This window comes from Carlito syrichta, unplaced genomic scaffold (genome assembly GCF_000164805.1).
Source record: "Carlito syrichta isolate Samal-C Ts95f unplaced genomic scaffold, Tarsius_syrichta-2.0.1 Scaffold68780, whole genome shotgun sequence".
NCBI lineage: Eukaryota > Metazoa > Chordata > Mammalia > Primates > Tarsiidae > Carlito > Carlito syrichta.
In genome coordinates this window covers 121,471-193,559 of record NW_007012876.1, presented here as the reverse complement: position 1 = coordinate 193,559, position 72,089 = coordinate 121,471, and the positions used below count along the sequence as shown (strand labels likewise).

The 72,089-nt window shown below is 35.3% G+C and overlaps 2 protein-coding genes across 7 annotated transcripts; both read right to left on the bottom strand.

The window, feature by feature from the left end:
* Nucleotides 1-10,374: 10,374 nt before the first annotated feature.
* VIP (vasoactive intestinal peptide) lies at nt 10,375-18,775 on the bottom strand. Of its 6 annotated transcripts, none has more exons than XM_008052166.1 (8): nt 18,510-18,668; nt 18,361-18,408; nt 17,168-17,284; nt 15,208-15,330; nt 14,572-14,676; nt 13,637-13,768; nt 12,764-12,852; nt 10,375-11,204 (listed from the first exon to the last, which is right to left on the bottom strand). In XM_008052166.1, the coding sequence occupies exons 3-7, from the start codon at nt 17,272-17,274 to the stop codon at nt 12,807-12,809; spliced, it is 513 nt and encodes a 170-aa protein (XP_008050357.1). In that variant the 5' UTR covers nt 17,275-17,284; nt 18,361-18,408; nt 18,510-18,668; the 3' UTR covers nt 10,375-11,204; nt 12,764-12,806. The 6 variants fall into 6 exon arrangements, with proteins under 6 accessions (XP_008050357.1, XP_008050351.1, XP_008050361.1 ...); XM_021709416.1 differs by having other exon boundaries at nt 10,380-11,204; nt 13,637-13,765; XM_008052160.1 differs by lacking the exon at nt 18,361-18,408 and having other exon boundaries at nt 18,510-18,775.
* Nucleotides 18,776-47,655: 28,880 nt separating this feature from the next.
* On the bottom strand, nt 47,656-61,330 carry MYCT1 (MYC target 1). The gene is given in 3 exon segments (XM_008052149.2): nt 47,656-48,493; nt 61,151-61,261; nt 61,264-61,330. Coding segments are annotated over 3 exon segments (693 nt in total). The 3' UTR covers nt 47,656-47,978.
* Nucleotides 61,331-72,089: the final 10,759 nt, after the last annotated feature.

Genomic DNA, 72,089 nt, shown 5'->3' with positions numbered 1-72,089 from the left:
AGGAAATGTTGTTTTTCTAATAGTCAGGGAGAGAAAGCTGTTAACAGAGAATTGTGAAAAGGAAGCTGCTTTTAATGTATCCTTTCCCTCTTTCTTTGAAAAAAATTGCAGCTGCTATCAGTTAACCAGAGAGTGTACTATTTGAATGTAGACTACCAAACAAGAATAGGCAAATACATAATTGGAGTATATTTTTATCTAGATCTACTAAAATTTGCAGCTCTAAGGTTCTTAGAAATTTATAGATATGATTACAAAACTCTTAGAATCTATCTTTGAGGTATTCTATAGGATACAGGCTGTTTCTGAAGCCCAGAAACAGAGTGTGTGTATGTGCTAGTGCTAGTATTAATATAGAGATAGAATACAGCAACATTCATAGTAATACATACTATATTATTTTTTTTAAGAACAGATAGGTATTCTGGGTCATTTAATATATGTGCAATATGCATTCATTCCTAAATAAAATAGCCACACAGACCTCATGTGAAGTAAAATCTGGTGAAGGTAAAATAATTTTTCTGATATTTATTTGATTATTTTCTCTCTTCCCTTTCTTCCATTCCCTTTTCCTGAAATTTCTATTTATTAGATGCAAGATTTCTATTGAGAGCCGATGACTCATTTTTATTTTCTAATTTGTAACTAATATTTTAGGCAATTTTTTTCATTTTTACTTTTTAAATCAAATTTATTTTAAGTTAGAGAGCATTTTAAAAGCATGAGCTTTTTCTTCTCTGTCCATGTAGTTGGTTTTTGTTTTATACGTGCAACATTTTCTTCATTATCTTAAAGAGTTTTTTGTTTGCTAGCATTTCTTTTCAATCCATATTAAATTTTTTTACAAAAAACTTTTATCTTCTTTCTTCAAGTTTTCCTCAAATGCCTGGAGCTACTTTGTTGTTCCCTCCTGTTTAGCATTAATAATAGCATCTTGCACAATTAACTTGAGATTTATTGGATGAAGTATTAAAGAAAGAAAGGAGAGGAAAGCAAGAAAGGGGTGGCAAGTCTGACTGGAATTTCTACATGTGTATAAAGCTATTTGAAGGCAGATTTCTTTTTAGGCTACAATTACCATCCTAGTTCTCCTCAGGCAGTTTTCCCTAATTTCTGTAGAAAATAACTCTCTCATTTTTATTCCTCTGGGTATCCAGGAATTTCAACATTCTCTGAAAGGAATAGGGGAGCAATAATCTTGTATGTAAGCCTTCAATTAATGCACCTATATTTAGGCCCTTCCACAATCTTGCCCTCAGTTATAATGTTTTCAAATTTCTGATACATATTAATATTCAGTATTTGAAAAACATTGATCAGAACTGGCAGACATTCTCAGAAATTTCCAAAGTTGTAAGTCATTTTGTATTTTTCATAACATTTTATTTACGTGTTTTAAAGTAATAATAAATGTTGTTTGATAAGATCACAATAAATTTTTCAGAGATTTTCTGTAACAAAACAACATAATAAATGTGTGATTTATTATTATTATATAACAATGTACTGTGATGAAATAATATCTTTCAATATCAAAAATGGTTTCTTCCTGATACAGACATTTGATAATAGAAAACATTAAAAGAAGAGAACATCAACATTTTCTGCTCTTGTTTTGGGCTTGACAACAATGATGTTACAGACCGAATTGAGTCTCACTACAATTCATAAATTAAAGTTCTAGCCTCAAAGAATGTGACCATATAATGTAAATGTATATGGAATTAGCATCTCCATAAAAAGAAGTAATTAAGTTAAAATGAGGCCATTAGAGTGACCAAGATGTCCTTAAAAGAAGAGGAAATTTAGCAGGGCTGGGTGGCTCTGCCTGTAATCCCGCGCCTTTGGGAGGCTGAGGTGAGTGAATTGCCTGAGCCCGTGGGTTCGAGACCCGCCTGGGCAGCGAGACCTCATCTCTACAATAAATCAAAAAATCAGCTGGGCGTGGTAGCGCATGCCTGTAATTCCGGCTACTCGGAAGGCTGAGGCGGAAGGATCGCCGGAGCCCAGCAGGTCGAGGCTGCTGTGGCCGGGAGCGGCCACTGCACTCCAGTCTGGGTGACAGAGTGAGACTCCAAATCAAAAAAAAAAAAAAAAAAAGAAGAGGAAATTTTAACACAGACACACACAGAGGGAAGACCATGTGAAGATGCAAGCCCCAGAGAGAGGTCTTATAAGACACAAACCCTGCTGGCACCTTGGTCTCAGACATTTGGTCTCCAGAACTGTGAGAAAATAAATTTATGTTGTTTAAGGCCCCCAGTCAGTAATACTTTGTTATGGCAGTTCTAGCCAACCAATCTCAGAGGATATCTTCAAATGAGAAGTATTTCTGTGCTGATTCTTAGTTAGGCTTTAATTCTTTTTAAAAAATTTTTTATTTTTTATTTTTAAGATGTGGAGTACAATTCAGGGTTAGGTATTCAAATGTTCATTATGCAGGTACCCTTGTTCATGAGGTGTGCCCCCCCCATCCCTTGGCAGTTTCCCACTACTGCCAATGCCGCCCCCTCCCTCCCCTGGCAGTTTCCCACTACTGCCAATCCCTCTCCTATAGTATTATTATAATTGTTCAAGGTCCGTTTATATGTAAGAACACGTGGTACTCAGTTTTGTTTCTGTGATAGATCACTCAGTATTATGGACTCTAAATCCATCCAAGTTGTTGCAAACTTCATAACTTTGTCCTTATTTATGACTGCTTAGTATTCCACTGTGTATACGGACCACTTTGTTTTATCCAGTCCAGTTTCAATGGGCAGCACAGTTGGTTCCATGTTTTTGCTATTGTGAATAATGCTGCAATAAACATGCGTGTGCAGGTATTTTTTTCATAGAGTGATTTCAGTTCCTCTGGGTATATTCCCAGTAGGAGGATTGCAGGGTCATATGGAAGGTAGATTTTTAGATCTTTTAGGAATTGCCAAACTGTTTTCCACAGAGGCAGTACTAGTATACACTTCCACCAACAGTATAGAAGTGTTCCCTTTTTGCTGCATCCTCTCCAGCATCTGTTGTTTTTTGAGTTATTGATGATGATCATCCTGACTGGAATAGGGTCTTATCTCAGGGTAGTTTTTAATTTGCATTTCTTTGATGACTAGTGAGGCTGAGCATTTTTTTCATGTATCTGTTCACTACTCATATGTCTTCTTTTGACAAGTGTCTATTTGTATCTTTTGCCCACTTTATAATGGGGCTGTTTCTTTTTTTTCCTTTCGGCACATTTGAGTTCCTAGTAGATCCTAGATGTTAGGCCTTTATCAGATATACAGTTGGCAAATATTTTTTCCCAGTCTGTGGGCTGTCTCCCCTCTCTCTTGATAGTTTCTTTGGTTTTGCAGAAGCTTGTCAGTTTGATGAAGTCCCACTTGTCCATCTTGTCTCTCATGGCATGGGCACTTGGGGTTTTGATCAGGAATTGGTTGCCAGTTCCAATATCCGTAAGGGTGTCTCCTGCATTTTCTAAGGTTTTTATAGTTTGAGATTTTACGTTTAGGTCTTTGATCCATTTAGAGTTGATTTTTGTGTATGGTGATATGTAGTGGTCTTCTTTTAATCCTCTGCATATGATCAGCCAATTTTCTCAGCACCATGTACTGAATAGGTTCTCCTCTCCCCAGTGGTTGATGGTGGAGGCCTGTCAAAGATGAGTTAGCTGAGAAGTTGATGTTTTGCTTCTGGAATCTCTATCCATTGATATATTTGTCTGTTCTTGTACCAATACCAGGCTGTTTTGATTATTATAGATTTATAATAAAGTTAAAAGTATGAAGGTGTGATATCTCCCGCTTTTTTGTTTGTTTGTTTGTTTTTGTTTTTGTTTTTGCTGAGGATTGTTTTGGCTATTCATGGTCATTTATGTTTCCTATGAATTCCTGTACTGTTGTTTCCAGGTCTGAGAAATGCTGCGAGAAACCCACAGCCAACATACTACTAAACAAAAATTGGAACCATTTCCCCTGAAAACCGGAACAAGACGAGGATGCCCACTCTCATCCCTCTTGTTCAACATAGTTTTGGAAGTCTTAGCTAGAGCAATCATACAAAAGAAGGAAATCAGGAGTATCCAAAGAGGAAAAGAGGAAATTAGGTTATCTCTCTTTTCAGATGACATGATTGTACAACTCGAAAACCTGAAAGAATCTGTCAAAAACCTCCTTGCACTGATAAAGGACTTTGGCAAAGTCTCAGGGTATGAAATAAACTTGCAAAACCTAGCCACATTCCTATACACCAACAATAAACAAACAGAAACCCAAATGAAAAGCTTAATCCCATTCACAGTAGTCACACGCACTAAAAGAATACCTTGGCATCTTCCTAACCAGAGGTGTGAAAGACCTTTACAATGAAAACTACAAAACACTGCTCAAAGAAATCAAAGATGACACAAACAAATGGAAAAATATTCCATGCTCATGGATTGGGAGAATCAACTTAAGTTGACCATCCTACCCAAGACAATCTACAGATTTAACGCAATACCTGTTAAATTAACAGACTTTAATTCTTTCATTCATGATTTTCCTTGTGATTCAGGACTTACCAAGGTGTATAAGTTCTCCAAGAAATTACAGAAAATTTCCACACAAAAACAATAATCAATTTTATTTGTCCAATATGAACTTCTCTGTAGGACAGTTCATCTGCTTCAGACTGTCCACGTTAGTTCAGTACTGATGGCCCCATAGCTGTTTCGAGGACCTACTCTTCAATCCACTGGCCATCTTTCTTCCAAAAAATATTACAATCTCTTGAACACTCATGGTTCCCTTTTTCTCATTTTTGCCACACAGAATAATATTTTCTTGGCAAGGAAGGGCAGGCACATTCATGTGCTCACTTTAAACCTAAAAAATCTTGGAATATTGACTTTTTTTCTTTTTTTTTGGTTTAAATTTTGTGTGTATCTACTAAGGAAGAAATAAAACATTCTTGTCAAGTCTGTAAAGTTGTCTTGCATAATTTTAAAAGGAATTAATCTTAGTCACATTTGAACTCATATGTGCAATGATGTGCGTTTATTTTTCATAACTACAATTAATGTGTATCTCAAATACCCCTTATATTTGATTGTAAAAAAATCCAGTCAATTCACAATCATCTTAGTCAATTCAGGATTACCCCAGCAAATTCAGGGTGTCTGCTCCCTTTCTTCCTGGGATTTCAGTAACATCCCAAGAAATATTTTATTTCAGTTTTTTGCTGAAGCAACCATCTCTAAAGTAATGAATGCTACATTCAAGTTCTAGTATTTCTCATTCCCACCAGTGTAGTCCAGAATCTTATTGTCTCACACTTGGATGAATTTAGTGGTCCACATACCATTTTCTCACTTTGTGGGATGGCTTTCATGTGATGCCAACCATGACATGATGCTAGAGTAGGCATCTTAAAGAGCAGTTACTGAGCTGTAACTGTATAAAATTCTTATATGGGCCTGGGAATATAAGACTCAGTGAATGCTCTGGAAGTACCAAAAAAAGTGCATATTTGGAGACAAGGTCTTTAGTTTACATTAAACTTTCAAAATAATAAACAATAATCTTGAACTACTTAAGTTGACCCATTTTTCTAAGTCACCTCATTCATCACTGAGCTGTTCAGAGGAGAACCATATATTCCTAGTTACTTACTCTTCTACTCATCTTGCAAATTTATATACTTCATATATATATGAGGGTGGACCCCCCAAAAGCAATTTATTTATTAAAAATTATGTATTTGTTCTTATATGTTTAAACCTTGATCACCATTTGATGCAATACACCTATTGAGATGCTTTATACACTGCTCAAAACAGCTGTTGAACTTGTCAATTTTGATACCTTTCTGACATTTTCTGTTTCACTTTTCCCACAATGGCAAAATGTTTCCTTTTGAGGACTTTTTTCATTTGAGGAAACACACAAAAAAGTCATTCAGGGCAAGATCAGGTGAATAAGGAGACTGGGGCATGGGGATCATGCCGTTTTCAGTTAAAAACTACTGAACACTAGTGTGGTATGGGCGGGTCCACTCGTGAGTCACCCATTATAAAACAGGCAAACACATTGAAAGAATCTCAAGAGCAAGCAAGCAAACAAACAAACAAACAAACAAACACAACCTTTCACAAAAATATTATCTGGTACGCTGATACCGATGGGTTTCTAGAACACTTACCCAGCAGGTAAGTCCTGTACTACAAAGGATCTGCCCTCCAAAAAATAATTCTGATTTTTTATGGGTTCCCTATAGTACATAAGGGGAACCCATAAAAAACAATATATATGTATATATTTACTTTCCTCATATCTCCTCACTTATTCTTACTCTCAGCTATTTCTCTGAGAAAAGAGATGTAATCAGAATCAAAAGAGCTATTCCATAAGCTTCCTCCACTTTATCCATCCATTCATCTACCTTTGACACAAACACTCTGCCTGTGACTATGGTTGAAGAAAAGTTGTGTCAAGCAAGGATCAATCCCTCTATTTGTGTGTCATTCACTTCCTCTTTCTTCTCAAGGACATTACTCAGGCAAAACTCAACTTTCCCTTCAGCATCATCAATTTTTTTCTCTCTTGGATCTTTCCCTTCAACATGGAAACATGCTTTTGGTATTTCTGCCACATAAAAACAAATTATTTGATCTCCCTTTTGCCCCAGATCCCTGTCCCTTTCTTTGCTCTCCTGTATAGCAAGACAACTCAGAGTTGGCTATATTCACAGTGTAGACACCCTCCTCTATTTTCTTGAATCCATTCCAAGCCAGCTTTCACCCACATCACTCTACTAATGCTGTTCTTGTGATGGTCTCTGATGACAATTACTTTAATGGCTTACAATCTCATTCACAAAAAAAGGCAACGTTTTACTATGACCTACAATATCCTAGGTGACTTGATTCTTCATAACCTCTCTGACTTTACCTTCTACAACTTCTTATAATTATGCACTCCACTCCAGTCAAATTGGCCTCCTCTCTGTTCCTCAAAATATTAGGTATGCCCCCACCTAAGAACTTTTGTATCTAATATTCTCTCTGCCTAGAATAATCATTCCCTAGAGACTTCCTCCTGGTTTCCCTGGTTCTTTCAGAGTTCTCTTCAATATTCACCTCCTTGTGAGGCCTTCTCTTGGAACTCTATCTAAAATTTAGACCTCTTTTTAAAAACTCTTCATATACTCTTTCTCTGCCTTAATTTTTCTCCTTAGCACTTATCACTTTCTAACAAAATATTTATTTTACTTAACTATTTTATCATCTGTTTCTTTCAATGAAATGTAAACTCCATGAAGACAGAAATTTTTGTCTGTTTTGTTTACTGCTATATCTTCAGAACCTAACACAGTACTGGGTACATGGTAGGTTTCTTAAACATACTTTTGAAGAAATCAGTAAATGAATATTACTTCACATTGCCACAGTATTTGACTCTGTTAATGATCCTTTTTTCCTTGAATGCCTTTATTTCTTTTCCAGGATAACATTTTTCTCCTATTTTTTCTTCTGTTCCACTAGCTTTTCCTTTCAGTCCCCTTAACCCATTTGTTCTGCAAAATTCCAAACTCTAAATGTTAAGGTGTCTCAGTATTATTATAGGTTGAATTATGTCCCCTCAAATTCATATGTTAAAGTCCTTACCCCAATCCCCTATGATGTGACCTTATTTGGAGATAGAGTTTTGTTTTTATTTTTTACGGAAGAAATTTATTCATTAGCATGAGCCCTAATCCAATATAATTGATGTCCTTATATAAAGTGGAAATTTGGAGACACATATATACACACAGAAAGAATGCCACGTGAAGATCAAGGCAGAGACAGAAGTGACACTTCTGCCAACCAAAGATTGCCAGCAAAGTACCTGAAGCCAGTGTAGAGAGATGGATCAGATTCTTACTTGCAGCTCTCAAAAGGAACCTGCCCAAAGACACCATGCTTTCAGACATTTAGCCTCCAGTACTGTAAGAAAATACACTTTTGCATTTGAGTCACATAGTCTATTGTGCTTTGTTATGGCAGCCCTAGGAAATGAAAGCACCCAGAGATTATGTGTTGAGGTTTTTTTGTTTTTGTTTTTTGAATTGGCATCTCACTCCACTACCTAGGCTGGAGTGCAGTGGCACACATGCTTACGGCCAACCCAGGGTCGGCATGCTGGATTCAGATGATCCTTCTACCTCAGCCTTCCAAGTAGGTGGAACTACAGGTGTGCGCTACCACACCCGGCTAATTTTTTATTTATTGTAGAGATGAGATCTCACCAAGTTGCCCAGGCTATTCTTGAACCCATAGGCTCAGGCAATCTTCTCACCTCAGCCTCCCAAAATTCTGGGATTGCAGGCTTGAGCCACCATGTCCGGCCTGTTGCTTTTAACAGCATTCAGTCTCTTGGTGATCTCATCCAGCCTTGTAACTTTTTAAAAATTTTTACTTTGTGGAGTACAATTCAGGGTTAGGGTATACAAATGATCATTGTACAGATAATGTTAGGGCCTCACTTTGATTCCCACTTTACCAGGTTTGTGATCAGGTACCCTTACTGATGAAATGTGCACCCCCCTCACCCCTGGCAGTCTTGTATTTTAAAATCCCATTTAAATACTGAAGTCTTCCAACTACCTATCTGCAACCGGACATCTCTTCATGTCTATTTCCAACTCACTACCGTACACCAGCTTTAACATGTCCAGAATTAACTTCTCATCTTTCCCTGAAGCCTTGTTCCTCCCAGTCTTCTCTATCTCACTTATGACAGATTCTATCCTTCAGGTGACCCAGGCGATTCAACCTGGAATCATTCTACACTGTTCTCCTTCCTACTTTCAATCTACCAGCAAAAACTTGACTCTTCTTTCATGACGTTTTGAGACTCCCCCTCTCACTATCTCCAGAACTTATGCCCTGGTGGCCACCATCATCTGCCACCTAATTTATTGCACATACCTCCTTATTTTTCTTGCTGCTTCCACCCTTAGTACTCTTTCACACTCTTCCTAAGAGAGTATCCAACGAGCCTGTAAAAATCCCACCCTTGCCCAAAACACTTCAATATTTCCTCATTTTACATTTTAAGTCCTTACAGTGGCCTCTGAGGCTCTACAAAATCCAGTCCTTAGTAACTTCTTTGGCCTCCTCTCCTACTTGGTCCCTGTCCAGCTCACACTGTTCCAGACACATGGACTTTCTTGTTTCTGGAATGTCCCAGGACTGTTCAATTGCACTAGCTGTTCTCTCAGACCAAAACACTCTCTCAGATATCTACATAGCACACCAGAGTTACCCAATAGCTCTCTCTCGAAGAAATAGGAAATAAATTTTTAAAATTCACTTAAAAAAATTAAATTAAATCTCTTTAGTTTCACATTCACAGTATGCCCTCATTTGATCTTTAAAAGCTCCTATGTGAGAGTAACACCTATAAATTTTCTGTTTTCACTGCAGTGCTTCTCATTAAAAAGTTGCTTAATACATATTTAATAACTTGTGGAATCAGATATGAACAAAGGACACAAAAAGTCCAATTCACTTCAACTTGAATAAACTGCTTTGAAAGCACTGGTAGTTCTAAACTCTCCTAATGTAGCCTTTTGTTCTAATTGCTGCAAAAGAAACCCAGCAAAGCATTGTCCTGGGAGTTCTAGTCTCTCCTAATGTAGCCTTTTGTTCTAATTGTTGCAAAAGAAACCCAGCAAAGTGTTGCCCAGTGATGATAATGTTTCTTCATTAATGGTTAGAGCCTGACTCCCACTTTAAAAAAAAAATGTTTCTTTAAGGCGAGAATGCAAGATCCATAGCCTTGGACTAAAAAAATTCTACATAAATTTATTTTCCTTGTATTACATTAATAGAGTCCTAGTTTTAAACTGGGTACATGACACACAGAGAAATAAAACAAACCAAAATCACACTACATTTTCCAGCCTCTCTTGCAAATGACTGTGGCCATAAGACTATGATCTAGCCAAAGGGATGACAGTGCAAGATATCAGCCCAAAAAGAACCAACATGTAACATTTGATCTTTTCTTCTATGTTCCTTCCTTCATCCTGTTTCCTGGAATGCTGATATGATGGCTGGAACTCTAGAGTCAATTTTTTATTATGAAGAAAAGGCCAACACCCTAGGAGATAAGGGATGAGCTGGGAAGGATTTAGGTTATCAAGGACTTCACAGAGCAGAACTATCAAATAATTCTTGATATATTACTTCTGGCTTTATTATGTGAGAAAGAAATTTCTTTCTTATTTAAGTCACCATTGCTTTAGTATTTGCACATGATCAAATGCCTTAAATAACACATAAATCATATAGTGCCTGGAACCTCAAAGCTAAAGTGATTTACTACTGAATCATTTAAAAAATAGCACAAAAGAACATTATCTGCAATGATAATCAAAGGTCTTTATTTTCTATATTTGATTTCTCACAATCACTTTGGAAAAATAGTTATGTCTCCAAATATACTTTCATTGACCAAAGCATTATTCTGAGAGATGATGGAGAAAATATTTATTAATGAAAAACATGTATTCAATTCAGTTTACATTCTATATGTACTTAACACAAGCATAGAGGGAAAGTCTAATGTCAGAAATAGAGGTCCTTTTCCTTAACTGAAACACTAGATCCAGAGAAAGCCTTTGGTGATTAGCAATCCAAATTTGAGATTTTAAATCCCATTAAAAATAGAGGTTACCTACAAATGTGGAAACACATGAGAATTTCTGAAAATCTTTTTTTGAAGAATGTCTTTTTCTCTTCGTTGTTATCCTCTTAGACATGATGAGGTTCATTTAACACAGCATTCTGTCTGCTTATTAATCCAGTTTAGACACACTGATGATCTGTTCTGAATACTTAAGTACACTCTATAAATAAACACATCAATTTTGCTCTATTACTACTCTTTCAAAAAGTCTCATATAATTGGAATTAACCTAGTATTTACTTATCATTAAATATATTATTTGTTAGAAAGGATATACAGCATATGAAATTACAGGCTTTTATGAGTTAAAGACAAAATGTAGAACTCTCAAATAATATTTACAATGTAAACATCACATTTATTACATTAGATAAAATAAATCACAACATTCACAACACAATATATTGTATTTGGTTTTGATATTGAAGTTGTTTTCTTGAACTACGTATGTAGAACTCAAAATTTAATAACTTTGTCTATCATTTTCCTTCAAGAATTCTGAAAAAGAAAGAATTGTCGCTTTAAGTATAAAATATTTTTATATACAGGATCTTAGTTTTATTCACTCATTTACTCATTTGAAAACATATATTTTTCTTTTTCTCTGGTTAACAGCCTGTGGCAAGGGATCATGTTCTGGGATATATCAAGAGAGCACCTTCCAGAAGACTGATTATCAGAAAGGAACTGAAACGTGAAGAGACTCTCTAATTAGTCATTAATAATTATTCACTTGTAATTGCATAAATGGATGACCCATAGAATTTCCCATTCAAATAATTTGTGCACAGCCACCTATTCAAAATGCAAAAGGAGGCTGGAATCTCATGAACAAATTTCCAACTTAGAAAGGATTGAGTGATTAATCAATTCCCCTTTTTATTATAGTGCCTATTGTATTTCCTAATTTGATGGAGAAGTCTTGTTCTTATAAAAAAAAATTTCGAGAAGTTAGATGTGACTAACTCTCTCCCCAGACACCATGTCTACTCTTGAAGACTTTCTTGAAAACCATAGATAACCACACCAGAAACTAAGATAAGACCATCAATTGCCTTTAGTCTGAGTACAGGGTGACTTCAATCTCCTTGACCTAGGAGGGCCACCTGGAATTTGGTCCACCTTCAGAATTTATGAATAAAGTTTTATTGGCAGACGGCTACTTCTATCTGTTTTACATAGATCTGTGGTTGCTTCCATGCTACAATAGCAGAATTAACTCGTTACAACAAAAACCACATAGCCCACAGTCAAACATATATACTCTGCATTTTAGAGGAAAATTAACTAACTTTTGATACAGCGATGACATAAAATTTCTTTAAACACTTGCCAAGCATTACAGGCTTGTATGAAATAATGTAAATATTAATATAACATAACTCAGGAAAGATAGATGTCTTGAACCCATAATTATATAAAATCAATTTTGATAAGAAGCTTATTCATCACAAATAAAAAATACTATGTATGTTTTCCCTACTCATAAAATATTTTGCTGTGAATGCTATTAGGGTCATAATGCCGACACTTACTTTGTAGGTAAAACAAGCTACATTTTACTTTTGCTGCATGAAATTTGCCATCTTTCAAGGAATACAATTAGATTAGGCTGTCGGTATTTTCATAATAAACCATGCTGTTGTTTGGTAGTATTTCCCTGTACTGAGTTAAATGAAGTGCTACCAGGGAATAAACCTTAAATTAATAAAAGCAGCATGACTTGATCCTCAAAAAAGAATGTCACACTTTCTCATCAGTGTGAGTCAGACTCCATTTTTTAATCTTGACACAAGGATAGAAATAACTGAGAAAACTAGGAGGACTATTCAGATGCCAAACTGTTTGTTCATTGTGAGTGTTCTCTTTTATGTGATAGAAACATTGCAGGAATCACTTTAAGCTGTTTACTAGATTGAGGTCTATATAGGAAATAGTGCTTTTCATAGATGAAATCTCATGATGAGAAATTACTTAACCTTAAAATGTTCCTTACTCCTACCTTGATAAGAGTCATAGTTGAGTAACTGCTATAAGAAATGAACAAATATACCCACCGCTGGGAAGTTGTCATCAGCTTTGCTCCAAAGAGTTTATTCGTCATTTTTCTAACTCTTCAGGAAAGTCGGGAGACTCTCCCTCACTGCTGCAGACCGGGGAAAACAATGGTGCATGTTAAGGCTCTTGGATGAGAGACATTCTAAGATGACTGTGATGTTCTATGTGCAGTATACTGGGGCTAAACAATTATTTTTAAGGTTTGTTTTTACCAATAAGTTGCTTCTTAATCTTAGGGTATCTACAATTATTGTTATAAAATTATAATCATGTGGGCAAAGGTCATCTTGTCTGATCTTACCCAGAAGAATAATCCTTAATACTTACCATGTAAACAAAAATGGTTGAAATAAAAAGAGAGAGCACTCCACTAACTATATATTGTGCCCAATATTTACACTCCATAGAGAGATATAGGTTTTATGGACTTTATATATACAAAATATCTAATGGTTTAGTATGATTAAAAATGATATTGAATATACACATGGAGGGAGTTTCATGTATTAACAAGTTGATAATTGACTGTTTTCAAGATTATCATTTTTGACAAAAAAAACAATTTCCAACTTCATACTTAATGGCTCCATAGTCATCAATTTTAACCCTGGCGGCACAATCGAATAAATTGGAGAACTCTTTAAAAATACCTATGTCTAGGGCCACATCTTCAAAGGCACTGACTTCCTGGCAGTTGGTTTTGGGTCAAGTACAGACATCAATATTTTAAAAATTCTCTGGGGTAGTCTAATGTCAGCCAACTACTTCACAAAGTATTGATAGATAGTGAAATAGAGATTTGTCTTCCTATGTAGTTTATATTTTGAAAGTCATTTATAATTTCTCATTTTAACAAGTTTCTTTTTCTTTACCTCCTCTTTCCATTCAGAATCGAGTTCAAGTATTTCTTTACAGCCATTTGTTTCCTAAGGCGGGTATAATTGTCAGTGAAGACTGCATCTGAATGACGTTTGATTGGTACAGGATCTTCTGAGATGTTACTGCTAAAGGATGTGAGAAAAAGGAAATTAAAGAGCTTTTATAAGAAATGGCAAATGTACAAAATGTCTCAAATTTCTTGGAGTCCAATAGAAAGGATTTCAACACTCAACTCATATCTATCATAGAAAGACTGAGGAAAATTATTGCTAACCTAAAGATAAGGGATGCAAATTCAGAATGCAGGGATGCATTTTGGCATGATTTTGGACTGTCTTAGGACATGTCTATAAAAGTGAGCAACATTAGGCATGATTTTGGACTCTTAGGACATGTCTATAAAAGTGAGCAAATAATTTGTCCAAAAAATGGAGAATAGCTGAATTTGCATTCAGTCATTGGGAGGAATTCTTTTTTAAAAAAATAAATGCCTCCTTAGAAACCATACTACCCTGAGCAGAGTCATCTAAATATTCAGCTACTAGCCATTTTATCCTCTAGCATTTGGTTTGCTCAGGAAATAAAAAGTAAGTACCATATCTAGTCTTAAACTTTGCTTCAAGTTTATACTATTTCTTGTTAATTTTTACTGACTCATTCAATTTAATTGCAAATCTGTAACCAATTACTACTTTAAAAAATGTGTCTGGAATCAATGAGCAGAATATTACTAAAAAACTGTATTTCTTTAATCCATGGGCCTGGTATATTTTAGTCAACAATATAAGCTTTTGTATTTCACTAAATTAAATGTTATCAAAAATTATCAATTTTAAATAAGGCAAACTACTTGTTAAGAGTAAAAATATAATTTGCAGATTAAGTAATGGTAACATGTTTGATAAAAAAAATAATAAGTTATCTTTACCTAACTCGTTTTCCCATAAGGGACTCAAGGTATTTTTTGGCAGAAATTTGACCCAAGAGTCTACTGTAGTCACTGGTGAAAACTCCATCAGCATGTCTGGCATTTCTAAAATAAGAAAGACAAAGTAGGTATTATTTTAAATGGTTTTCTATGATATTAGTATAGCTTATTAAATAACAAAGAAATGTGTGGGCTTATTATAAATGTTTCTCATTAAGACTCAAATCCAAAAAGCAGGTTTCCTGACACCCAAACAAGAGATATTGTCTAGTCACTTATATCAAGATATATTCTATATTTCTAGACCAAGACTTTGAAAAATTAAAGAAACAAGCTTTTATAGAAGTTTATTTCAATATTGCTCTCTAGTAGAATAAGGCTATTTTTAAGAAATGCTGGTATGAAAAATACAATATATTTAAATTATTTTCTATTTATTCATGGTACTTTATTCCTGTGACACTGAATAAAGATATATACAAGAGCTGCAGGAAGTCAGGTTGAATAAACCATAAAACTTTTAGTGTTATACTACAGGAATAGCTTCATGGTGAGATAAAATTAGAACATTTGTATTTCTAAAATATATTTTCTAAAATAAGACTTACTTGGATAGTTTTATAAAAGTAAACTCACCTGGATACATCATAATAGGGTGTGTCATTTTCAGCTAATGCATTTTGCAGGATGTCAGTGTCTGCTTTTAAGGAAACTTGATCAGGTTCATTTGCTGCCTCAAAAGGCATTCTGTCACCCACCCTGTTAAGGAAAAGCACACTAGAAGTATAATACATTTCTTTCTCAGAAGATAGTGTTTATGGTTTTGAAACCATTTAAAATAAACTACTTAGACTCTTAAAAACTATTACCCCTTCATAATATAAGAATTTTATCATTTGACTTCATGGCTTTTTGATTTGTGAGAGTTTAAATAGGAATTTTTATTATTATTTAAAATAGATGTCGTATAACTTTTATCAGTTTTATATACCAAACATATGAGCTACATAATCAGTGCTCTCAGAGCATTAAGCAAAATATACCTCCTTGGTGTACTTTGCTAAACCAAGAATATCTCTACTTTGTAAAGTCAAATTTCATAAACTTTACAGGTTTTCATAGAAACTTGGAAAAATTTATATTTAATATGAAAACCCATAACAATTCATGTACTTGATGATATTTAGTATCATTTGTCCAAAATATCTCTAAGACCTAAGTATTAATTGCTTTTTTCTCTCTCAGTCCCTAAGCTTTGCTTCAAAGATTTACCTTGGCATGATGTATTTCTCTGTATTGATCAAGCCTAGAGAATCTTTTCACCTGTACATACTCAAATCCAATAAATGTGGTGGTGCTTTCTAGTTTCTCAGTTTACATATTAACACAACTACAATAAGGGGTGTAAAATGTCACATTGGAAAACAAAGAATAGTCATGCCTATATATGGAAAATGACTATATTTTTGGATGCATGCACATTTTAAACACCAACAAACATAAATTTGTGTGTGTTTATTTTCACTGTTAAGGTAAATCTCCAAGGCATGAGCCAGTTCCTGGGTACTTGTGTATCTTCTGGTGATGTGGCAGTTGGTTGTCACTAACAAGTAGTCCTCTGTGGGTCTGAAGCCTAGCAATCAATGCAAACTTCAATGTTCTTGTGATTGTTTATCTGTTGTAATAGAACCACTCTATCTAGTTATCAAAGCAACACAAAAGCTGGCTTTAACCATATGTCACAGAAAACATTAACAGCTAAGGGAAGATTCACTCTTTGGAGCATACCTAACTTAAAAAATCAGAAATGGACAAATAACCCCCCTCAAAAGAAGATTATTTTGTCTTTTGATATAGTAGTGCATGTAAACTGGAAGGACAATTTAAGCTAATGTTTTCTTTTGTGGGATAAATTTATTTCAAATAATGTTTTAATATAAATTATTATACATTTGAAATATAGAATACAACATACAAAATAGCAAAACTGAGAATTTATAGATCAAACCAAGTATATAGAAATTTTCTCAGGGGAAAGTATATCACAGTAGGTGAATTATCTCCCAATTTTTAATATTGATTCTGCCTAAGTATATTTCTGTCTGACATGATTTTGCACATTTTTCACTAATAAACTACTAAACTTCTGATTATTTAATGCTTAATCTTTAAAATGAACTAAAATGTGGTTAGGAACTAAACAGCGATTTTTCCATCAGAAACTGAACTGAACTAAGATGACAATGGATAAAAGCTTATTACCTACATAAAACTAGTTTTGAAGGACAAAAATTCAAATCCTCTTTTCACCATGTTTGGAGATGACCTATTAAAACCTGTCGGTGACACTGTGTCTCATGCTTTAAATGTGAATTCCAGGGCTCAGAATGATTATGTTGACTTCATGTTTAAAAAAAAATGAAAAGAAAAGAAAAAGAACAATGCTTGTTCAACACCTCAACCAAAAACTTTAAGCAAATAATATAAAATTTAAAATGTTGCATATCCAAAATAACATACAGGAAATTCCCATTTAGATGAAGAAGAAATGTTCTACTGTGAGTTGAAAAGGAACTTACTTCAGCAGGGAACTTACCTCAGAGTAGAAGGTGGCCCCAAAACAGGCCATGCCAACATTGGCGAGAAGAGACCACTGAGAAGGATCAGGAGCACAAGGAGCTGGGGCTTACTTCTGGTTTCCATTTCTGTGCCTCTGAAGAGAAAGAATTACATCAGCTCTTCCAACCACAGGTGTCACAAGCAAGGTCATTTTTAGTAACTAGCAGTAATTTCCAAAGGTTCTTCCAGAATTTGGGAAAAGTTATTTTCTTCTTGAAGAAAAACTTAGACTGCAATACGATTACTTTTTTACATCAGGGTTTCTCTCAGTGACAGGTGCTTGATAAAAAGGAGGATTCTTATCATCAGGCACATGGTTGGTCCAAGCATATTGCAAATGTCATACTTTTATAGTGTTGGAAATAACCCTAAGGACAATTATTTTATGACAGAGTTTAGCACCCAACTTCAGTATCTTTTTTGACTAAGGACACCGCTTTGAGAAATCAATTTTCTTCTGCTTTAAATTATTGGTGTCTGATTAATATAAGACTGGAGTATCATATATTTAATAATTATTCTACTAGTGTGTGTATATATGTATAAATATAATGAGCATATATATGCATATCAATATAAAAAAGATTTTGTATATACATATCTTTTTCCTCTCTTAATTGTAGATATTACTGGAAATTTATTTTCTTAAGTCTTGATTTGAACAACTTAATTCAATTAGTAGCATAAATTAATAGAATACCTAAAATATTTCTGAATCTTATATTGTCATTGAAATACATTTTTTATGTAAGGACAAAATATATTAAAAACAAAGCTTGTGTTTCTTGCATTTAATCCATTTACACATTTCATTTCAAAGTAGTTTTTTGATAAAAATTTAGAATTTCAAAGTCAGTTTCTCATGCTGCCTATAAAAGTTACAATATTTAAGCTTAAAAATAAAGAAAAATAAGTACTTTTTAAAGGTCTACTTAACCAACATATGAAATAAAAAATAAAAAACAGCACAAGTTAAACACTTCAAAAACAAATGTACCCACTAACCCCTTCAGTGCAATCTACATACAAGCAAATAAACCCTACCTGAATGCATAATTTTGAAAAATCAGTATTTAGTAAAACAGTAAAAAAATAAATAAAGTATCTTATTAACAAAATAATTCAGAAAATCTATTCATATAAGGGAAATAAAGGTATTTGTATTCTTACCAGGTGACTTGGGAAATATGTCTTTTTGCTGTTTCAAAGGAATGAGCACTGTAAAATTATTTTCAAGAGAGATAAAAAATAAATACATTGTGATAAAAGTTCCAGAGGCAGGAGGGATAAAGAAGAAGAATAGTAAAGTGTTTACTTACCTTGCTGAGTAGTGTTCCTCTGGAACTTCGTGTCCTGGAGAGTGTGAGAGCTGTCTTCGGTGCTGAAGTACTGGTAGCAAGAGACAGTTTCCACCAGTTCTCTGCCCTTAGTACTGGCTAAGGGTTGGCTGCTTGTGTCAGCTCCTGCTCTTCACTCTACTCTGACCAGCATTTCAAAATCCATCATTTTATAGGGCTTATCCTTAGGGCTGAGCAATCACAAAGCTCTCTGAAAGACGTCACAGTGCGACGGCCATGGGATGAATAGGGCTTGAAGTTCTTATTTAATTGTCATTACGTCTGATTTCTATAAATTTATAGTGAATAACTTGAAGATGTAAGAAAATAAAAAAAGATACCAAGCTTAATGTGAAATGTTTTAATCTTTAATTGGTCTTAATGAAATAAGAATATGATTATAGTATTATTGCTAGGGACACTGGGATTCCCTCAGAAAATAAAGACTTCATGTGCAGGAACAAATGCGGAAAGCAACAAATACTTGTGTGCATTATGCTTATAAGTGTATAATTATGCTTTATTAAAAAGCATTAATTCTCTTAATGCCTTTTTTCTTTTTATGCTATAAAACAGTAGAAGTAGTGCTGTTTCATGTTTGTATACAGTGATATAATTCCCAGTGCACTTTCCCATACATTGTTTCAAATGATCCAAAAAGTAAATTATTATCAGACTATGTGTCTCAAAGGACTCAATTTTTCCTTCCTTGTAAAAGGGTATTCTCATCATTTTTATAAGTCCTTGCACTATGTAGAATTATTTTTACTCCCAACCCCAACACACATGTATTCACACCAGTTTTGTTTTGTTTGTTTGTTTTTTAACATTTCTGACCCAGTCACTTGACAGGAGGATTAGTTGAAAAACATTTATATAGTACTTTAATGATATTTAACTTCCATTTGTAGGTTTTTAATTCAAAGTATCCTAGCAAGCCTTCAACCAGCGTTTAAGGTAAAAATGCAGCCACAAGAACAATGTCATGAACAACAAAACTTTAAAATGCTATTTTTTCTTTTTCTTTTGAAAATTTCTGTTGTGGGTATTATTTTTACATTTTTGTTTATAAGTGTCATAAGGAGGAATGACTCTAAAGTCTTTCTTCCAGTTTAAGATTTTAGTGTCTATTTGCTTTACTCAAAGTTTGACTGATCCAGTAAAAGAATATCCTGCTATGCGTAATCATATTTTCTAATTCAGTTACAAGATAAATTAAATGAATTAAATTTCAAAATGTCTGGAAATTTGTTTCCCAGTTGACAGCTCTGACTTAAGCCAGAGTTCCTGTGGCTTAATTCCAGGAAATCTTTTTTTACCTGATTATTACAAACTAGAGATTGAAATGGTTCTCATATGGAATTTTTTTTATCCTTAGCTCTTCGTCATTCAATTCTCAGTGAAGTAATTTAATTTCAGAACAACGACAACAAAGTAAGTTGATGGAGAGTCACAGACAAATCAATACTAAATAGTAAGCAGAAATATCTTTCTTTAAAAAGACATGAAAGTTGATTATTTTTTGGTTTAAGTAAACCTCTAGCATTCACAAAGAGTAACTATAGTAGCTTTTTCTAATAGTGAAAACAGTTTCTCTCATTATAATAATAAAAAACAAAAGCAAAAAGAAATAATTCAATTTTATTACTTTTGAACAAAAGTGACCTAAATCAAAGAACTACATTGTTTTTTATGAATCTATAACTAGAATGCAAAACAATTTTAAAATGGAATCACAGCACCATCTGCAGGTTCAAAGTATCAATTCACATGTTCTATAAAAATGTGTTTCCTTTTTTATTCTTTCAAAGAAATGAAGTGTAAACAAGAGACTCTTTAACCAGCTTACCTATGGATGCTTCCAGAAAAATAAAAATAAGAGCACGCCCTGTGGTTGACTTTATTCTGAATATTTTGTTACTATAAAACTCAGTCAACACAAAAAATACAAGTATGAATTTACTGTTTAAATCTGCCTTTTTCTTACTTTGACACATCTTCCATAATTTGCCCATATCTCTAGCAAATAGTAAAGTAATATTTGCAATATGAGAAATGTCATTCATTTATACAAGAAGAACAAAAATCTTCAAGATCTTTCTTTTACACATAAATAAACTGATGTTTTTACAAGGTCACTCAGTTAAAAAAATAAATATCAGATTGGAAACTAGGCCTTTTGGTCTTGATTTAGCATTTTTCCATTAAGAAGTGAGAATATTCTATAATTGTTGCGATCAGCATTATTGATGCTAACAGGTCAGATAAGGAAATTGAAAACTCATAAAAATATTGGCATTGCCAGATGCAGTGGCTCACACCTATAATCTAAGCATTTTAGCCAGGAGTAGTGGTGCATGCCTGTAGTTCCAGATACTTGGAAGTCTGAGGCAAAAGTTTTGCCTGAGCCCAGCAGGTTGAGGCTGCGGTAGCCATGAGCATGCCACTGCACTCCAGCCTGGGGGACAGAGTGAGGATCCAACTAAAAATAATAATATAATTATATATATATATATATATGCATCCCCCCCCCCCTTTTTTTTTAAAAACCAACAGAATCAAGGACAGGGAGAGAAAATTGAGCATTCTAAACCCAAATATACTGGATGCAGGGAAGTCAGGCGGAAGGAATTTTCAAGCTCAGAAGATTGACAAAAATTCAGTTTTGTTTTTTTCTTAGTGCAAAGAGTTCATGAATAGAAGGTCTTTACTGCTATTATTGAAGACACGCCTAAGCTGTGCTCTTCTGCCTCTTTGTGGAATAGCTTTGTTTGCCAAATCCACACCCAACCCTGAGACTGTCCACTGTCTACCATGGCAATCCTGAAGAGCCAAGTCTAGAGTAGAAGGCTGGAAACTCCTGGCTGTGAGTCAAATAGACCCACTCCTCTGTTCCTTTCTATCTCTTGAGCTAAGAATGGTGTCTATATTTTGAAATGGTTAAAATAATTAACAGCAGAACAATATTTGGTGATATGTAAAAATTATATTATAGAAAATTTGAGTATCCATAAATACGGTTTTTATTGGAACATGGTAAAGCTCATCATATGTATATTCTCTATGACTGCTTTTGTGCTATAACAGCAAAGTTGAATAGTTGCAACAAAGACTGTACAGGTCTCCAAGGCTAACATGTTTACTATATGATCCTTCACATGCACAAAAAATATTTGTCAAACCATGGTCAAGAAGTTCCTGTTTGGAAGATATTTAAGATGACACATTTATTTTAGTAGTCTTAAGTCTGATAGCTTCCAATAACTTGTATTAGAAAAATAGGCCAGGCGCAGTGGCTCAAGCCTGTAATCCCAGGACTTTGGGAGGCTGAGGTGAGGGGATTGCCTGAGCCCATGTGCACGAGACCAGCCTGGGCAACTTGGTGAGACATTATCTCTACAATAAATCAAAAAAATTAGCTGGGCATGATAACACACAACTGTTGTTCTGGCTACTAGGAAGGCTGAGGCTAAAGATTGCCTAAGTTCAGTAGGTTGACGTTGGGGTGGCTGTGAGCATGCCACTACACTCCAGCCTGGGTGACAGACCGAGACTCCAACTCAAAAAACAACAAAAAAAGAAAATTTGAATTTGTTTTCAGAATTTTTCATTCTTGTCATATAGTGATTTAATGTAAATAATATTATAATAATTATGGGTCAATTTTTCCTTTAAAGTTACCTAATAGAGGCTAGGCACAGTGGCTCACGCCTGTAATCCCAGCATTTTGGGAGGCCAAGTTGAGAGGATTGCCTGAGTCCACAAGTTCGAGAGCAGCCTGGGAAACTTAGCAAAACTTCATCTCTACAACAAATTAAAAATTTAGCTGGGCATGGTGGCACGTGTCTGTAGCTCCAGCTACTTAGAAGGCTGTGAAAGTAGGATTGCCTGAGCCCAGCAGGTTGAGGCTGCGGTGGCCATGAGTGTGCCACTGCACTCCAGCCTGGGTTATAGAGTGAGACCCTGATTCTAAATAAATAAATAAGTAAAGTTACCTAATAGAATTTTAAATTCTAAAAATATCTTTTGAAATATTAAACAACTGGACACATAGTGATCTAAATGATATAATTGAGAATAACCTCTCCTTTAACTCCAAAACATCATTGCCTAAGAACTTGAGAGAAAATTATTCTTTTGTTTCAGAAATTTTTTACTTTAAATAAAAATACATGTAGAAAGAATAATGTGTAAGTGCTCTGAGTCATTTATACCTTATTGGTGTTGTACTTATCAGATAATTTTCTGAAAATAGAATTCAAAAAGAAGGAAGGCTGTAGAAAAATCACAAAAGTATAGCATTCTGGAAGATGAAAGTTTAAAAATAGAGTATTAAAAATTTAAAACAAATATCATCTACTTCACAATATCATTTGTCATGTATGAACCCTCATATCATATACAGTAGTCCCCATTTATCCATAGTTTTGCTTACCATGGTTTCAGTTACCCATAGTCAACAATAGTCTGAACATATTAATGGAAAATTTCAGAAATAAACAATTTATAAGTTTTAAATTGTGCATAATTTTAAGTAGCATGATGAACTCTCCTTATGACCAGCCTGGGATGTGGATCATTCCTGTGTCCAGTGTAGCTCTGCTGTCTAAACTACCCATCTTGTCGTTACTTAGTAGCCACCTTGTTATCAGATTAAAAAAACAAAAACAACATAGTATATATAGAATTTGGTACTACCCGCAATTTCAGGCATTTTCTGTGGTGTCTTAGAACTTATCTCCCATGGATCGGGGCTACTGTACACATTCCAGTTTTTAACTCGATGACTCCCTCCATTTACTGAATAAGTCAACTAGGAGAGTCAAACTGGAAGAAATTGTAAAAGCCATGTCTAATTTCTGACTTTTAAAACAAACAAAGCAAACTACGGCAGGAACATTTTTTGAGTGAGTTCTCATAGCCCCTGTGACACTACATCCATTATCCACAGAACAGGGAAAAGACTCTGACATAGGGAAGGTGGTGAGAGTTTGCAGTGGGGTAGAAGAGATTGACAACAGAACCTTGCCCTATTAGACAGTGGGGCAGAACAGTAGAGGCTAACTTGGCCACCTCATTTCACATCTGGTTGCCACAAGACCCAACAGACCATGGAAAATCGTTCTCAATCAAGGTACAGAAGTAGACAAACATGGATGACAAATTACGTCCCCCACACCCAGCTTGAAAAGACCCCAAATGCCAACCAGGGGACAAAGAAGGGCCTACCAATGGCCAGGTTTTAAATAACTCATCAAGAGTCAAGGTGGGTAACCAGACAGAGACCAGATATAACTGCACATTTCAGTGGATGATAGCCAGGCACAGATCATCTCCCAAGAGCCCAGGGGAAGCCTCCCAGATTTCATGTTGTTCTGCCCAGGACTCTGTATCCTAGATACCATCAACAACAATTTCAAAGAGGTCCTGAGACAGAAGCCTGGAACTTTGAGGTCCATCCTAGAGGACAGCATGGAGGTAAGACAGAGATCTGCCTTTGTCCCTGGAGTCAGCAATGTCTTCCTCCATCTCTTTGCCCATCGTCTGTTCTTGCTGGTTTCTAGCTGCTCCTTCTAGTTCCTCTCCAGGGGCTTCTCCAACCCATTCCTTGGCCCTCAGGCTATCAGAAGTTTCCTTCATTTTGCCTCAACCCCACAGGACCTTCCAGGACATCTGAGTTTTATCTTACTCTCAGGAGAGATCTGATGTCACAGGCTTTCTTCCCAGCTGTCCCCTCTGCTGAATGTTCGCCACTTGTCTCTAGAGCCACTTTCTGCTCTTTATTCTGTTTCTAGTTCCCTGGATGCTGACCTCTAGGGATGGCATCATGCACACCCTGTGGTCCTTTGTACTAATAGGAAATCAAGACAGTTCTGGGTTTTTATTTTCCTTAGGCCATGGTTTGAAAGAGGCTACATTCCTCTACAAAGTCTCAACTTCTGCAAGGTGGTGTCTCTCTTGCAGTCCTAGAGTTCTCAACAGTTTCCTGCAAAGGCTAGTCCGTGGGTTCTTTGCTGCCTCACTATTTCTAAAATCTTTATTAAACTCTCCCCAGTCTTTATTAGACTCTCCTCCATCAACCTCTGGAAAGTGCCATTTTCATCCTTCTTATACTACCCTGATGTTATTCCACTCATCTACCTAATCTCATGCTTCTAAGAATATCGAGAGACATTTATTTTAGAATTGAATAGCTATAGAAATATCTGCATATTTTTTAGGTTTTCATATTTTTGATTTGGGAGAGTTCTTAAAATAATCAGTGTGGAAGATTAGAGGATGGTCATTCTAGCCCCAAGCAGGTCTGTCCAATTGGTGAACAATTGATTTTTGAAGATTGTGGCTGAAACACAAATAAATTAGCAGTGCATTCAGGCCCTTGATGCTACTCAAGTCCCTCCAGGAGAAGAGGCTGCATCCATTGCTGACACAATTCCGGAGGAAAGGTCAGTGTGCTGTCACAAGCCAGACACCAAACCCTGATGAGGTCTTTGTAAGGAGCAACAGAACAGCCCTGGGGAAGGAGACCTGAGGCAAACACAGCCCCTGCCTTTCCAGGGCTCCTGGCACCTGGCCCTCAGGAAAGGCACTCTCCCTGTCTAGGAAGCAGGAGCTGTGACTATTTGATGAACTTATTTTTTTTTAATCATCATTTTAATATCCTGTATCTGTAGTCATTTTACTGTCCTTCCCAGTCTGGAAGACTGCTGTTCTCATTTCTGACTCATAAAACCATAATTTTCAGCTAGAAATAATTTAAGATAATTTTGTTCTGTCACTTTGTTTTGAGAAATTATAACAATTTCATAATCCAAAAGAGGCCAGTGACTTCCAGTGAATAGAACAGCTGAGATTGAGACTTTTTTTCCTCTCTTCAAGAGGATTGCGAAGTCAGTAAATTCACAACCCACAGAATAAAGAATGTGCCATGTAAACCCAGTGACAGGGAAGAGTGGGGAAGACAGGAAGTGTGGTCACCTTGCTGCTGCTGGGATCCTCGGACTTTACCATGGATGCTTGAAAATGTGTACTGAGGATGCTAAAAGATAGTTGTCTGGTAATTTACATTTGCTTGAAAATAATTCTTACCCAAAGCAATAATCAATAATGATTTTTCTATTGAAACAGTTCTGATTTTAAACATTAGATAGAGAAAACACACAGTGTTTCTTCTCTTCATTCACAAGAACTATTCTTGGCATTTTTCTTGAGAAGGGCATAAAAGTTGGGCACTTTGGGAGATATCTGTGTTTCTAGGCAGAGATATGAATGACCTCAACAATCATACTTGTGTGTTTATACATGGGAGGGGCGTTCTTGTCTTCTGAGTTGGAGTGGGGAGTCAAATGCAGGATTCCAAGTTCCTTGGATAAAAAACAGATTCACTGGCAAAGTTCCTCTCCTGTGTGTCTTCAGCAGACTCCAATATGGTTTCACCACCTCCAGTCTTTTTTTCCCCAAGTTCTTTTCCACAACAGTGCCAAAGTTATCTTCCCCACAAATGTCTCTGATATACCACTCCCTTGTTTATAACCTTTCTGTGATTTCCCATTGCTCTTAAGCTAAAGTCCCAGCCTAGGAACAGGCTTGCAAACCTGGCTCATGCTGTTCCTATCAGAGGCCCCTCACTGTCCCCTCCCCATCCCACCACAATCTATTCTCAGTCACGCACAGTTTTCAGGTGCCCACAAGTACCATATTCTGTCTTGCCTCTGATTTTTCATATAAACCATTTCCTGTCTCAGAATTATCCACTTCAATCTCATTTTATCTTTTAGAACTCAGCATACAGAGCATTTGCCCAGAAGATCTTCTTCTATTAAACCTGGAATAGGTATCCTGCTTTGGGGCTCCCATTTAACCCTGTATGTCCCCTAGCCTGGTGTATCACATTGTCAACACGGCCAGACAATTTTTGCATGCATAAGCATGATGCTGGCACATAATAGGTACTTAGTAACTATTTCAGATGAGTGGATGAATGATTTTTTAAAAATTTTTTAGTTTAAAGATTTGGGATACAATTCAAGATTAGGCATACAAGTGGTCATCTTATAGGTAAAGTTTAGGCCTCCCTTTGATCCTAACTTTGCCTGGTTTGAGATCAGGTACCCTTTCTTATAGCGGATGAAAAGATCCGCTATGAGAAATGGTACTTATTTCATTGTCTTTGGTTTTGATCTCAAATCTTTTTTTTATAATTATTGTGTTATTTTTTGATTCTCTTAGTGCAGTGTTCAACACTTCTTTCCTGTCCTCAAACCCAACTGAGTCTTAGTTCAGAATGGTTTTGCTTAAATCCTACCAGCTTTATGTTTTTAAAGATTTCTCAGGCATGCTCATTATTTTTCTAGAGCTAAATTTCACTCGGTGATAAATATTTTGATTTTTAGACCCTAAAATAAATGCTAGCTATATAGGAGCCCTCCAAATAATGCTTGATTAGTATATTAGTGAGTTTTTAATGGGGAAATATTGATCCAGACCAGTAGTGTTCTTATTGAAAAAAGAAACAAACATTAATTTCACAATAAAACAGGGAACGTTTTCTTTAAAAAGTGTATGATGCCTTTCCAACCCTGCTTTCATTACACTGTATCTGCATTTTCTGTGAAGTGTTTTCCACAGCACACTTAAATGATCCATTGATTTAACTATGTCTCTTGCTGGAACTAATGTGTCATTAAATCTCCAATATCTAGTACATTATAAGTTCCCCCAAATGATTGTTGATCCGCCCAAAAATGAATAGTTAAAAGCAGAAAACTGGAAAGTTTATTTTAAAAAAATTTCCAGCCAGTATTTCCAGTATTATTTAATCTTCATGTTGACTCTCCTCTTTTTCTGAGGCTTAGGCAAAAAGAAATAAAATCTAGATACTTTCTTGTGCAAAAAAACCCCAAAAAGGGTTCCAATTATTGTTCTGAACTTTAAAGCCACTAGAGTAATTCTAGGATCTAAAGTCTTCACTCAAAAACAAGGTGAGGTCTATTTAAGCTATCTAAGAGTTTTTGTTAGCATATTAGATGTCAAAACTTCTTAGCCACTTTACCTAGACTTGAAACATTGCAAATGTTGGGAGTTTTTTAATCTTTGTCCTCTGAAATAACTTCAAATTAATGCATCAAAGAAAAAAAATATTTAGCAATTCACATAGGGCTTCAAACTAGTTATCCTTATTCCACCATTTTTTATTTCCATTCTTCATAAACATTTGTCCCAGCAAGAGAAAAGTGGCCAGAGTATTACTAAAACTTCCCTCTCAGTCTTTAAAACTGTGTTATGTCTTTAAAACTGTGACCTATAAAGACCTTTCAAAATTAGCTTTGTATTTCTAAAATCATTCTTCTTGAAAAACCCATCTATAAATCAGATGTAACTAAGTATGTTTTAAGTTTTTATACAAAAATATTAGTTTTTCAAAAATAAATAACATTTTTCCTTCTGTTCTTACTCCTTACTAAGACACATCAATCTAAGAAAGACTGCTTCTGGGACAATGTGTACTTTTTAAAACAACTAAACAGCAGCCTTCTCTGGAGCCGTGTGATTTTAAAATGAAGTTAACTAATCAGACATTTACATCAAATTTCTACTTACAAAATTTCCATCATTTCATAAAAGTTTAAACTGTTTTATTGATTTATAATAGAGACAGGTTCTCACTATATTGTCCAGCTGGCCTTGAACCCTGGTCTCAAGCAATCTTTCTACCTTGGCCTCCCAAGGTGCTGGAATTTACAGGGTGAGCCACCACACAAGGCCCCATTTTTTGTTTATTTTTTCAAGTTTAGGTTTCTATTCTTGTACAGTGCTAGCTTTGATTATTAAAGGCTCTTTTTTAAGCTTGCCAAAGATTCCATATGACTGAACAGTAAGAAAAGAAGCAAATTTCTAAGGAAATAAAATAGAAGTTATGCTGTTGTGAAAGCATAAATAATAATTATAAAATTTCAGAAAGAGTATTTTTTTTCAATTCTTACTGTAACAAAGAGTCAATAATTTTAAAGGGAAAGGAAGTTGTAAGTGGAAAAAAAATAAAACACCTTCTTCAGATAAACAAGAAGTTGGATTCAATTTTCACCAGAGTATCATACAAATAAATGAAATTGCATGACAACTTAATACTTTTTTAAACATAGAATTTAATATTTACCAAGTATATAACATTGAAAATGTTTAAAACTTGAAGTGAAATACAAAACTGCAAAGAAAGTTACGGGCTCATTTGAATACACACATATTTAAAACTTCTGTCTTTAAAAATATAAAATTTAAAATGGAAAAAGACATTTGGTAAATCCTTGATGAAAATATAGCAGAAAGTTAATATTTTCCTAACTTAGAGCATTCATAAAAATTGGTAATAAATGTTAAGTGCCTAAGATATAGATGAACTAATACTAACAGACAATTCACATCAAAAAACTAAAAATGATAATTAATATAGTACAAATCTTCCATAATAAAAGATGAAAGAGGCTTAAATTAAAATGACCGAAATGTTCACCTTTCAAAAATTCACACCAGCCGAGCTCGGTGGCTCAGCCTGTAATCCCACGCCTTTGGGAGGCTGAGGCGAGTGGATTGCCTGAGCCCGCGGGTTCGAGACCCGCCTGGGCAGCGAGACCTCATCTCTACAATAAATCAAAAAATCAGCCGGGTGTGGTAGCGCATGCCTGTAATTCTGGCTACTTAGAAGGCTGAGGCGGAAGGATCGCCAGAGCCCAGCAAATCGAGGCTGCGGTGGCCGGGAGCGACCACTGCACTCCAGTCTGGGTGACAGAGTGAGACTCCAACTCAAAAACAAAACAAACAAACAAAAAAATTCACACCTTTCTAGTTTTATTTGTTTTTGTTTGTTTTAATTTTTATTTCCTCTGTTAACTCTTTCCTGGCAATGTGGTGCTTCAATCTATACAAAAATCATATAAAATATGCACAGTTTAAACCAATGATTCCACCTCTAGAAAACTATATTAAGAAAATAGTCTTAACAACAAACAAAAATAGCATGCTAAGAAATTAATAAAATAATCTTAAAAGCAAACAAAAAATATTTACGCACAAAAATAGCTACATTTTTAATAGTGAACAAGTTACAGTATTTTGACTATTTTAATAAATTCTCTTTTATGATGAATCAATAAGGTAGCCATTATTGTTTTTTAGAAAAATTATTTGGCAATACATCATTTTTAGTGTAAAGAGAAATATAAAATTGCCAATATAATTTTATTATTTTTTGAAAGTACACTATATATACAAAACAGAAAGGCTGAAAGTAAACCCCCTCTCAGATATTAACAGGTGCTATGTATTTGGAAAAACCACTGGTATTATTGTCTCTTTCTCTTCCTTTTCTTTGCTTTTCAAATTTTTGTTGCTAATTTTAAGTAACTTTTAATTGAAACAGCTTTTATCTAAAATATCAGAAAAACTGAAGTTGTGCCTAATATTTAGAATTGGATGATGAATTATTTTCTATCAACAAGAAGTTTAAAAAACTCCAAATTTTGTTCTGACACATTAATTGCATTTTCTTCTTCTCCATTAGTAGGTTAATGTCTTGCACATGAGTCTGAAATTCTGAGCACTCAACAAAGCAGTAGCTGAGTTTGCTAATCCATTTGGGTTTGTTTTATTTGTTTTAAGCACGTAGTATGTACTAGGAAACACTGTATGAAGGATTAATTTGCATTACTTCATTTGATCCCCAAACCCTATGAGGTAAGTGTTATTAGCTCAATTTTCAGCAGGAAAAAAATGTTTAATAAAGAAGTTAATTAACTAGTGCATTATTAAACAATTAATGAGTGGAGGAGCCTGTATTTAAAAGGTAGGAGTCCATTAATGACTAATTAAGTCCTATAAACCTCTACTGATAATTCAGGAACCAGTCAAGATATTTTCAAATGTTCTCTGGAAAGATAATAATAATAATAGTAGGGAAAAACAACAGAATATTTATACTTTCATTGCAATATGACTATTTCTATTTTTTTATATTTCCTTTCACAAGTTTACATTTTTAATTTCTGAAATTCTGATAGATGTGTACATCTATAAATTTGAATGTTGCTATTCTTTCTTCACTTTTAGCCTGTCATTTTTCAAACTTTTAAAAAATTTGTATAATTCTCTATAATATTTGTTTACATAGCTATCTTTATGCCCTCTTTTTGCTCTCTGATTTCTTTTAATGTTTTCTTATTTTCTGTTACAAATAAAAATACCCTATATATCTTCATGAATAGAGTTTTTTGCTTTCCCTAAATTATTTGATTGGGGTAAAGTCCTGGAAATAGAATTGTTATGTCAATTGGTGTAAAGAGCTGGCCGAAGATACTGAAAGGAAGAGGAAAAATAAATCACTTAAGTAACCTCTCTAATGAGGTACAAATAAAACAATATTTTGTACATGTCAACAGTAGCTGGCTAGAAGAAGTCTAGCTATCATATTAGGTGCTCCAGGTGTCTTTCAGTTGTGGAACCGTAAACGAAATCTACATTATACAACGATATTGACAGAGCAGTTAATTACTTCTAATAGAAAATCAAGGGGATAGATACTCTTCCTTTAACAACACCTCGCTCTTGAAAGATTTAATAGCATTTTGAATGAAGTAGATGTCTTGTTCCTCTACAAAACCCTTTTCACAAACAGTGAAAAGGCAACATTCTTTTATAAGCCAATAGTATGTATTACTGTATTATTGCACATGGAGGGAGCACAGCTGAGGCATATACTCTAGAGGTACACTGCCTTTGTTAGAATCCCAGTTCCATCATTTAAATACAGTATAAGACCTTATGCAAGTTATTCAGTTTCTCTGGGAGATGTTAGATAGGTAGCATAGATATAGATATAGATATAGATATAGATGCAGCTATAGAAAAATGCATAGATATAGACATAAACAAAGATATTATAGATTTAGATACATAGATATCTCCAATACTTTTAGTATACAAAATGGTTGTTAAATATTTAATTTAAATATAAACACAAACACGATAAGGTGCATAATGAATGTATCTTTTTTTTTTTTTTTCTTTTTTTTGAGTTGGAGTCTCACTCTATCGTCCAGACTGGAGTGCAGTGGCCGCTCCCAGCCACCGCAGCCTCGACCTGCTGGGCTCCGGTGATCCTTCCGCCTCAGCCTTCCAAGTAGCTGGAACTACAGGCACGCGCTACCACGCCAGGCTAATTTTTTGATTTATTGTTGAGATGAGGTCTCACCAAGCTGCCCAGGCGGGTCTCAAACCCGCGCACTCAGGCAATCCACTCACCTCAGCCTCCCAAGGCGCGGGATTACAGGCTGAGCCACCGAGCCCAGCTATGAATGTATCTCATGATCTAGCCAAGGTCATAAGAAACTTCTGACTCAACTCCCTATTGCCAGAAAGAACACTTTTTAATTTATAGCTAACAACTACATTCAGCGAGGTATCTCATTAGTCAAAGGAAAATACATTTTACAAGCAATTTATTTTAGTATGTTGTTCCAGGAAATTGCATTCCTCAAAGCCAGTCAGTCTATGGGTGATTTATTCAACTGTTTCTTGTGTCATGTTCAAGATAAGATTTTGGTTATACCTGCTTTAAAAATAGTCGTGTTGCGGGGCTCGGTGGCTCAGCCTGTAATCCCGGGCCTTTGGGAGGCTGAGGTGAGTGGATTGCCTGAGCCCGTGGGTTCGAGATCCCCCTGGGCAGCGAGACCTCATCTCTACAGTCAATCAAAAAATGAGCCGGGCGTGGGAGCGCGCGCCTGTAGTTCCAGCTCCTCGGAAGGCGGAGGCGGAAGGATCGCCGGAGCCCAGCGGGTCGAGGCTGCGGTGGCCGGGAGCGGCCACTGAACTCCAGTCTGGGCGACAGAGCGAGACTCCAACTCAAAAAAAAAAAAAAAAAAAAATTCGTGTTAAGCTTATTAACACATTACATGATAGAAAGTCTTTAAGTTTGTGTGGTTTCATTTAGAATTAAGTTTGTGTAATTTCATTTAGAATACACATAATATCATTTTCTATGAAGAGCTATACCTTTTCTAAAAATGCACCCTGTACTTATTTCTAATCATATATGACACAGGTTTTTCTACCATTTAGTCCTAAATCAGTTTCTTAATTTCCATAAAAGGAAGTCAAGTCTACTTTTGTTGGTTGATTCTTAGAGCATATGTTTTCACTCCTTGATGTGACATACAGATTTTTTTTCATTCTGAGAAGTAGGCAGACAGCACAATCTCAAAGCTAATGATCATATACATTTGCAGAAAGTACATTTTTAAAAAGATATTAATAACGAATGTGTAGCATCTTTATTTCTCCCAATCTTATCTGAAGCAAAGATCATTTTGATAAAAACTACAAATGCTGGTTTCAGAAAAATACATCTATGGCCATACATACCCACTAATGGACAAATCTACTGGAATTATAAGACCTCTCTTTCAAAGTTTATCAATTAACTTTGAATTCTTGAACATGATCAGGAAGGTCTGTTCAAGTTACTCCACCAATCTCCTCACAGGCCACTGAAGTGCTGCTTATCTCAATTATCCTGAGGGACTTGCCTCAATAGGATTGTTTTCACTGATTTTTTTTTTTTTTTTGTCATGATGATAACTGCCTAAATTAGGACACACCCCCATAAAGTTCCTCGCTGTATTTATTCTAAGGATATTACTTAGGACATTACATTACAAAGGATCCTCTTTTTGACAAAACTTAAGTAGGATTGTTAGGATATAAAATCAGAACTCATTGTGCCTCTTGGAATGATTGATTTGTCTTTATCTTATAAGCATGTAGATGACATATCTGTTCCCATTCCTTTTTCTAATGAACAGTTTGAAGACTAAGAGCTAAATCTGCAGCCCTTTGCTGTATTGGGGATGCAGGACTGTTGTTGAACACTAACCTCATTACTGACTCCACTTGACTTCCTCTTGACCCTACCTTTATCATCCACTTCACATTTATGTAATCTTGTTTATAAATCCTTTCATAAATATTGCAGAGCAATGCAAAGAGGGAAGAAGTAAAAGATGAAATGAAGGAATAAAAAGAAAAAAGGTTTTTAAAAAAACTTGTTTCTTTATATTTAGTTTCTTTCAAAATCAGCAATTAATTACTTAATTTTAAAATGAAGTAAACAACAAAATATGTAAAACCTTAAATTTTCAAGTTTTAAAATATAATTTTAGAACATTTAGAATAGAACAGGAAAAAGCACTAAAATTATTTTGTCAATTAATGTCATCTATGGTGATTTGCAAAATCTCAACTGCCAACACTTCTTAACCTTTTTTTTTTTTTTTTTTTTTGAGTTGGAGTCTCACTCTGTCACCCAGACTGGGGTGCAGTGGCCGCTCCCAGCCACCGCAGCCTCGACCTGCTAGGCTCCGGCGATCCTGCCGCCTCAGCCTTCCAAGTAGCTGGAACTACAGGCGCACTACCACGCCCAGCTAATTTTTTGATTTATTGTAGAGATGAGGTCTCGCCAAGTTGCCCAGGCGGGTCTCGAACCCAAGGGCTCAGGCAATCCACTTACCTCAGCCTCCCAAAGGTGCGGAATTACAGGCTGAGTCACCGAGCCCGGCTCTTAACCTTAAAGTGTGAGATAAACATACTCAGAGTTCTTCTTCACCACTATTTAGCCACTTTGTTTACATCTAAATGTCAACATGCATGAATATATCTATATGATTAATATAAATGAAGTGATGGAATTGATCATATGGTGATTCCATTTGATCAAAAGGTAACTCGACAATTTATTAATAAAGTATCCTTTAGGGAATTTTCAACTTTCAATATCAGTACAAAATAAGATAATATTTATTATGAAATAGTCAAAGGTTCTATTAACTCAAATCAATATGTATTGATTTCTTAATATAGGCTCACAACCAAAAAGTTTATCTATTAACAGTATTTACAACTTTGAAATAAAAGCAAGCTTATTTTCCATTTTTTTCAACAAGGCTAAACATTTTCATCCTTTTAGCAGTTGATCTTGCTCTACCTGCCTTAAAAAAAAAAAAAAAAAACTGGATTGTATACTTGTAACTGACACCCTACATTGTATATTTTATTCTATTGAAGAGAGTTTTGTATTTTATGTGCTTTAAAAATATTAAAAATACATTTCCTTTTTAAATTTTCTTTCAACAGCATTACCTCATAAGCATTGCCTAATTTTATAAATTATCTGTACATCAGGGACCTGGCGCACATTGTTTTATTTTTAAAAACAAATTTCCAGCAAATGCAGTTTTCAGTTTACACTTATGAAGTCAAAATGTCAAGATGACTCAAAAACAATACGTTGAATTGCAAGTGAACTTTACAGATTTGATTTGGTAAAGATAGCACCAGATTCAATGAGACCATGAGTCTACAATATGCCTGAGTGAGCAATCAGAGATCATTCAGGAAGATAACGTCAAAGGCCAGACCTACACCATTTATGCAAATACCTTGGGGTGGAATTAACCTAATAGAATGAAACATTTCCCTCAAAAAAAGAATGTCAAAGCATGTGGGAAATGTTACTGAAGTGTCTTTTCTAATGAGAATTTCTGTGTGGTATAATCTGTAGAAAAGCAAAGGATAAATGAGTCATTACACACAGGTCCCATCTCTCATTTCTACCCAGGAAGAACATGGCTGGTGACTATGCTACCCTCCAGTCAGGTTAACAGAAAGGTCTCAACACCGAGACTGAACTTTTGTCAAGCAATACATTTGCCCTTAGTGTTTATCACACATGAGCGTCTCCTTACTCTAAGATTTTTGTGGAAGGGATTTGAACCATAAATTATAAACTTATCCAGCAGCAATGGGTTTAATGAAGTTGGAGACTTATTTTGAAGAGTTGGAAGACTGAAATCTTTGGAATAATATGGTCTGGATTTTAGAATTGAGATATGATGTGGCAGACTTTTGACTATCAACAGGAATTCCATAGTCTGTTCTCACAAGAGAGTCACGGTTGAGGAAGTGTATGCCCTTAAAATCAGTCATCTCCCTTCAAAGGATGGTCTTGAATCTCACATATCATTCCATATCATAAGGAAAGCAGATCCAGGATAAATCACCACAGTATTCTGGTGAAGGACTGATGGTGTAGTTTCTAATTTTTAGGACCAGGCTCTTTGTGCCGTAGATTTTAAGAGCAAGACTGTATATCAAAGTGTCAATAAGCAGAATCCTTTTTGAAGTGATGAAATAAGGATCCCTGAACATTTTTTCACCCATAAAAGCAGTGGAGGCCGGGCTTAGTGGTTCAGCCTGTAATCCCAGTCCCAGCACTTTGGGAGACCGAGGATTGTCTGAACCTGCGGATTCGAGACCAGCCCAGGCAACTTGGCGAGACCTCGTTTCTACAATAAAATAAAAAGCAGCCGAGCGTGGTAGCGCGCGCCTGTAGTTCCGGGGTTACTTGAAAGGCTGAGGTGGAAGGATCGCCAGTGCCCTGCAGGTTGACGCTGGAGTGGCCCTGAGTGTGCCACTGCACTTCAACCTGGGCGATGGAGTAAGACTTCAACTCAAAAAAAAAAAAAAAAGAAAAGAAAAGAAAAGAAAGAGAAGCAGTGGAAACTCTGACAAAAACAAAACAGGAATGAATTCAGTGTTCTTGTAATTAACCAAAGACTTGCCACTACCCAAAGAGCATTTATTGAAAGAAAAAATAAAAAGAATCTTGGTAAGAACAGTGAGCTTTGTGATATTTTAACTTGTCTATTTTTAGCTTCTTCTTCCAAGATAGCTTTGAAAGTCAAGTTTGCCATCACAGTATCTGTGAAAACCAACAACTTAACAGTTACCAGAGAGGTCGGAATGGTTTAGAACTTCTCTAAAAGCCCCATGTTCCAGCAATAGTTACTATATGGCCTGACTGGCAGCTCCTTAAAACCCTGTTTACAGGGTTTTCTTTATATAAGCTTATTCAGAACTCACTAAGTAGAAAACTTCGTTTCTCCAATGACTTTTTAAAACAAAACTATCCACAGCAATTGTTTAATTTTGCAGCTACCTGGTGCAGAGACCCTAGTTGGAGTAAAAAGAGGCTGAGAAAAAAAAATTTATAAGGGAAATATGGAGAATAAAGTGTCTATGGGGACTTTGAAAAGCTCCAACTATTTCTAAAGATCTATATTCAGTATATTTCTAAAGATCTAGAAGTCTTCATGCATGCAAAGTGTTGGGTGCATGTCCAGGAAGGATCTGAAAAGGCACTAATGTCTCATTTCTAGCTTACCTTAAGGGTCTGTACAAGACCATCCATTCCTTGTCTCTTCCACATGCTAGTGGCTACTGGCATTCCTTGGCTTGTGGCTGCATCACTCCAGTCTTCATGGCCAGCATTTTCAAAATCTCTCTCTTCTCTTGTTTTCATATCACCTTCTCTTCCACATGTCTGTGTCAAATCTCTCTCTGCCTTGCTTATAAGGACACTTGCTATAGCATTTAGGGACTACAGAGATAGTCCGGGATAATCAGCCCATCACAAAACTCTTAATTTAATTGCATCTACAGAAAACCTTTTTTAAAAAATAGGATAATCTGTATCCTCTTCCATTGAACAGAGTACCATATGTTCTCACTCATAAGCGGATCTTGAACAATTATAATACTATAAGTAAGGGATTGGCAGTAGTGGGAAGCTGTCAAGGGAGGGAGGGTGGGATTGGCAGTCGAGGGAAATTGCTAGGAAGGGAGGGGCATACCTCATCAACAAGGATACCTGCATAATCAACATTTGTATACCTCAGCCTTAATTGTACCCCACATCTTTATAATAGAAAAATAGGATAACATGTAAATTCTAGAACACTTTAGATTCTTCTTTTAAAGAAACATTATTCAGCCTACTGCATGTTTATACAAATTATTCATCTCTAAATGTTTTTGGAAATTTTTATTATAATGGCTAAAAACGGAGGGAAAAGCCCATCAGTAAGTTAATGAATAAACAAATGGTAGTATATTCATTCAATGGGATTAAATAGGATTATTCAGCTATAAAAAGGAATGAATTATTGAAACATGCAACAACATGGATAAATCTCAAAATACTGATCTTGAGTGAAAGAAGCCAGATACAAAATAATACATACTCTTATGATTGATTCTATCTCGCAAAACTCCAAGACAAATAAATCCAATCTATAATGAAAGAAAGCAGATCCATGCTGGCATGGGGCTAAGCACAAAGAGTTGGGATTGACTGGGAAGGGGCATAAGGGAACATTTTTGTGATGATGGAAGTGTTACATATCTTAATTGTGGTGATGGTAATGTGAGTGTGTACATATGTCAAAACTGATTGACCTCTCCACTTGAAATGTATGCATCTCATTATATATTAATTAAATCTTAGTAAAGTTGATTTCAAATATAGATTCAAAGCAATTAGGATTTACTCATTATTAAAACTAACTCCAAAGTTTAAAACAATCTGAAATCATATACTCCAAACACTACCCTAGAAACGCTTTCTCCATGTAAATACTTTTCTCTTTTCTCTTTTTTTTTTTTCTTTTTTTGAGTTAGAGTCTCACTCTGTTGCCCAGACTGGAGTGCAGTGGCTGCTCCCGGCCACCGCAGCCTTGCCTGCTGGGCTCTGGTGATCCTTCCGCCTCAGCCTTCCAAGTAGCCAGAATTACAGGCGCATGCTACCACGCCCAGCTGATTTTTTGATTTATTGTAGAGATGAGGTCTTGTTGCCCAGGCAGGTCTCGACCCCACAGGCTCAGGCAATCCACTCACCTCAGCCTCTCAAAGGCGCGGGATTACAGGCTGAGCCACCGAGCCCAGCTTTACTTTTCTCTTTTTATTGTGTGCTATTACTTCTCTTTTTTTTTTTTTTTTTTTTGAGTCAGAGTCTCACTCTGTCACCCAGACTGGAGTGCAGTGGTTGCTCCCGGCCACCGCAGCTTCGCCTGCTGGGCTCCGGCGATCCTTCCGCCTCAGCCTTCCAAGTAGCTGGAACTACAGGCATGCGCTACCAACACCCAGCTAATTTTTGATTTATTGTAGAGATGAGGTCTCGCCAAGTTAGTTGCCCAGGCAGGTCTCGAACCCACGGGCTCAGGCAATCCACTCACCTCGGCCTCCCAAAGCGCAAGATTACAGGCTAAGCCACCGAGCCCGGCTATTACTTCATTTATTTATAGTTATCTAGATTTCCTCAACATGTTGCTTAAGAATTCAATTTTTCTCATTTATTGGAAGTAGCATCCTGATCATAACTAATTTATCACCTATGCCTTGTTCTATTTTTGTATTATTTATTGTGTTCATTGATATGCATATTTATTTTCCTTTGCTTTTTTTGTTTGTGTGACTTTTTAATTTTTATTTTTAGCTTTAAGAACATTTTGGTATATAATAGGCCAAGGACTTTCTCATTCTTTTTCTTTGTCAGATGACACTGTTTCTTAAGTTTTATTTCCACATGATTTTTTATCTTCATCTAAGTTAAAAGTCAAATAAAAGCAAATACAAAAACAAAACAAAAGTCTGTATGGCAGGATTCTGGCTGGAATAGCATTGAATGTATACATTAATTTAGGTATAAATATCTTAAAATATTGAGACTTCGTATCGAGAAATAAGGCAAGCTTTCCAAACTTACTCAAATATTATTTTACATTCCTTACTCTGAAATTTGTTTTGTAAAGACATTTCTGGTGCTTTGTTACTTAGCACTAAGTCTCATGATTACTTATGCTCAATGAGATTACGCTTTTGAATTTTGTTAAATAATATTCATTGTCCTATTTCACATATTTCATCTTGATCAACTTTTTCTGCTCTCCATACTAGGTACACTTTAATAACTCTAATAAAATCTTTACCTAACCTTTTACTTTCAATTTTTCTGAGCTACTTCCCTTTAGGCAAGATCTACGATTGGCTCACAGTTAAACTATATTTTTTTGGAGTTGGAGTCTCACTCGATCACCCAGGCTGGAGGGCACTGGCACACTCAGGGCCACCTCAGCATCGACCTGTTGGGCTCAGGTGATCCTTCCGCCTCAGCCTTCCAAGTAGCTGGAACTACAGGCACACACTACCAAGCATGGCTAATTTTTGATTTATTGTAGAGATAAGATCTCACCAAGTTGCCCAGGCTGGTCTCAAACCCGTGGGCTCAGGCAATCCTCTGATCTTGGCCTCCCAAAATGCTTGAGCCACTGCACCCGGCATTAAACTATTTTTATTCCAAAAGAGCTTGTTGTTTTGTGTGTGTATCTCATCATATTTATTTTTATAAAGAATGTAGAATGATAGAAAATGGAGACTAGGAAGGGCGAGAGGGTGGGAGGGGAATGGATGATGGGAAATTACTTAGGGGTACAACGTATGCTATCTGGGTGATGGATACCCTAAAAGCCTTGACTTCACCACTAAGCATTCTATGTGTGTAAGAAAATTGTACTTGTACACCATAAATTTATGCAAAAAGAAAATGTAATTTATTTTATTTTATTCCTAACATCTTATCCTTTCACTTTTTATTTGTATTATTTTCTGTTTTCTACCATTTGCTATGTGATCTTTGCTTTGTCTATATGCCTATTTTCTAAAATAGATCATCTATATTTAATTTGACTAGAAGTTGCTCATAAAATTTTTCATAATATGCCTATAACATATTTCTCAACTTTTCAGTTTCACAAGTAGAGCAGTATATATTAAATCCCTATGTTAGCTAGAAAGCTTTTCAGAAAGCTTTTATAATCTAATTTAATATTGTTTACCTAAAGATGAAAATTTGATAGATAGCTATTGTGATATCTAGAGGATTCCAAGAAAACTGCATTACCCATGCCATAGAAAGAAGAGAGATGTGGCTTTAACTAAAGAACTGAGAATTTCAATATGATTGGCACTTCCGTTTATTTCTACTTCTCTCTGAGGGTTAATTTAATTCCCTTCTCTCCCTATTACATAAAGAGCTTTGTAAATTTTCCTTTTTTTTTTTTTTTTTTTTGAGTTAGAGTCTCACTCAGTTGTCCAGGCTAGAGTGCAGTGGCACACTCACGGCCACCCCAGGGTCGACCTGCTGCGCTGTGACGATCCTTCCACCTCAGCCTTCCAAGTAACTGAACTACAGGCGCATACTACCACACCCAGCTAATTTTTTATTTATTGTAGAGATGAGGTCTCGCCAAGTTGCCTGGGCTGATCTTAAACCCACAGGCTCAGGCAATCATTCACCTCGGCCTTCCAAAGTGACTGGGATTACAGACTGAGCCATGGAGCCCGGCTGTAAATTTTACTTTTTATTGGGAACCAAAGTGAGACCCAAACTTTACCTGTACATTGACCATTTGTATACCTAACCCTGAATTGTACCCCCACATCTTTAAAAATAAATAAACAATTAAAAATAAATAAATTTTTATAGTTGTAGTCCTCTGGGAGATATTGACTTGGCTCTCTCTAGATTCCTACCCTGAAACAAAGCCAAGAAGACTGGATCTATCCAAGCCCACTGCTTACCTGATTAGATCCTTTTGATGGGGTCTACCTGTATTGGAAGGCAGCGCATGTAGGTTTGAATTTTCAGCACACCAGGTGGATAAAGCAGGGGAGTCTGCAGTCTAAGAGTTCTGACTCTGAAGTTTCTCTATTAATTTATGTAATTTCCCTAAACTATGACTAATTCCATCCTGTTAGGTAATGTTCACATGGTGCATCTTGGTTTTCAGTGTGACTCACTACACTATGTTCAGCCAGCTACTTTGGTGATGAGATAGTCATATTAGAGAGTGATCCTTTAACTTTTGAAACTTGTCATATGTACATATATAGACTTAGGTGTTTGTGTTTTTGCTATAATAATATACATGTATTCTTGAAAAATTTCAAGCTGTACAAAATGGAGAACTAAAGTGGCAGAGCTTGCAGACAATAACATCAGGACGAATCACAAAATTAAAAATAAAACCCAAAAGACCTGTGGAACTTTGTAACCAGAGCACTAACCAAAACAGCAACAATCCTAATATTAGTGAAATTAAATTTCTGAAGAACCTTTGCACCTAGCATCAGAGCGACTCAATCCTTATAGCACTGCACAGGGTTTGGGTTGTGGCTTTCATATGCTAGAACGCTTTTTTCCTAATTTGAGAAAGTGTATTTCTGATTGCTTATAAACATGAATGCCTCTTCAGACTAAATTTAGGGATGTGAGAGTTTATTTTACTTAACCCATTTTTCACAAATCATACCACGTCTCTGAGCTGGAAAATGCATGCTGTCCTTGGCATCTTTGTCAATCAACAAAATTGTACAGTATCTTGTTGCTATTCTTTTTGAGTCTTAATATAAGTTTTTAGTTGTTCTTACTTGCAGTGAAGTTGGAGTTTTCTCTTTTATTTAAGATTCTTTATGTTTGTTTTTACCAGTGAGTTTCCTGGTTTCTCTCTTGTAATGATTTTTCCTATTGATCTTAAGAGCTCTTTGTGTAAACAACAGTAATTCTTTGTCATGCATTTTGTCAATATTTTCCCTCAATTTGCTCCTTGTCTTTGAACAAACATCTTAAACTATTCCCATCATACCCTGCAGATCTCCATTGTCAGATTCCCAATGACCATTTGGCTTTTATTACTTAATAGTGACCAGTTCCTCCTGTTCCCATGGCAGTCAATACTCCAATTCAAGTTTCATCCCTCCTACAATCTGTTTTAGGTAAGCAGAAGTGAACCTATAAAGCCTGTTTTTTCAATAAACCCTCCATCGTCACGGAGTCCTTGGCACTCTGGGTATCCCACAGTTCATAAGTGTATCCATTTCTGCAGGAGCTTTTCAGTTTAGTCTCAGAACACAGACCACAAGCAGCAAGGATTTCTGGCCGCAGTGGTACCTGCTGGCCCTGTAGTTCTATCTCCTCCTCCTCAGGCACTTTGAGCAAGGATCTTTGCTTTCCTTAACATACCTTACAAAATCCACCATGAATGTTAGTGCATTTCCATGGAGGCTCTTTATTTTCCTTACACCATACGTAAGAACCAATGAAATCTGTTCTTCTTGCATGGCTTTACCTCCTGGGTACATTCTAAATTCATAGCTACAATTTTCCATAAACACAATGTACCACAAGAATCAGAGATGATATGTATTTTATTACAGCAAATCATGGACTGTTTGCTTTCCAAATCAGAGTAGGCAAAGGCCTTATGTCTTTCCTAATTATCTCAGCCTAGTGACACACCTAGGATGCGTGAGGCCTTGGACAAATTTTTTTTTTCAGGGCCCTATCCAGTATAAAAAAGGAATGGTTAGAAATGTTTTACAGAATTCATGAGTATATATGAGGTATCTTTCCATGAATATTTTAAATGAACTAAAGAGAAGCATAGTTGTTTATTATCCAATGAGTTCACATGAAGATTCTTCATTCTAAGAGTCACCTAAAATCAACATGTCAGTACCATTCTGGTTGTCCAACTTCATGCAATTCCATGAAAGAAATATACTCCCATCAGCAGACATGATCTGCTTGGAAGGATGTCCTCTTGATTCTGGGATTCAATCATGGAAATATCATAGATAAAAGTCATGGAGCTCCTGAGGAACCTGGTCAACCCTACATATTGGATAGAGAATCAAAGACCACATGAAAGGAAATATACAGGGACGAGAATCTGCACAGGTGTTGGTCTAGGTTCAGGTGCCCTGTCCTGAATATAGCATTGCCAGCCTTGGCAAGTCCTACACACTGAACTGTGAGTTAGAAAATTTCAAAGAACTGGGCACAGTGGCTCAAGCCTGCAATCCCAGTACTTTGGGAGGTCCAGGCAAGAGGATTGCCTGAGCCCAGGGATTTAAGACCAGCCTGGGCAACTTGGTGAGACTGTCTCTACAAAAAAAAATTCAAAAAATTAGCCGGGCATGTATTGGCATAGTTCCAGCTACTTGGAAGGCTGAGGCAGGAGGATCACCTGAGCCCAGCAGGTTGAGGCTGTGATGGTCATGATGGTGCCACTGCACTCCAACCTGGGTTACAGAGTGAGACCCCAACACAAAACTTAAATTTAAATTTAAAAAATTTAAATATAAAATAAAATAAATTTTAAAATAGAGAAAATTTCAAAGACGTACTCCAAAGGGTGAGGTCCATGGGATGTAAGACCCTAAGTGAGGGTCCTATTTGCCTGGGTCAGGGCAAAACTGTCTTAGCGCATAGACCCCACAGGTCTGTTTTCCATCACTCATTCCTCGAATCAGTTAGGAGTTAATTTCTTTCAAGTTGCAGAGTCATGAAAATACATGAGAAATCTTAACTAATGAGTGTTATTAAATGGATACTATAGTCTTTTACTCCAGGTCTTTTCTGTTCTTGTAACTCCTTTCCCCCCAGGACCTCTCGTACTGGCAATCCTCCCATTTCTTCCCTCATCACACCCCTCACCCCAAAGCAGGACATATCTAATTTGATCAGTTACTCACATCTGCTATGGAATGCTCTGGTTCAGTCCAATGTGGCCAATATAGCAGGACTGGCCTCTCTACAAACCAATCACCACTTTTCTCAGAGAAAACTGTGTGTCTGGCAGGCACTAGGAGACTTCTTGGTCTATCAAGTGCAAAACTCTAGATTGATTTCATCAAACTGTCTTCCAAAAAGGCAGTCTCAGATTTTCTTGCCACCAGGAATATGTGGGAGCTCTCCGTTCTTAGTACCTTTGCAAACAGTGAGGAAATTATTTTATAAATGATCAGTAATGTGATAGACAAAAGTGCTAGAGTATTATTTACCCGTCTGCAGGCATTTTCTAAGCAGCAACATGGACTATTTTATCATACTCTTGCTAGTCAATTAAATTTTCCCTTTGGTGAATTGCCAGCTTTGATTCTTTACTAATTTATCTATTTAGAACTGAGTGTTTTTCATATCTAGTTATGTGATCTAATCGTAACTTAAAGACACTATCCATTTTTTGCCCATTTTTATAGTAAGAGTTTTTTCTTCTTTTTTTGTTTTTGTTTGTTTTTAACCATTGAATAAATTTATCTTTTGATGAACAGAATTTTTAAATAATCAAAACTATTAACATTTTTCTTTGTAATTTATCCTACCCTGTTGGCTCTAAAAAGTGTTTCTTTCTATTTCATAGATTTAATAAACATTTATTTCAGATTTTATCTATTTTTAATATGGCCTTATTTAAAATGTTTATTCTCTAAATAAGTTAAATAATTCTGGATTTATTTAGCTAGTGAGGTAAGAATCTAAATTCATATTTTTTGTGTACACATGAATTCAGAGTGTGTAATGATGTAACAGTGAAGACTTCAAGGGATGGGGAAGAGGGTATAGATGATGGGAGGTTGTTTGGTGGGTACCATGCGCACTGTTCTAATGATGGATGCACTGAAGGCCATCTTCACCACAATGCACCAAAGGTAACAAAACTGCACATGTACTCCATGGAAATATACAAATAAAAAATAAAGTCATGTTTTTAACAAATAACTTACTAAGGCTTCCATTTGCATTCATTCATTTAAAAATTCTGTTAAGGACAGATGCAGTGGCTTAGGCCTGTAATCCCCGGACTTTGGGAGGCTGAAGGAGGAAAATGGCTTGAGGCCAGGAGTTCAAGACAAGCATGGATAATATAGAGGGACCCGATCTCTATGAAAGATTTTTTAAAAATTGGCAGAGGATGGTGGTGTGTGCCTGTAGTCATAGCTATTCAGGAGGCTGAAGTAGGAGGATCGCTTGAGCCCAGGAGGTTAAGGCTGCAGTGAGCTATGATCTACACCACTGTATACCAGCGTAGGTGACAGAGTGAGATCTTGTCTCAAAAAAGAAAAAAAAAAAACTTTTGAATTTATGTGTTGTTACTTTTTTTCTGTTATACATTTTTATATGAAAAAGAATTTGTGCCTCAGTCTACTCATTTACAAATGTTCTAGATTGAGTTAAAATATAAAATACTTAAGTAAAAAGGAGACTTTTCTTATTCAATAAATTTTAGCAAATTCAAAACTCTAAAGTGTAATTTTTCATCTAAAGTGTTCTGGTTTATATCTGAGTTTTACAATTCCTAGATGTTTTTCTTTTAGGAAGACAGTGTTTTCATTATTTAATAAATGAATTATGAAAAAATTGACATCAGTTTAATTTTATTTCATGATCAACAAAATATTTCAAATAAAACAAATACAACTTTAAAAATTTCCAGTTTTTAAAAAATTTCACATTTTACACACTGTGCAATGTTTATAAAATACTCATTTTGATTGTCTTATAATGGAATGGGGGGCAGGAACAATTCTGCCAGATGGTTAAATGTACCAGAAGATTTCTGCTCTTAATCTCCTAATTTGAGATATATTAAACAGTCTTAACTCCCAGTATAAATTCTAGATTAAAAACCTATACTTTACTTCTCTTGTTAGACATTAAGGATGACATGCAGGTAAAAAAGATAGTTTTGTTACTAAGTTAATTCACTTTTGAAATCTTACTTTGCTATATGACAAATGCTAAATTTTCTTGTTAAAATCCAGTTTGCAATAAATTGTTATCCTGTTGACTTTTTTCTCTCTTTCTTTGTCTTTCTTTCTTTCTTTCTTTCTTCTTTCTTTGCTTCTTTCCTTCCTTCTTTTCTTTTTCTTTCTTTCTTGTGTTTTCAGTTAGAGAACATCTATAGCCGTCTATGACATTAAGAATAATTATCCTTGAGAAACAATGAATACAATAGGCTAAGTGAAAATAATAAAGAAATTACTATATGGAATCTTTAATTATGTAAATAGTTTAATTTCTTGACCAATATTCAGACACCATTAGCTGTGACCACTGCAACTGAGAAATCAACATGAGAGGCTTTTATTTATTTTATTTATTTTTTATTGAAAATCTCAATGTTCAAAGTAACAAAAAAGACAACAACATAATCTAAATATTCGCCATATTGAAAATGAGCCACAGGTTTTTGAATAGTCCTTAGATGAAAAGGGTAGCCACAGACACCTGGCTGCTGAAGCTTTTGGTGCCCACATTGAGGGATGTATCCTCCTTTACAAAGGTGGCCACCTGTGGAAGTGAATCCTTAAATAACTGCACTAATGACCATATGGCATGGTTTAATCAAAGACTGTTCAGAGAAATTGGAATAGAAATTCATAGAGAAACAAACAGGGAATGATACCTGATGATTGAAAGTCAATCCAGGAGGAATAATTATTCATGGTTATAACATCTATTTCAGTAACAAACTGTCCCACTAGTGATGCATACTTATTTGTTCGTGAAGTTACAAAAAAGTTCCCAGATAAAGTGCTTTTTCAGTTGCTAGATCTAAAAAAGAAAGATTAGCCTTTAAGAAAAATATGTTTGCTGTTAAAACTCAAGGTTTATTTTTAGGTCAAATGAATTGGATTTTTTGCTGATGCTTTTCTTCCAACATAATGGCAACAGTGAAGAAAAGTTAAATCATCATGTTAGTAGGTCCAAGGACTTTGCCTCAGTGATGCAGATAACTGTTCTTAGAAAAAGTATAAAAGAAGTCTGTACAGAAAAAAAAGTGTCAAAAATGAAACATCTTATGACACCAAAAGAGTTTAGCTTCCTTTGCATAATTCCAACACAAAATGAGCTAAATCAAGGAAATTTAGAATCTCCTATAGTTCTGTCATTTTGTGTTTACATAATCCATTAAAAGTCCAAGATTGCAAAATGTCAGCATTTCACTTGTCATTCTAAAGAAAGTAAAATTTAAATTCCTTAAGATAGATTTTTTAAAAACTAACTGATTTTTTTCTCTTTATAGTCACACTGGAAGTGAATGAGAATTGTAAACCACAAATATCTAAAGTTTTTATTTATTTATTTTAAGTTGAGTCTCACTTCGTCGCCCAGGCTGGAGGGCAGTGGCACGCTCACGGCCACTCCACTGTCAACCTGCTGGGCTCCGGCGATCTTTCTGCCTCAGCCTTCCAAGTAGCTGAACTACAGGCACATGCTACCATGCCAGGCTAATTTTTTATTTATTGTAGAGATGAGGTCTCGTCAATTTGCCCAGGTTGTTCTCAAGCCCGTGGACTTAGGCAATCCCCTCACCTCAGCCTCCCAAAGTGTTGGGATTACAGGTTTGAGCCACTGTAGCCGGCCAAGTTTTTATTTTTAATCTGAAATGTGTATAATGTATCATGACTGATTCTTAGATTAGAATCATTATCTTTAATAAGCCTCACATTGAATACAAAATACATAAATATACTGGGGAAAATATTAAATTTTTGAGACAAGGAAAAAATTGTGTTAAAAGAAAATGTATTTTACATAAAAACACCTAAGTTGCATGACCATGTTTCAACTTGGAAACTCACTCATTGCTTAGGCCATACCCTAATTCTATTTAGCCTATTTCTGATTTTCTTTCAGAAAAAGAAACAAGAAAATCACTATACTCAAGAATCTGGGAATGCCTTTATGATGGACTCATAGGCAGGCGGGGGCGGTGTTGAAAGACCCATTCGAAGACTGTTACTGGACCAGTGGAAATCAGGACGGCTCAGACTGTGGGAAGTGTTGATGGTGGGAGAAGTATTGGAAGAAGGGAGAGTCACCAGCTGACTGTCAGTTTCCACTGGAAGTGGAGGACATTGCAGAAAGGGATGGAAAGTAGAAGCCCGGAAGCTTGATTTTCTTGGAAAGGAATTTGCTTGTTCTAGGGAAGCTTGTCGCTGGAAAGTGAGACTGGCCAGACTGAGGTTGCTTCGACGTTCACAGCCACTGTGGCGGTAAAATCCAGTTCTGCTGAGGCCATGGTTGTAAGAAGATCTAGATCTCCTGCTTGAACTCCATTGTGAGATGGGAGCACTGGCTCTTCTTCTTCGAGACAAACAAACGAACAGAGCCCAAATAAATCCTCCAATTACCAGCCCAATTGCCATGGATACAGTGAAGGACATTATAAGGTCCTCTGAAACAAAGAAAACAAATTGCTAAATCGATTTTTAAATAGGCATTCAATAAAAACAAGGGTCAGGGTAAAAACCGAAACCATGGAATACATGATTAATTTAAACATACTTTGAATTTGGGAAATGGAAGATGAAGGTAGGTGAATATAAATGAACAGGAGCTGATAATGCTTTCACTTATTCAAGTAGAAGGATATAAAATAACATTTTTAGCTGTAGCATTTTGGATTGATTATTCTATTTTATCATCTTTAAGAAATAAGAGATAAAAATAGTCTCACTGATGTCACACTTTAGCGCATAAATTTTTATAGAGCTGAAAATATAGTCCAAAGATTATTTTCTTTTGAGTTATGGTAGTAACCAATGTGCCAGGATGATAAAGAATTCCTTGTCACTTTGACTTTGCCTTTTCCTTTGTCTGCTTTCATCACTCCCGTTGATTTCTCCCACCTGCAGGCCTCATAATGCCTCACTTCCTGTGCTCATTCTGAGCTAGGAAGTGCTGAGATAGAACCATCTGGCAAACTGACTGATTTATGCCATTTTTCCTGAACTCTCAGACAGTCGCCTATATCTCTGACTCCTTGATGATCTGACCTGTCCAGATTACTGGACTCTTTTTTGTTGTTGTTCCACACATTCCAGCTCACGCTGCTATCATGCCCTTGCTGTGATAATGAAATTCCTGTCCCCTGAACATCCACAGAGTCACTGCTACAGTATCCTCTAAGTCATAGTACTTGTATTTGTTCAGATTTCCTGTTCTGGGGGGAGAAATACCTTCCCCAAATGGAAATACTACCTTACTGCCTCTTGTAAACTAAAAACATGTTTTTGAATGAAACTGGGTAGCTGATCTTCTGCTTTGCATGGAAAAACCTTGACTATTAGAAAACCCCTTCAGCCTCACCATCTTCCTAACTTCTTGTCCCTTCTCCACATGATCTAATCCACAAGTCATGTTGGTTTTCTTACTGTCCCAAAGCCTGTCATTCTCTCTAAAACTCTGTGCCTTTCCACATATTTTTCCTTCTATCTGAATTCAATGTTTTAATCTTCTCTCTGGAACACTCATTCTTCAAGAACTACTTCAAGTATCACATCTTCAATAGAGACTCTTGCATTTCCTAGATAAAATGAGTGACTGCTAAGTAGAAAGGCAAGCTATCTTATCTAATTGCTTGTTTATTGATTCTGTATTGAGAGAGCCATAGACTGGAAATTAGCTGATTAGGGCTATGAGATTGGCAGGGAGGTTAAGGGAATGCTGTTCCTCTCATCAAGAGGTAGAGTTTATTTCCCCACACCTTAAATCTGGGCTGACTTCATGACTTCCTTTGATCAATAGGATGCAATGAAATTGAAGTTGTTCAAGTTCAAACTAAAGCTGCAAGAGGCTTTCTGCTTCCACCCTTGCTGCTCTTGGGTGACTCACCATTGTCAGCATATAAATAAGGCCAGGCAAGCCTGCTGGGTGAGGAGAGAAACATAGCCCAGATACCTCTATTACCTTGACCAAGAGCCCGCTTACCACGATATGTGAATGGCATCATCCTAGATCATTCCTATGCTAGGCAACCCTCCAACTGACTGTAACACATGAGCAAACTTCAGCAGAAAATCCATCAAGCTGATCTCATCTCAAATTGCCAACCCATGGAATCGTGAACTAAGTAAATGAGTTATTTTAAGCCACTATGTTTTGGAGTGGATTGTTACACAGTAAAGAGTTACTGATACTGGATTCTAAACTCAGCTCTGTCCCTCACATGTTTTATGATTTTTAGAGAATTTCTTTATTCTCACTGATTTCATTATTTTTTAATGAGAGTTAGATTTTACAATGACCAAAGTTCTTTCCAACATATTGTTATTATCAATGAAAATATATGGAATATTTAGGATGCAGAAATAATAAAATAAAGCAATATTAATAAATGCATGAGGCTAATCATTGCTACCTAATTATGGGATATATTTTAGTGTCCTTCTACCATATATTGTTACATTTATCTCCTGTGGAAAAGCTATATTTGTTGTGTCCACAATTATCTTCATAAATACTTATATTCCCTAAATCAATAGTTGTACACGAAGGTCCCAGGCACCATTTTTAGTGTATTATATCACTTAATTCTCAAACAACTCCCTAAAGGAAATGCTATTGTTATCCCCATTTAATAGTTGCAGCTACTGAGAGAGATAAGTAACAAGCACATAGTCACACATCTGGTGAAGGTCAAGTGAAGATCTGAGTCCAAGGAGTTAGTAGCTAAATTGCTTATTTTTTTTCTTAGATGTGAGGTAAGAAAGTACTAATTTAAAGTGAAAATGAGGAACATAAAACACATAAAAATTGTATCAACTTAATGCCAGAGTATTCTGTAGCCTGTAATGAATAGAAATGCTTGGGGAAATGGTGGTTAAATAATATTGTATGTATGTTCTACAGATACATTTTCCTGTCTCAGTAATCTCCCATGGAGAATTTTCAATATCAGCAACTTCAGCTATGATTCATCTAAAATAAAATCTTAAAAATATCTTGGTTTAAATTCCTCATTTTATAGATATTAAACAGAATCTAAAGTTTATGTGGCAAAACTAACACTTGACTTATTTAAATAATGATTGACAACAATCGTTGGTCAGAGGACTATTGTTTACACTCATGTATGATATAAAATGAGAAGACAAACATTCAAGTTTACAAAGTATATGCCCTTGCTTTTGCTATTAAATCCACTTAATCATTACAAGAGTCTGACCAAAGACTAAATATCTCAGGAAATAAGCAGGTATTACAGATAAAATTTAAAAGAGATATTTATTTTGTTTTAGCAAACTAAAGTTAAAATCAAATCTGAAAGGAGAAAATAGATTCAGTTACCCAATAAAAGCATTTGAAGGATCCAGGGGTTCTTATCCATGGTCATAGTATATGCCCTTTGAATCTCTTAAATACAGTTTCTTCTGACAAATAAGATATTTCTTATTTAAATTTTACTTGTAGAGAAATGATAGCAAGGAAAATATTCAAGAAGGAAATTAGGAATTATTTAAATATGTAATAAAGGAAAAATAATTTGTTATCTATTAAAGTGATTGTATCAGGCACGGTGGCTCACACCTATAATCCCAACACTTTGGGAGGCAGATGCAAGAGATTTGCCTAAGACCAGGGGATTGAGACCAACCTGAGCAACAGAGAGAAACTCCAACTCTAAATAAATAAATAATAAAAAAGATATTAAAGTGATTGAGGAAATTAGCAAAGACAACAAAAATACATGGAATGAGAAATATATTTTTATATTGTTGTTGATGATTGTTTTATTTCCAAAAATATATTTCTGATGTAAGAAAAGTAGAGTAATACCCAAACTCCAATGGACAAGTTATTAAAGAATATGTTGGGCCATTGCAATCTCCTTAAACAAAAAATTTCAGTTATTGTGTAAGAGACAGAGTCTCACTTTGTCACTCAGGCTGGAGTACAATGGCTCGATTATAGCTCACTGTGACCTCCAACTTCTGAGCTCAAGTAATCCTCCTGCCTCAGTTTTCCAAGTACCTGGGACTACAGCCACGCACTACCACACCTCCCTAATTTTTTGATTATTGACAGAAAGGAGGTCTCGCTGTGTTGCTCAGGCTGGTCTTGAGCTTTTGGGCTCAAGCAATCCTTCCGCCTTGGTCTCCCAAAGTGCTGGAATTGAAGGCATGAGCCACAGTGCCCAGTCTCCTTTTGAAGGCAAAAAAAACAACAACAACAAAAAAAACCCCAAACTCTAACATTGGTAAGACGTGTCATATAAATTAGATACTGTTATCCTAATTTGCAATATGTATTTACACAACTGGCAAGTGAATGGTAAATAGCAAGCCCTCAACAAATGCTAGCTGTTACCTACTAATAGTTGTGTAACTTAGCCCCAGTCATTTAAAGCACTTTAATCTAATAATAACAGCTACTATAGTGCCTTCCAATTCTAAGAGTCTAACACTGAAGATGGTTTTCAGTAAATATCAATACCTCAAATTCCATTCACTGGTATTAAAATTTAGTAGAGGTCACCATCTAGTGGCTTTGAGTTGAATCATCCCAACATCTGAAAGTGATTTTATTTGTGACAACAGAATGGAACATTGATTAAAACATTCAAAAACCTTTTGGATTTGTAAGAATTGTAAGTTCAACTTTTACCAAAGCAAGCCATGGAGTTCTGGCTATCTTAAAGTGTATAAGAGGATGGTTCAGGCAATAGGAAGACTTCTGGCAAACAGATTTTTAGGGAGAATAATATTTAGGGTACAGAAGTTTGATTAACTACAATAATTTAAGGAATTCAACTTCTCACTGTTGACTCTCGTACTTCACTGAACTGTGGAACCACATCTCCTCATCTCTGACCTGGAATGTGAATAGCTTCTAACTGGTCTTCCTGCTTCTACATTTGCCACCTTCCTCGTCCCAGTTATGTTCTCAATAAGCCAGAATGAACCTTTTATCATTCATATCATTCTTCTCTTCTATGTTCTCTACTTGTCACAGAGCAAAACCAAACTCCTAAAAATGGCCTAAAAGGCCCTACTTGATAGGCACAGATATTAAAATAACTATGAATTAATAGGTTAACAAAAATGAAACAAGTTAAAAATTTTTAAGAGGTTAAGAATTTATAAAAAATATCTGATAAAAATTAGAAAATATTTTAGCTGAATTCTATTAAAATGTGAAATATCAAAACATACAAGATATGCTTAAAACCACATTTAGAAGAAAATTTATAGCTTTAGAGGCATACATTTAAAAATAAGAAAGGCTAGCCGGGCTCGGTGTCTCAGCCTGTAATCCCGCGCCTTTGGGAGGCTGAGGTGAGTGGATTGCCTGAGCCCGCGGGTTCGAGACCCGCCTGGGCAGCGAGACCTCATCTCTACAATAAATCAAAAAATCAGCCGGGCGTGGTAGCGCGCGCCTGTAATTCCAGCTACTTGGAAGGCTGAGGCGGAAGGATCGCCAGAGCCCAGCAGGTCGAGGTTGCGGTGGCCGGGAGCGGCCACTGCACTCCAGTCTGGGCGACAGAGTGAGACTCCAACTCAAAAAAAGAGAAAGGCTAAAACAACCAATGATTTTAGCTTCTATATTTTAAAAAAGTTAACAAAAGGCCACTAGATGAAGCATAAGTAAAGTAAAATACAGTAAGAAACAGCAGAACTTAGTAAAATATGGGGGGAAATCACAAAGAAAAAAGACAGAGAGAGAGAGAGAGAGAGAAAGAGCGAGAATTATCAAAGCCAAATGTGATTTCCATGAAACAAAAATTCTAATACTAGGAATGACCAAAATGAAAGAGAGAGAGAGAGAGAGACAAAGAAAGAAAGGTGGGGAGAATAGAGAGAATAACCAAAACCAAAAATAAGAACGGCAACATTAGAACAGATGAAATGGGCAATAAAAACATATGAAGATAGGATTCCAAATAAGCTTTCAAGATTTGACTTTTTCAGGTATAATGACCATAAGCAATGAAAACAATATAAGTAAAAAAAACTTCTACCTAAAGGTTTTGAAGAATGACCAAATGCATACAACTATTAGAGAGGAGTTGATGCTTGGAAGAAAAGAAGAGCAAGTACTAAGCTAGTTCCTATTTTTTTCAAACCTTAAACTGGGTGCAGCTTCCAGATTGAATTATGCAGGTAAAGCTACAATTGAACACCTGCAGTATTCCTGATCTTGAGAAACAGAGGAGAAAAACTGTGGCAACCAGACACGCTAGAATATGAGAGGGAAATCCTGGAAAGAGAAAGCCAGAGAGGAGAATCCCCAGATTTTATTTATAAACTTTCCATATATCTATGATTGATTCCTGAATCACACATACAACAGGACATAGTCTAAACAGCACAGCTAGAGAAAAACAAAACAAAACAAAAACTACATAAATTAAGACTGACCTGCCACTCAAGAGACAGGTTTTATAGGGTTTTTTTATTTGTAGTTCCACAAGGTTATTTGCCAGTAAAAATAAACTAGGGAGAATAAAAACAAAACACAACACTCTTCATGGTAATAAAGCAGAATCCACTCAAAATGTCCTGGGTACAATATAAAATTATTTGAGATATATTGAAACAGGAAAATGTGACCCATTTTTAAGAGAAAAGGCAACTAATCATAACAAGCTTTAAGATGATCCAGATGTTAGAATTAGCAGGCAAAAACTTTAAAGCAACTCATATATTTATGTTCAATAATTTAAAGTAAAATGCTCATAATGAATAAAAATGGTAGAAAATTTGAACAAATAAATAGAAACTATAAAAAATAATAAAGTATGTATTCTGGAATTTTAAATCAGAACTAAAAAAATTAACTCCATGAACTTAACAGTGAAATTAAGATGACAGAGAAAAGAATCAGCAAACTTAAAGATATTTTAATCAAAATTATCCAATTTGAAGAACAGGCCTTTGGGACTTATAGAACAAAATAAAAATATTTAACATATATGTGATTTTAGTGCCAGAAACATAGGAAAGAGAACAGAGCTTAAAAAAAATTGAATAAATAATGCTGAAATTTTTCAGAAGTTGTGAAAGAAATTAATTTGTAGATTGAGTCCTGGTAACACCCGGCAGAAAATATGTAAAGAATCATCCAAATCATAGTCAAAAGCTGAAGATCCAAGGCAAAAAAATCTTGAACACAGCCAAATTAACATAATAATCATGATAATATATTACACTTTAAAAAACAATTATTGGAATAACTACTCACTTCTGACAAGAAGCAATATTTTATAGTGACTAATAAGCAGTCAACAAAAAATTCTACATACAGCAAAAAATGTTTTTTAAGAATAATGACAAAATAATTTTTCAAGTGAAAGAAAATTCAAATTCATCGCCAGCACATATATATTTACATGTATATATAAATGTAAACTAGACTCTATAAAAATTTTAAAATCTGCTTAACAAAACACTCTTAAAAAAATAAATAGGCATGACATAGACAGCTAGGAAATATTTCCAAACATGTATCTGACAGTAAACTGATAACCAGGATATATAAAAGACTTTTCCACTCAAAGAAAAGACAAAAATAAATAAATAAAAATGGGTTAAAGATTTGAACATACACTTCTCAAAAACACATACAGTCTCCAGCTTATGAAGGTCTGACTTAGTGATTTTTCGATTTACAATGAGTGTATCAGGAAGTAAGTCCATTGTAAGTTGAGAAGCATCTAGACTTACCATGGCTTGACTATTTTTTTTTTGACTTTATGATGGGTTTGTTAAGATATTAAATACACTTTTGACTTACAATATTTTTATTTATGATGGGTTTATCAGAACATAGCCCCATCATAAGTTGAGGAGCATTTCTATTCAAAGGCGATAAGCACAAAAGAAAACAGTCGACTTCAGGAATCAGCAAACGTTTTTCTATAAAGTTTTCTATAAGGTTTTAGGCAGCATAAGTAGGCTTTTCAGGTCATACATTCTCTATCAAAACTAGACTCTCGCCAAAGCAGTCATAAACATGTAAATTAAGTTTCCAGAAAAACCTTATTTATAAAAACATGACCGGGGGCTATAGTTTACTAACTGCTTTTCAACATCATTAGCCATCAAGGTAAAATCATAACAAGATACAACCAAATACAGACAACAAAGGCTAAAATTAAAAGGGCTGATAATTTAAAAACAATAACAACAACAAAAAGAAGGGAAATGTGTGCAGCAACTGGAACCCTCACTTTGTTGAAGGAATGTTAAATTGTACAACCACTTTAGAAAAAAAATGCCTAGTAGTTTCTTGTAAAATTGAACAACCCTGTGATCCAGCATTTCCAATTCTAGAAAGTGACCCAGGAAAAGTGAAAACACATATACACAAAAAATAGTTTTACAAGTATACCCACTAACAGCCAAAACTGCAATCAGCCAATGTGTCCGTAGATATGAAAAATGATAAATAACTTGTAATATATAAGGAATACTACTCAGCAATAAAAAGAACAAACTAGTAACACACAACATGAATAGAATAGAAATTTTAAATGTTATGTGAAAGAAAGAGGCCGAATACAAAGAAGTAAACACTATGAATTCATTTACAGGAAGGTCTAGAACAGGTAAAACCAATATGTTCCAGAAATAGAAGAGTGGTTTCCTCTGGGGATGGTATAGACAAAGATTACTGGGAAGGGGTATTAGGAAACTTGTTGGGTTGAGGATTATGTTCTGTATCTTGATAGGAGTTTGGGTCACTCAAAGGTGAATGTATTTGCCAAAATTCAGCAAATATTCTGTTATGAGGTGTGCACTTTAATTTCATTCATTTTATACATTTCATTGTATATAAAATTTTTTTTGAGTTGGAGTCTCACTCTGTCGCCCAGGTTGGAGTGCAGGCTCATGCGATCCTTCCACTTCAGCTTTCCAAGTAGCTGGAACTACAGGCACACGCCAACACACCTGGCTAATTTTTGATTTATTGTGGAGATAAGGTCTCACCAAGTTGCCCAGGCTGGTTTTGAACCCATGGGCTCAGGCAAACCTCTCACCTCGGCCTCCCAAAGTGCTGGGATTATAGGTGTGAGCCATCACGCCCAGTCTGTAAATTTGACTTTATAAGAAAAAAACTGTAAAGAATATTAAATTCCTGTTAATGATATGCATATGAAGTAATTCGAGAGATGTGAATTGATGTGTTCAATGAATAGGTTGATAAATGAAATAAATATTATGAAAATATTAACAATAAAATTTTGATGATAGGTTTATGGATGTTAACTATATAATTTTTCAAATGTTTCTGTATGCTTAAACATTTTCTTAGCTGGGCTCGGTGGCTCAGCCTGTAATCCCGTGCCTTTGGGAGGCTGAGGTGAGTGGATTGCCTGATCCCGCGGGTTCGAGACCCGCCTGGGCAGTGAGACTTCATCTCTACAATAAAAAAAAAAAAAAATTAACTGGGCGTGGTAGTGCGCGCCTGTAATTCCGGCTACTTGGAAGGCTGAGGCGGAAGGATCACCGGAGCCCAGCAGGCCGAGGCTGCGGTGACCGGGAGTGGCCACTGCACTCCAGTCTGGGCGACAGAGTGAGACTCCAACTCAAAAAAAAAAAAAAAAAAAAAAATTTCTTAATAAATTGTTGAAAAAGTACATAAGATACTTGCAGAAAGACTGTTAGCAAGGATGCATAGAAAAAGAAAGTCAGAACCTCACTTTAAATTACTAAGTGAATTGTTAAATATACAGAATAAATAATAGTTTAGAAATGAACATTTTTCACTGCAATAGTTAGATATTTTGAGAGGGAAAAGGGTGTTTGGGGGTTTTTTAAGTTTCAAAATGCTGAGCCTAAATTTTTATTAGAATGGTGGGAAGAATAAACCATGGTCAATCACTATGAACAGTCTAAAGAAGAGGAGTTTTGGAGAGACAAGGAGAAAAGCTCTATAGTGTATGACTGGTAATGATTTTGGAGAAAGATACTATCACTCTGTCCCTCTCTGATGAGCAACAGATGGATTTAGAGGATCCCAGAGAAACTGGTATTCATTCCCAACTTCCTGGGGAAGACAACAGATGGGAAAGATGACAAGCCCTTCTGAGAAACCCCAGGTGTCTCAAGGGCAGAACAGGACATGAGGTGTGGGGCAAGGGATGTAGTGTTAGTACATCCAGGCTAAGGACACCCGATGTAGTCCAACTTCCTGAGGCTCCTGCCCCTCTAGAGCTATGGGACAACATTCAAAACTGTTCCATGTCATTGAGGCAGATGGAAAAGTATCAGAACAAGGCCCAGTAGACCACAGGTACTTACAGAAAGAAGCAGCATGCTGTTAGCTAATGTTACACAGATCTATGAACCAGATTTCATAGTAAGAGACTTCAGCAGTAGAGATAGCAGGAGACAGGACAAAGCTCCGAAAGCAAATGAGAAACACAAGTCAGTAGATGTCACTAGAGGCCAGAATTTGATCAAGCACCAAAGGATGTCTCCCTCCAATTCTCGTAATAGAATATAATACCCACACTCTTTTCAACCTTAAAGAAATTTCCTAGGAAGGAGGAATGTGGAAAGACTTAAAGTCACTAAATTGCAAGTGATTGGGTTAAATTAAGTCAAACTTTTACACTGACATTCAAAATCTTACAGAAAGTCGCCTCCAACCTTCCATTCCAGCTATGTCCCTGTAACTTCCATATGCAAACTTTCTAGTCAGGCTAGTGCCTTCACAAATATGCCTGGATGTTTTTTCCTTCCATATATTTGCTGATAATATTTATTCTGAGCTTTTTGAAATCTTGAATGTTTATGCCACTGACTCCTAACACGTTGCCTAATATGGTCAATCAGTGCTTCTGAGTGAGCTAATGAATTGAATGAGAATGAGTTATTGTGAAGAAATGATTGACTAGAATGTTCTTAGAATTATCTCCCTGCCTGAAACGTATCTGACTTTCTAAGAACAGATAGCACTCCATTTTTTTCTGAGAAGAATTTGGGGATCATTTCAGCCATGTATCTATAATTTCTCATAACATACTGTCAATCATTGCTATTTTATCATGTGTTATATTATTCCATCGCTATATGGGCTTGTACTTATACGTATGTGTGGACACATAATCACTTCCAAGAGTATAATCTTCTTTAGACAGACTTTGTGTTCGAGATGAGAATTATATTAGATGAATAAATGACAGCCCTTGCAACAATATCTTCTCCCAATTTTTCACTACATTAGCCAAAAGGAAAATAAAAATGCAAAGTAAGATGGCAGAAAAAGCCAAAAATATGTCTTCTGTAGAACGCTCTAGTATAAGAAAATAACTGAGCTCAATATTTGTCTCCTATTTCCTTAGAGCAAGGCATAGCATATTTTCACGGGCTTTGTTTCCTGTTGCATTTATGGGTAAGGAAAAGAAGTGCATTAAAGATAGGAAAGATGGGAAGTGTAAGGTGGTGATCTATATCTGTACTGTCATCTCAGGTCCACTTTGCTGCCAGCACTCCCACTAATTATCTTAACTCTGACACACATTTAGTAAGTTTTAGTGCGTGATAACTGTGAACATGTAAGCTATCATTATTGGTAAAATCCAATATTCTTATCTTATTTTTTAGCACTTGTTAAAGTAAACCAGGAAAGTCATATTTGGAAAACAATTTTTGCATACCTTAATAGTGGTAAGCCTGATCAATTTATGTGATTTAATGTATAAGTTTTGCTTTTCTAACCTATTCTTTCTTTATTCCAAATTCAAAATGCCAAGCTGACAACCAATTTTGTAAGTCATAATAGTGCATTACACTGTACTGTGACAGATTCTGAAAGTAACATTTTTGGGGAGTCTGTGTTCAAAACACATCAATTTAGATATAAAAAAGAAATGAAAATAAAAATGATTGATCTGTTTCAGGAAATGTTAACATTTTATTTATTTATATTTGTATTCACATTTTACACTTAATATTTTACCTCAGAAGCAATATTGCAATCTTTCATGCATTTTTTCCAAATCATCAAAGACATCTGTGCTCCATATTTGAATGAGTTAATTCCCTTTGTGCAAATTTCTGTGATGGTAGACAAGTGGGCCAGATCGCAGAAAACAGTCAGTCACTGCTGCTCACTGTTGACATGAAAATACCCCCAAACCCTGCCTTGAATCACAACAGAAAGTCTGAAGTAGTTTTCTGAGAGTATTAAAAACTTGTTCTGAATGTATAAGCAGGAATATAGATCTCTTTATGAGAGTCATTTTCTCCATTAAAGATTTTTTTCTGGATTTAGCTCAGATTTCCCCTTTACTTTTAAAATATCTCTGAACCCAAGGGTATATATCAACTTTTCATTTTAGTCCTTCTTCCTTGTACCTCTACCTCGGAACATCTGGTCGTTTGGACCTCAGTACAGTCCTGCTCCCCTCATTCAGCATCAGGGAACACTAGACTATTAGCTGTGACTAGAATCAACCAAAAAATACTTTTATACTGTTCCTTTTTGCTCCTGTGATAGGTTTCCATTGAATATTACATGTGTTACTAATCTTTTTCTACTATAGTTTTCTCAAATTTCATAATATTATTCCATGTTTTATCAATGTTATCACACTCTAAATTCATTCATTTATCTGTTACCACATTCGAAATTCATTCAAGTACAGATTTGTTATTTAAGTTCACTTTGGAAATTAAAGAGTATAGCCTGACAACGTAAGATAAAATAATAACCACTATAGAAGAAAATGGTTTCATAAGATAAAATATATAATGTATAACTTTAAGATAAATAAAACAATTTTCAACAAAATCCACATTCTATATGCCAAACAGTAATTACCTCTATTTTATGTATCTTATTTTTAGTCTCATTATTTTCTAATTACATTTTGTAACACCAACCAAAATCTATACACCCTGGATTCTTCTTGAATATCTTCATAGTCCTCGTTAAAGACATTTTATATGAATTTATTTCTTGTAATAAACTATAAAAACTTGTTTAAGTAATTAAATACAGTAAACAAAATCTCTCAGATTTCCAATGTTTTAATAAATTATGCAGTATATTTCTTTGCATTCTAATTTTAAATTTAAAACAGTAAGAGAAAATACCTTACCCCAAAAGTTTTCTGGCCACGGACTTGCTAAACTTGTTGTGTTATTAGGCATAATACCCACAAGAAATAGAAGAAAGAGAAGAAGAAAAGAAGAAAACAGTATGTCCAACTACTATGTCTTTGTAGTTCAGCGAGAGAAAAATAATTTTTACAAAACCCCTCATATACTTGTGTTTGCATAAAAGGAAATAAGTGTATCATGTTTCCTGCTTTTATACTCAAATTAGCAACTGTTTTTCTTATCTTGGAATTCCACATGGTTCCTGAGACACAAAACAATGTGCTTCTCGTCATTTCCTCAACTAATTTCCTAGGTTCTCTCCTCTCAGACACCTCCAAAATGCTTTGGGGATAAGAGAGTCTTTTGGTGTTTCTCCATCCCCTACTGATATACACAGGAAGACTCCAAACTCTCAGCTACAGTACTCTGAGTTAAATGTATATAGAATTGAGAAATCGACTCCTTTTCAGTGTTTGAGAATTATGTTTACATAGGAAATGGTGGGAGGACTATTCAGAATTCCATTTCAATTCAAGTACAATTAATTTTACCTAATACCTTTTTTTTCAAATCTCAGCTACTTATTAAAAGTCTTAACATATCTCTGTTTGGTACATCAATTTTGAATAGCTATGTCCTTAATTTATTTCATTAATATCTAAGTGTAATTTATATGTAATTTCTGCTACTCTACTTGATATTTAAATATGAAAAATAGATTCTACACTGAAAGAATCTACTTAAAATCAAGTGGGTAAAACATAAGTTCAAACATTTTCATTACAACAGGATATTAAATGCTATAACGAGATAAAATCATCACAAAAATTTGTTTTTCAACAATGTCAGAGCCAATATAGGAAAGAGTTATATGAAATTTGTGGGAGAAACAGGTTAGTTAAAATTTCAAGAGTTTGTCTGGAAGCTATACTGGTATAGTCAGGATCCTTTGAGCCTTGGGGAGCCATCGGAACTGTGAATTGTGAATAACAGTGCCAAACTGCACTTAATAACTGCACTAAACTGCATTCCACGATCTGACTTCCTCAGTCTTTGTGTAACTCTAGCATGAACTCTTGCATAACTCTTGCATTAATCCCAGTAGTCATTAGAATATAATTTAGTGTGCAGCAGTAATCATCTGTGAAGTGTGTAATATATTTGTAAGTGGGACTAGGAAATTTAAAAAAAATTATCGTGACATTTGCTTCATATATTTTGTAATCTTAATTCTTCAAAAATGAGTTTTTTCTGCTTTTTCAATTTTTATGGATTTAACTATAAATTTATTGGAAATTAAAATATAGATAATCTAAAATAATAATAGAACTTCATAGAAATTTAGAGAATTCACTGAGCAAGTATGAAGACATGCATCTATAATATTCTTGCTAAGGTTTATTTTCAAATAATCTAGTAAAAATACTTATAATATCACTTTAAAAGGTCAAAAAGGCTGATGTTTCAACAGTTACCTTTATTTTTAATAGTTAGCAACATTTGTAAAAATTGAAAAGTAAAAGGACATGTTACTTTTTAAAAAAAAGATGGGTGAAGTATATTAAAATACTAACCATTGCCATACGCAGTGGCTCACATCTGTAATTCCAATACTTTGGAGGTGAGAGGATTGCCTGAGTCTGCAGGTTCAAGACCAGCCTGGGCAACATGGTGAGACCTTGTCTCTACAATAAATAAAAAAAATTAGCCAGGCATGGTGGTGCGCACCTGTAGTTCCAGCTACTTGGAAGGTTGAAGAGGAAGGATCGTCTGAGCCCAGCAGGTCGAAGCAGAGTGGTTGTGAGCGTGCCACTGCCCTACAGCCTGGGTGACAGAGTAAGACCCTGACTCAAAATAAATAAATAAATAAATAATACTAACCTCTTTACATTTCTAAAAACATTGAGTGAGATACTTCAATTACTATATGTATTCTTAAATACACGTATTATATTATTAAAGGCTACCTGATTTCAATAAATCCTAATTTCAAAGATATGTATAACTTCATAAAGAGCTATAGAGACTGCAGTTTCCCTAAAACAACAAACCAAAATGAGTGGAATCAATAACTGACTTTGTCTCAGCTGTCTTTTGTGCAGAAACAGAGCTCATTCCATTTTAGGGCAGGGATACAAGCTGAGACTTCCTTTCATTGTTTTATGTTTAGCTATCTAGATTTTTGCCCAGTAAGTTTTCATTTGTGCAGATGGTCAGAACCCAGTTAAAACCCCGAAGAAAATTTATTTTTCACCAATTTATGACCTAAGAATATTTATCTCTTTTGTTAACAGCTTGCCGATAGCATTCACTCTTATCTATGTATTTAATTTTGCTTGGTAAGGATTTGTACTTTTTCCTGGCACAGATCCATATAAGTGAATATTTATGTCTATGTGATATTTGAGTCCCATGACTTGTCCTGACAGAACAGGAAGTTGATTTTTATCTTTATAAAAATGTTAGGTCTGCTTTTTTATTGTACATTATTTCACAAGTTGGGTCTTCAGGTCTGGGTGCCCCAGTGGTAATAAAACACATTTGGAGATTTGTTCTTCCTACAGATATTCATAGGACTTCCTCACCTTCTTCATTTGGGTCTCTGGCCAGACGTCATCTCCTCAAAAGGCACTCACTAACCACCTACTTAAACTACAATCTCTCCCCAGCCTTACACTATTATTTTTTTTCAGAGTAATTCTCACTCCCTAACTTTATGCTATGTATGTGTCTTAGTCTGTTCCACTTGCCATAACAAAATACCCTAAGTAAGTTGCTTTATAAAACAGAAATTTATTTATTGCAATTATAGAGATTGGGAAGTCTAAGATTAAGGCATTGGCAGACTTGTATCTATAGAGTACTTACTTTCTCACAGACAGCTTTTGTCTCACTCTAACCTAACATTGCAGAAGGGCCAATCTTGGTCTGTTTTATAAGAACACTAATCTCATAACCTAGTCACCTCCTGAAGGCCCATACTCTAACACCATCACCTTAGTGAATAAGGATTTCAACATAAGAATTTCAGGGGAACATAAACATTCAGACTATGTCAAAATGCTTTGCTTTTTTGGTTGTGTTTGGTCTCTTCCACTAGAAATAAGTTTTTTGAGGATAGGAACTTTACTGATCTTGCTTGTAAACTGTATCTCCACTGGCTAAAATAGTGCCCGAAGTCCAACAGTCTCTTAATAAATGTATTTTTTTTAAATAAAGTAATGAATAAGCCGGGCTCGGTGGCTCAGCCTGTAATCCCGCACCTTTGGGAGGCTGAGGTGAGTGGATTGCCTGAGCCCGCGGGTTCGAGACCCGTCTGGGCAGCGAGACTTCATCTCTACAATAAATAAAAAATTAGCCGGGCGTGGTAGCGCATGCCTGTAATTCCGGCTACTTGGAAGGCTGAGGCGGAAGGATCGCTGGAGCCCAGCAGGTCGAGGCTGCGATGGCCGGGAGCGGCCACTGCACTCCAGTCTGGGCGACAGAGTGAGACTCCAACTCAAAAAAAAAAAAAAAAAAAAAAAAAAGTAATGAATAATTTAAAGTCTTCTCAAGATGAAAGTATCTTTGACATTTTAAGTAAAGTTAGTAAACAATGTCACTTAACACAAAAACAAAAGTAAAACAACTCTATTCATAGGCATTTTGGTATTTTTAAGTTTTGACTTGTAACTTGACAAAAAGTCAAATGATACAAAAGAACATTATCACATTTACAAGAATGTACACATTTGACTGTGAACTTCATTTTTTTAGATTTATCTTTAAAAATTATAATGGGTTCTGTCTTTGCTAAATTAAGTTGATTCAAACAGTTTCACTAAACTTAGAGTACTCTCAGAACACAGTAGCAAAATTTAAATTTTAAACCTTTTCAAACCAAATTTAAGTCTTTAAAAAGGAGCTCAAAGGATAAATTAAAATGAAAACATAATTATGTGTTTTATTTTCTTTTTTTGTGCACAGGATATGAAAGTTGGTCTTCCTAAACTCATAACTTTCGGGGATGTCAAAATTGAGGAAGACCAAAAATAAGGGTTCAGGCCGTAAATGTGAAAATCTAATTGTTGAATTTTGAAATTTTGCTAGTTGCAGTGGAAAGAAAGATAATTTCCTAAAGCCAATGGAATTATTTTTCTCAATAAATATGTATTTATGAATGTCTGAGTGAAACTATGGTAAGTAATTATCAGATTAGAGGGAGAAGTTGACTCAAGATTAAACAGTGAGAGACAGAGCTAGAGCCACAGAGTCAAAGTGTCAAAGATAGTTTAACAGTGTTTTGGCTGAGTTGTTAGGGTTTTCTGCATATATGGTCATGTTATCAGCAAATAGAAACATTTTTACTCTTCCTTTCTGATCTGGATAATTTTTATTTCTTTTTCTTTTCTAATTTCTCTGGCCAGGACCTCCTGTACTATGTTAAGTAGAAACAGCAAGAGTGCCTTGTTCCTGGTCTTAAAAGAAAAAAAGGAAAAAAAGCTTTAAGTATTTTTCCCACTGATTACAATGTTAGCTCTGGGTTTTCCATATATGTCTTCATCGTCCTGAGGTAAGTTCCTTCTATATCTGTTTTTCTGAGAGTCTTTATCATGAATTGATGTTGAAATTTGTCAAATGTTATTTCTGCATCTATTGAAATAATCATGTGTGGTTTTTGAGTTTCATTCTGTTAATGTGGCATGTCACATTGATTAATCTGCATATGTTGACTCATCCTTGCATCCTGGGGATAAATCTCACTTGATCATGGTGTATAATTATGTAATGTGCCATTGAATTTGACTTGTTGGCATTGTATTGAGGATTTTTTGTATTATCAGAGATATCGGCCAATTTTTCTTTTTGTTGTGTTTTTGTCTGGCTTTGTTATCAGGGTGACATAAAATGAGTTTGGAAGTGTTCCCTTTCTTCTTGTTTGCAAGAGTTTAAGATAATTGTCATTCTTTTTTGAATGTGTAAAATCTGTAAATTTGCAGGATACACAATCAACATACAAAAATCAGTGGTGTTTCTATGCACAAACAATAAACAATGAAAAATCTGGGAAGGAAATAAAGAAAACAATACCATTTACAATAGAATTAAAAATAATTAAATAGTTAAGAATCAACTTAACCAAAGAGGTAAAACATTTGTACAGTGAAAATTATAACACATTGATGAAGGAAATTAAAGAAGACACACGTAAATGAAAACATGTCCCATGGTCATGGATTAGAATAATTAATATTGCTAAAATGTTCATATTAGCTAATCTAAAGATTCAGTGTAATATCTATCAAAATCTCAATGGTATTCTCTACAGGTAGAAAAAATAATCCTAAAATTTGTATGGGACCACAAAAGATCCTGTATAGCCAAAACAATTCTCACCAAGAAGAACAAAGTTGGAGGCATCACACTACCTGATTTCAAAATATGCTACAAAGCAATAGTAATCATAACAGTATGGAATTAGTATTAAAACAGATAAGTAGACCAAAAGACAGCATGGAGAGTCCCCAAATAAATCTAAGCACCTATAGTTAAGTGAACTTTGAAAAGGATGCCGAGAAGACACCATGAAAAAGGGTGGTCTTCAGCAAATGGTTTTGGAGAAACTGTATATCCACTTGCAGAAGAATGATATTGGACCTTCACACCATATACAAAAATCAACTCAAAAGGGATTAAAGACTTAAACCTAAAACCATAAAGCTACCAGAAGAGAACATAGGGAAACGTTTTATAACATTGATCTGGGCAATATAAATATATGAATATATAATATATATAATAATAATAATGTGTATAATATATAGTATAGTATGTATTTGACTGTGACAACAAAAGCAAACATACACAAATGTTATTACATAAAACTAAAAAGCTCCTTCACAGCAAAGAAAACAATCACCAGACTGAAAAATCAACCAACAGAATAGAAAAAAATATTTACAAACTGTATATATGAGAAGGGGTTAATACCCAAAACATATAAAGAAGTAAAACGATTAACAACAACAAAAGGAAACCAGTTAACCACATTAAAAATGGGCAAAGGACCTGCATAGACATATCTCAAAAGAAGACATACAAATGGCCAACAAATATATGAAAAGGTACTCAACATTACTAATTATCAGGGAAATACAGATCAAAGCCACAATGAGATATCAACTCACACCTGTTGGAATGGCTATTCTCAAAAAGACTAAAAATAATAAATGTTGGTAAGGATATGGAGAAGATGGAATCCTTGTAAATGTTGATGTGAAGGTAAGTGTGTGAGGCCTTTATGCAAAACTATATGAAAATTACTTAAAAATTAAAAATAGAACTACCATATGGTCCAGCAATTCTATTACTGGTTATATATTCACCAGAAATGAAATCTGATATCTCAAAGAAGTATCTGCACTCCTATGTTCACTGCAGCATTATGCACAATAGCCAAGATATGGAAACAACCTAAGTGTCCATCGACAGATGAATGGATAATGAAAATATTATATATATATTATATATACAATGCAACATTATTCGGCCTTAAATAAAAGAAGGAAATCTTACCATATGTGACAACATAGATGAACCTTGAAAACATTGTGCTAAGTGAAATAAGCCAGATACCAAAAAGTAAATACTAAATTATCTCACTTATATGTGGAATCTAATATAGTCAAACTCACTGAAGCAGACAGAATGGTGGTCACCAGAGGTTGAAGGGAAGCAGAACTGGGAAGATGTTGGTCAAAGGACACAAAATGTTGGTTATGCCAGATGAATACATTCTCAAGATCTAATGTGTAGCAATGTGGCTATAGTTAACAATATTGTATTGTATACTTGATCGTCACTAAGAGGGTAGATCTAAAGTGTTCTCACAAAAGAAAAAATAAAAATAAAATGGTAGCTGTGCAAAATCTGTTAATTAGGTTGTTTGCAGTGGTCATTTTGTAATGTATATGTATATCAAAACATGTACATCTTTGGTGGGAGCCAGCCTTGGAGGCCCACCTGATTGACAGGGTCCTGGTGGGCCGAAGACCCCGGGCCGCAGAGCGAGCCCAGGAAACTGAGGCCCTTCTGTCTCAAGACATTAGTTCTGCTGAAAAACAATTTGAATCCACCCAATTAGCTCAATCAATCTTTAACAATTAAAATATACACTTAAAAATATACACTTAAAAAAACTTTCTTAAGACATTTTAAGGACTGTATATATAAATATACACTTAAAAAAACTAAATATACACTTTAAAAATATACACTTAAAAAAACTTGCTTAAGACATTTCAAGGACTGTAATTTGGGACATTGAACTGAAAGTATCATTGTCCCAATATACACTTGTCCCAATATACACAATATACATTTAAAAAAACTTTCTTAAGACATTTCAAGGACTGTAATTTGGGACATTGGACTGAAAGTATCATTGTTGGCTTTATAAATAAGACTTGTTGTCTAAATGCCTATGAAAATCTTGGTTTGTTTGCTACTAAGACCACTAGATGATAACTTTTAGAAGATATATACGTGAAAAAATTTTCTTTGTCTTGCCCCTTCACGAAAGGTATAAAAGCTCTGTGTTAACTAACATTAAATTGTCATCTGTTCAAAAAGCAGGTGTCCGTGTATATGATCTTCGTCCATCGCCTATCCATCTCTCCTTCAAGACATCTCACGACCCTTGCGGGGCGGGCCCCCGCACATCTTAAATTTATGCAATTTTTGTCAATTATATCTTAATAAAGCAGAAACAAAATTCTTTGAGTTGATGTTTATCCTGAGGATGGACCATACTGACCAATAAAATGCAATCTAGAAAAGAAATAGTTCTGCAGATAATTTTTGCACCTTGCCTTGACTCAGGAAAATGTGGGGGAAAAAATCAGCCTCTTCTGAGAATTCCTAATTAAATCTTTTGTTCATATGTGTTAGGGATCTGCATACATAGTACCCAAAGACTTCGTCTGAAAGTTTAGTTTAGGGTAGTCAGTGGTATTAACAGTGCCCAACATGCCTGGAAAAACAAACTTTCCAAAGGAACACACTTTAAACCAAAGAATTCCAAGAGGTGAATTCTAAGTAACATGAGCTTATAATTAAAAAAAAAAAAGAAACAAAAAATGTATATGTACTAGGCAGAATGGCTTCCCATGGGCATTAATTCCCTAATCCCTAGAACCTGTGAATGTCACATTACCTGGCAAAAGAAATTTTGCAGATATAATTAAGGGAGATTATCCTGGATTATCTCGGTGAGCCCTATCTAATCACCTAATTTTTTTTTATTGTGAAGTTGTGGGGTACAGTTAAGGGTTAGGTATTGCGATTCATTCAGGCACCCTGTTGATATGGGGTGTTTCCCCGTTCCCAGATAGATATTTGCTACTGTTAATCCCATCTCCCTCCCCCCACCATAGTTTCCCAGTACGGTCAGTCATTTTCGTATAGTATTGCATTGGATGTTTAAGGTCCATTATATGAGTGAGAACATTAATCACCTAATTTAAAAGCAGAGAATTTTGTCTGAAGTCAGACAGATGTGGTGAAGATAGTCAAGAAAGATGGAGCTACATGGAAGTCAGAGATATTCTCAGTATGCCCGTGGCTGGTTCTGAGATGTTCAAGGACTAGGGAAAAAAAGGTTTCTAGGAGCTGAGGGCAGCCCTCAACTGACAGCCACCTAGGAAATGGGAATCTCACTTCTATAATCAAGAGGAACTGAATTCAGCTAGCCACTTGAATAAGCTTGGAAGCACATTCTTCCTCAGAATCTCCAATAAGAGATGCATCTTTGCTGACATTTTAATTTTAGTCATATGAGACCTGGAATGGAGAAATAAGCTAAGCCTCACTGAGGCTTCTAAAAATGTGAGAGAATATAGTCATCTAAATAAGAAAAACTAAAATGTTTAAGGATACATTTCATTTTTATTGTATAGTACCTATATCAAGAAAACTATAAAATTAAAATTATTCATAAAAGAAAACAAATATATTAAAAGAAACACTATGCTCTTGGAATGGGAAAATCACACAATAAAGTTATGTTTCTTCCATTATATTCAAAGTAATACCATAGCTTTATTTACAAGATTTTTTACAAAGATTTTATCAACAAAATTTATTTTATTGGAACAACTGAATCTAATGTTCTAAGAAAAAGTAAATATGTAGATAATATAATATAAATATGAATGTTTAAATAAAGGCATACATGCATTTGACACATAAACTGCTCTTTAAGGATATATTTCACAGAAATATACCCACAGTTTACTGCAGCACAAGTTGTAATCATAAAAGTCAATATCTTTGTGAAATAAATGTTTGCATAGAAAACAATTGGAAATAGCCTGAATATCTATTAATAGGGATCAGTTAAATCATTTATGGTACAACTGCACTATCAAATTCTGTGTGTCAACTTGATAGATTTAGATTAAACTCATATAAAATGAATAGAACAATCTCTAAGATACATAGTTAAGTGAACACAATAAGACTGCAAAACAAAGATAGTTAAATTTTAATTTGGATAAGAAACCAGTTGAATGTATATGTAGTAATTATATGTTTTTACATGAAAATATGTATTAAAAAGCATCCACCTCATCAACAAGGGTACCTGCATAATGAACATTTGTATACCTCACCCTGAATTGTGTCCCACATCTTTAAAATAAACAAATCAAAAGTTTTTTTAAAAGGCATCAAAACGTTGACACTGATTGAGTTTGTAGAGGGACATGGTATGGAGTGAAACGTTAAGGGAGATTTTTTACTTTATTCTATGTTTAACATATTTTACAAATAGATTTTAATGTGTGCCTTGTGTAACTAGCTTGAAAAATAAAATGTGATGCATTAGTTCGTAAGGGTTGATTGCTAATTGTGTTTCCAAAAAGTATTTTCTTTTTCCCTCAGAAAATGGGTTTTGACCTCCCAGTTAAAACTTAACTGTTCCAGTCTCCCACATAACCAGGTGAAACAGGCAGATAAGTGCTGATCAATCAGATATGAACAGAAGTGCTGACAATCACTTCCTGGTCCTGACTTAAATACCAGAAGGAAATTCTGTTCCTTCACACTGGATTGCAGGTAAGGTGGAAGTTGCCAGGACAGTCATCTAGAACCAAGAGGTGAAAGCAACAAGCTAAGAATGGTAGAACCATAAAAAAGGGACCTTGGTCTTAGAGTTGCCATGTAGTCTGTATCTCCTACCTATGTCTTTACATAAGTAAGATATACTATTATCTTCAAGTCATTTTTATTTTGGTTCTACGTTACAACAAACAAAAGTATATCTGGACTACCAGAAAAAACTTTCCTGAAACTTAAAAATTACTGGGAAGGCTGGGCATGGTGACTCATACCTGTAATCCCAGCACTTTGGGAGACTGAGGCAGGAGGATTGCTTGAGCCTAGGTGTTCAAGACCAGCCTGGGCACTATAGCAAGACTCCGTTTCTACAAAAAAAAAAAAAAATTAGCTGGGCATGGTGGTGTGTGTCTGTAGTTTTAGTTACTCAGGAGGTAGAGATGGAAGGATCACCTGAGCCCAGTAGGTCAAGGTTGTAGTGAGCTGTGATTGTGCCATGCACCCCAGCCTGCGAGACACAATGATACCCAACTCAAAAAAATTTACTGGGGTAATACAGAATTTATAAAAATACCCTATCTTAGCAAACTAAGCTTTTATGTAGAAAATATAATGAACTCACTAAAATATATGAAAGGTTGATGGATTGTATACTAAAAAATAAGAGTCAAAGCCCTAACTTAACATAAGCTTATCAAATGGGGAAAATATTCAAAGGTTTTCAAACATGCCTGTGAATTGTTTTCTGTCATTGGTGTCCAATTTTGAACTACCTAAAATTTAGTGTATGGGTTGCACACTAGGTAAATAATAGAGGATTTTTTTTAAAGTGCTTGTAAATGA

Coding starts and splice junctions, on each gene's coding strand:
- VIP (XM_008052160.1), bottom strand. CDS start 17,274: ATGGAAACCAGAAGTAAGCCCCAGCTCCTTGTGCTCCTGATCCTTCTC. Junction 14,677..15,207: donor CCCTATTATGATGTATCCAG/GTGAGTTTACTT, acceptor TTCTTATTTTAG/AAATGCCAGACATGCTGATG. Junction 13,769..14,571: donor CTTATGGGAAAACGAGTTAG/GTAAAGATAACT, acceptor CACATCCTTTAG/CAGTAACATCTCAGAAGATC.